The sequence below is a fragment of the Bidens hawaiensis genome, unplaced genomic scaffold, assembly GCF_021521415.1.
Source record: "Bidens hawaiensis isolate Kalapana, Puna unplaced genomic scaffold, B.hawaiensis_p1.1 tig00011793_1, whole genome shotgun sequence".
Lineage (NCBI taxonomy): Eukaryota > Viridiplantae > Streptophyta > Magnoliopsida > Asterales > Asteraceae > Bidens > Bidens hawaiensis.
The window spans coordinates 526676-598764 of record NW_027491937.1 but is presented as its reverse complement, the minus strand read 5'-3'; the positions used below and the strand labels follow the sequence as shown (position 1 = coordinate 598764).

At 37.6% G+C, this 72089-nt stretch overlaps 3 protein-coding genes across 6 annotated transcripts; all 3 read right to left on the bottom strand.

Moving 5' to 3' along the window:
* Window positions 1-34187: 34187 nt before the first annotated feature.
* LOC143539066 (RNA-binding protein BRN1-like) lies at window positions 34188-38212 on the bottom strand. The gene is made up of 9 exons (XM_077032487.1): window positions 37954-38212; window positions 37702-37784; window positions 36533-36584; window positions 36269-36394; window positions 36083-36162; window positions 35817-35999; window positions 35392-35698; window positions 34632-34775; window positions 34188-34559 (listed from the first exon to the last, which is right to left on the bottom strand). Exons 1-9 carry the CDS (start codon window positions 38120-38122, stop codon window positions 34432-34434), a joined length of 1272 nt encoding a protein of 423 aa, XP_076888602.1. The 5' UTR covers window positions 38123-38212; the 3' UTR covers window positions 34188-34431.
* Window positions 38213-51987: 13775 nt separating this feature from the next.
* LOC143539065 (uncharacterized) lies at window positions 51988-57772 on the bottom strand. 4 transcript variants are annotated; one of them, XM_077032483.1, is made up of 5 exons: window positions 57636-57772; window positions 55122-55996; window positions 54922-55041; window positions 53536-54848; window positions 51988-52038 (listed from the first exon to the last, which is right to left on the bottom strand). In XM_077032483.1, the coding sequence occupies exons 1-4, from the start codon at window positions 57730-57732 to the stop codon at window positions 53559-53561; spliced, it is 2382 nt and encodes a 793-aa protein (XP_076888598.1). In that variant the 5' UTR covers window positions 57733-57772; the 3' UTR covers window positions 51988-52038; window positions 53536-53558. The 4 variants fall into 4 exon arrangements, with proteins under 4 accessions (XP_076888598.1, XP_076888600.1, XP_076888597.1 ...); XM_077032485.1 differs by lacking the exon at window positions 51988-52038 and adding an exon at window positions 52700-53422 and having other exon boundaries at window positions 53549-54848; XM_077032482.1 differs by lacking the exon at window positions 51988-52038 and having other exon boundaries at window positions 52700-54848.
* A 3490-nt stretch (window positions 57773-61262) lies between these two features.
* On the bottom strand, window positions 61263-69467 carry LOC143539064 (bifunctional 3-dehydroquinate dehydratase/shikimate dehydrogenase, chloroplastic-like). The gene is made up of 10 exons (XM_077032481.1): window positions 69024-69467; window positions 64915-65023; window positions 64611-64835; window positions 63428-63768; window positions 63172-63235; window positions 62937-63045; window positions 62620-62769; window positions 62392-62540; window positions 61615-61777; window positions 61263-61525 (listed from the first exon to the last, which is right to left on the bottom strand). The coding sequence occupies exons 1-10, from the start codon at window positions 69221-69223 to the stop codon at window positions 61482-61484; spliced, it is 1554 nt and encodes a 517-aa protein (XP_076888596.1). The 5' UTR covers window positions 69224-69467; the 3' UTR covers window positions 61263-61481.
* Between the last annotated feature and the right edge of the window lie 2622 nt (window positions 69468-72089).

Genomic DNA, 72089 nt, shown 5'->3' with positions numbered 1-72089 from the left:
GAACAACAAGAATATAAAATGAATAAGTAATCAGATAAATATTACCGATTTTAGGATCCTTGATCCTTTAAGGATAATATATCCTCTCAGGATACTGGATCCTGATTAGAAAAAGTACTTCTTGAGGTGGATAGCATTCCACGCTCTTGGTAGTCTATTGCCTTCCATTGTGAGCAAATGATATGCCCCCTCTCCTGCTTCCGACTCAATCTGATAAGGTCCTTCCCATTTGGGCGCTAGCTTCCCATCAGCCAGATTTGTTGTGTTTTGGAAGGCTTTCCTTAACACTAGATCTCCTTCTTGAAATCTTCTAATTCTGATATTCTTGTTGTAGGCCCCAGCAACCCTTTGTTGATAAGCTGCCATTCTGATCTTTGCTAGGTCTCTGAGTTCTTCTACAGTATCCAAGTCTTCGAGAAGGATTTCTTCATTGGCTTCAGGATCATGGATGCTTGTTCTTGCCGTAGGAACCACCATTTCTGTGGGAATCACTGCTTCTGATCCAAACACCAATGAGAAGGGTGTAGGTTCCTGGACGTGGATCGTATACGGGAAATCTCTAACAACGCAGGTGCGGAATCCCTGCGTATATAGATACGAGCGTAGATATTGTATAGATTGAATACACGAACAATGAACACGAGCTATAAGGTAAACACGTTATATTGAATAACCAAACCCGTGACAGTAGGTCACTGTTACAGAGAACAAAACGAAACAAAACGTAAAACCAAAACCCTGACTCACGTTCTCTGCTGAAACGTTCTATTTAAACACGACAACTTCGCCACTGGCGAAGTTGTCAGTAACCTCGCTAGATCAGCAAGTTCGCCATAGCGAACTTGCTGATAACTTCGCTAGTTTACAAAACAAACCATAAACAAACCATTAACTATATTACAGACTCGATAACAAATACTAGACTATGAACTACTGACAAACATGTACCAACAGACTCCCCCTTGGCAGTAGCTTCATATCTTGATCTCTGAGTCTTGTAATCTTGCACTTTCACGCGTGCGCCCCTTCTCTCACACAAACCGACACAACTCCTTGATATTTCCTCGCTTGATCCTTCCAAGCAGGAATGTAGAAGATCTTCTTGTTGTTCAGCACTTCCAGATCAGCCTGCGATAGATTAACAAGATGCATCGGGTCATAAACCCGAAGTACTTCTTGTTCGTCCTCATCTTCCATAACCGCCTCAGCTGTCTCGCAATCCACATACCACCATTTCAGATCTTTCAGTACATTTTGAGGCATAGTTTTCATGGGTACCTCCTTGATACATCGGACTGGTTTGTACTTCATCACCATCCACGGTTTACCATCTGCTCTCATACCTCTTTCTGTATCCTTCACTAATTTTCCCTTTTGTGGCTTTAGCAACTCGAACTTCTTTTCTTTTACTCCTTCTTTCCACATTATCTTCTCAATCATTCTAGCCATATTGTCGTTGCTTCTGTTTATCAGGCCCAACCTGGCCAAGTCCTTTACTTCGCATTCAGGCAATGTGTTGAACGATCTCAACATTCTCTTGAAATATTGAACGCCATCATAACGCTTCACCACAAACAACTTGAGCTGTTCATCATAAATCCAACAAATAATCCCCTTTTTCGCCTCTGCATACCCTTTAATGTTGTAGCTCTTTCTGAACATGGTTGGAACAGCAGGCTTCTTGGTCTTGACAAACCAATGAGCATATTCTTCCTTCCATCTAGGCTGCTCTTCCCACACCATCTCATCTACCACATTCTTATCCCCAAAATCTGCTCTTTCAACAGCTGGAATCTCATGTTCCACTGCATCATCCACGATCTCTCCTTCTTCCAACACATTTACCACATCAATCTTTTCTCCAATCCTTTCTATCTCCTCCACGGGCAACACGTCATCATCATTCACACAGTCATCATCCTCCTCCTCATCTAAGTCCTTCAAAGCATCGATGACATCTTCAACATCAGCATCGTCATCAACATCCACAACATCATCACCCGCTGCATCAGTTGACTCCCCCTCAGTTGTGGAAGCCCCAAGAGCCTGAGAGGTTCTTGGCAGCTCACCACCTGCACCCGAAGGTGCATTGGGATCATCGTCATGATCTTGTCGTCTCTTTGTTCTCAACTCATCGCCCCTGCAAGTCGTCTCCCCCTGAGATGCCAAGAATTCCTTGAAGGCATCGATAACTCGTCCGTGTTCTACCAGGAGGGCGGCTTGGATTTGATTGGCTTCCACTAGGCGTTCAATGGTCTTCGATTGTTCAGTAACAATACGCTCCAGCGAAGCAATCCGTTCAGAGTCTGAAGCAGGCGATGGAGTTGGTGGAACCTCAGTAGCAGAAGTGACCGCAGGTGGTACCCTAGGTAACCCTGCAGTTGTTGTAATTGTTGATTCGACGAAGCGTGCAACTACCACCGGGGGATCAACCAGTTGGGGTGGTAGCGACACAACTACTGGTGCCGACGCCTCGACCGCAGTAACCTGTGCAGTAGTAGGCAATAGAGACATACCTGACAAGGCAGGCGGAGCAAATCGTACGTACCTTGAAGTCTCCCCCGCTCCAGTGGTCATACCTTGTCGTTCTCGACGTGAGCGTCTCAGCACAACTTGGACTGCCTCTTCCTCATCTTCATCATTTTCATCCTCATCCACAGCCCTCGGCCGCTTACCCGTTGTCCTCTCCCGAGTCACCAACAACCGTCTGGCCTCAGCAAATGTTTCATCCAGCTTGGTTTCAGCTACCGAAGTAGCCGCTGAGGTAGTACCCAAATACTGATTACCCGAGAGATCCATATCGAACAGACCGTGTCCACTGAAAGCAGCATCCAGATCAATGTTTTCAGCAGTAGACACAGCCTGCGATGAAGTAGCTGGCACAGCAGCAGAAGTGACAACAGGCGCAGCAAATACAGCAGGAGGTGCTGCCGCCTGATGTTGTTGTGGATCCCTGAACTCATCCCCGCCTGCATGGACATACTCTGGGTTAATTAGATACCCGAAAAGAGGAGTATGCCTGGGACGACGCTCAGGGTTGCTCCGTGTGCTTGACGTCCTGCACTGAGCGAAGATACGCTTGGATACACCCTCAACGTATCGGATTGGGCGCCGTTGCGGTAGAGACGGAGCAATGTGATTGATAATCATCTGCAAGAAGCGCGGATACATAGTGAATCGCTCGCGCGCCGCAGCCCGTATTTGGCGATCAATCTCATAGAATATCATCTGACTAAATGAGTATCTGCGATTATAAGTCAGCGCAAGCATAGCCGATTGCATAGTCGCCCCCATTCCGTCTGTCCCCGCCTTCCTGCCGGACATGCAAACAATCAACACATGCATCAAGAACCGCCATTGGTCCAGCAGAAAGCCTTTCCTCCTTTGTGAGTCCCCCAGTGGACCCGAATAGCCCATTCTCAAATATGCTCCATCACGGAAAGGAGCTGTGAATTCCGTAGGGTCATCTCTGGTTTCTGCACCGAATTGCAGAGCCAACCGTATATCCTCAGAAGAGAATTGTATGTTTTGGCCATTTACGGTTGCTCTAATCACCGAAGGCTCAGCCCTGCAATCAAGGTAAGCTGTCTCCCAGAAGTCCTCAATGTTTGGTAGGGAGATGGGCAATGTTGTCGTTATAGCATGAAATATCCTTGATCGCTGGAGAAATGTGATAATCTCCCTGAAATCATCTAAGCCTCGTGCATCCGGATCTAAGGTGATATATTGGTTGTGGGATGGAAAGAATTGTCGTCGTTGGTCATCACCGTCATTACCACCAGTTCCTCCAACAGCAGCCATATCTGCACAAAACAAATCAAGTTAGAACCGTTTAAAACCGAAATCACAAGCTCGCGGTTTACCAAGTGCGAAGTTGTGAGGTAACCAGTACAGGCGATGTTAAGGATGAGGCGAAGTTGGAGACAACTTCGCTTCGTCCTTAAGTTCGTCTGAAAACTGATAAGGCATTGGAAATAGGCGAAGTTAAATTCTTGGCGAAGTTACGGTTAACATCGCCACTGGCGAACTTAAGCCGAGGGCGAAGTTGGGGACAACTTCGCCATTGGCGAACTTCAGCCACTGGCGAAGTTGATGATAACTTCGCCAAAACCTTAACTTCGCCAGAACCAGAACCAGCGACTGTTGAGATTCAATCGATTTTGTCCGATGGTTTTCGGACAAAATCGATGATTTATAAGTGAAGAACAACATATTTCAAAGGATTTGAGACGTAAGGCTCGTCCATGAGCACGTAACAAAGGGTCGGAAAAACTTGGTTTTGAAAAACCGACGATCCGAGGTCTCGAACCGGGTAAACTATTACGAACGAGAGAGGTAAGACGCAAGAGATAACACATACCACACGAATAATAGTAACAAGAAACACAAGATCGAAAAGACGATTGAGTATAAAGATTGCCGTAGGGTTTAGTGAATATATGTTCGCCGGAAGATAACAAATGAGCACAGTGACATAACGTATATAGGGCGGAGTTGTGTCTGGCGAAGTTACGATTAACTTCGCCATGGCGAAGTTAAGCACAACTTCGCCAAATTCAACAACTTCGCCAGTACCTTCAAAATCAGCCCTTTAAGTTTGAAAAATCTGTCATTTAACCTTGAAAACTTCCAAAAAGAGTTATAACTAAAATGATTATGTCCAAGTAACCAATAATAATAAAATAATAAAAATAAAATAACTACGTAACAGAAAATACTTATATAATTTTAACGAAATAAGGGATCAAATTTCAGTCTAGTCAGGGACCACTACGTTTTTGAAAAGATCCGAACAGGAATCATACTAGCTATGTGACTGTCACTTGGATCCGTGTTTGGCTGTATTATGACATAGAGAGACAGGTTGTAAGCATGTAATAACTTAAATGGTTATCATTGTTTCTGTGATACGGATTAAGGTTCAGTTAAGCTCAAAAATTTAAGATGGCAACAACTCAGAGGTAATGATGACTTCTATCTATTCTCAAAGCGTATTTGGCTATACCCACGTCACCCCGAATTGACTTCGACCCATAGTGTCTGATTAACTTGTAGATACTTGTTGTCTGCTTCCCGTTTTCTTCTTACTCCAAACTTGAGAAATCTTGAGAAGTCTCGGTTCTCGTCTTGATTGTCACTATTTCTCATAAGTACAAAAATGATACATGAATAAAATTTATTATTATTATTATTTTTTTTTTTTTTTTTTTTTTTTTTTTTTTTTTTTTTTTTTTTTTTTTTTAAGGTAAACAATGGTTACTCGGGATTGACCATCCCGTTAAGCTCAATCAGGTTAAGAAATCTTGATTTATCAAAAGCTTTTGTGAACAAGTCAGCAAGATTTTCAAGAGTATCAACTTTTTCGATCTTTATGAGTCTCTTCTCAGCACAATCCCGTATGAAGTGATGACGAATGTCAATATGCTTTGTTTTACTATGCTTCACGGGATTGTTAATGACTGAGATTGCGGCAGTGTTATCAATTAAAATGGGAGAGAGTAGAAAATTCAAACCGTAGTCGCGCAATTGTTGCTGAATCCATAAAACCTGGGAGCAGCAGTTGGATGCTGCCATGTATTCAGCTTCACATGTTGAAATTGCAACCGATGTTTGTTTCTTGCACTGCCATGAAACTAATCTTCCTCCAAGAAATTGGCAGCCTCCCGTTGTTGACTTCCGACTCTGATTACAACCACCATAGTCAGAATCCGAGTATGCTATCAGTTCAAAGTCTCCACCTTTCGGGTACCACAACCCTAGTTTCGGCTTGCCTTTGAGGTACCGCAAGATCCTCTTCACACCTTTCATGTGAGATTCCTTTGGGTTTGCCTGGAAACGAGCACAAAGACAAACAGCAAACATAATATCAGGTCTAGAAGCAGTTAAATACATCAAAGAACCTATTATCGCCCGATATTGAGTAGGGTCCACATCCGCGTCACCGTCTGATTCAGTTCCCAGTTTGTGATTGACGCAGATTGGTGTGTCAAATGGAGAACTGTCCCCCATCTTGAATCTTTCCAGCACATCATGAACATATTTCGTTTGATGAATGAACATACCATCCTTCCTTTGATCCACCTGCAAACCTAAAAAGAAAGTTAGTTCACCCATTGCACTCATCTCGAATCGTTTCTTCATGACGTCCTCAAAATCCTGACACATGGATACTCTTGTGGCTGCAAAAATTATGTCATCCACGTAGACTTGAACCAGCAGGAAGTCACATCCATCTCTCTTTACAAAAAGCGTGCTGTCTATCAACCCCCTCTCGAAACCATTTTCCAGCAAGTAATCAGATAAAGTTGAATACCAGGCCCGAGGAGCCTGATGTAACCCATATAATGCCTTGCTCAACCTGTATACGTGATCAGGAAAGTCCGGGTCTGGAAAACCCGGAGGTTGCTCAACATACACAACCTCATCAACTTTCCCGTTAAGGAACGCACTCTTAACATCCAACTGAAAAACCTTCATCTTCTTAAAAGTAGCAAATGCCAAAAACAGTCGAATTGCTTCTAACCGGGCAACAGGAGCGAAAACTTCATTGTAATCAATACCCTCTTGTTGATTGAAACCTTTAACCACCAGCCTCGCCTTATTACGCACGACTATTCCCTTATCATCTCTCTTGCATTTGAACACCCATTTTGTGCCTATAGCATGCACATGCTTTGGTTTTTCAACCAAAGTCCACACTTCCATCTTCTTGAACTGAGCCAACTCTTCCTGCATGGCATCGACCCACGAGCTGTCCTTTAAAGCCATTTGATAATTTTTTGGTTCAATTTGGCTTATAAAGCAGGAGTACAAACATTCATTCAGTATACCTGTGTCTCTTATGCTGGTATAGACACAGGTGTTCTCGGTCAAACTACTTCTGGTTTGTACACCGGAGGACACATCACCTATAACATTCTCCAGTGGGTGATTCTTGTGAATTCTCGTGGTCGGTACAGCACCGACATGCAGATTGTCTTCTAAGTTTGAAGAGAGCTCATCTATGGTTGTTTCAGGCTGAGAGTGAAACGGATTAATGAATTCGTCTTCAGTTGAGGCCGCAGGGGTATTGAAAGGGTTTGATGTGGAAGGTTGAGATGTTTCAGTCATCTGATGGTGCAGTAAATTCTCTTCCTCATCAAAAATCATCTTCGTCGCAGTAGTTTCTTCCACTTCAGAAATCTCCAGATCAGGCACGTTAAACGACTTAAAAAGTTTAACATAGTCAAAGAGCTCCGCCGGTCCATTGCTTGGTTTTGGCGGTTGGTAACTAGTAATGTCAGTGTTACAGACCACCTCCACCTTGCAAGTGGAAGTATTGAAGATCCGTCTGTTGGGGGTCCCAACAACGTAACCAACGAGGATTCCCTCATCAGCTACTTCCCCAAATTTCGAGTTAGGCTTCAAAATCGAACAAGGAGACCCAAATGGCTCAAGACCGCACAAGTTGGGCTTCCTTCCTTGCATAAGCTCATAACACGTTTTTCCAAGCTTCTTAACCGTTAACACCCGATTCAGAACATAGCAGGCTGTAGCCACCGCTTCAGCCCAGAACATCACAGGAAGTTTTGAGTCAGCCAGCATAGTTCTGGCTCCTTCTATCAACGTTCGGTTCTTCCTTTCAGCCACTCCATTCTGTTGTGGAGTATACGGAGCGCTGAATTGATGCTCAATGCCCTTCTGAAGACAGAAGATTTCCATTTCAAAATTTTTGAACTCCGTCCCATTGTCACTTCTGATGTACTTAACTGATTTGCTCATGATATTCTCAACTTTTGTAATTAGATTCTTTACCATCTGAGCAGTCTCATCTTTAGTTTTCAGAAAGTATACCCACGAGTATCGCGAGTAATCATCAGTTATCACCAAGCAGTAGGAAGTACCGCCAAGACTTTGTACATTCACTGGACCGAAGAGATCCATATGAAGTAACTCTAGAGTACCACCTATTGAATTAATCTTCTTGGTGAGATGGCTTTTCTTATGTTGTTTTCCTTTCTTGCATGCAATACATTTATCTTCAAAGTTGAAATTTTTTAAAGGAACACCAATCACAAGCCCATTTCTGACAAGGTAGTTCATCTTCCGAAGATGAATATGTCCCATCCTCCTGTGCCACAGCTCCGATTCAGATTCGCTAGCTTTTGTCAGTAAACATGATTCTCCAGTTAACATTACAGTTGACCTCATATCCATCACATAAGTGTTTGTCTCACGTGGAGCTTTCATCACAATCCATTCTTCTGGTATTTGAAAACCAGGCTTTAACACAATCGCTTCATCTTTCGTGAAATGGACAGTATAATCTTTATCACAAATCTGCGACACGCTTAGCAGATTGTGCTTTAACTCCTCCACAAAATTCACATTCTCTAGTGTCATCCTCCCATTTGACACTGTTCCTCTTCCAGTTATTCGTCCTCCACTTTCACCAGCAAAACTAACTCTAGCTCCCTGAACAGGTTTTAAATCTTGCAACAAGTGTTTGTTGCCAGTCATGTGCCGGGAACAGCCGCTATCTACAATCCAAAGATTGTTGGCAGCCCTGTTCAACTGTTCCTGCACAATAAAACAATGAGTTAGAATCTTGGGACCCAAGACCAGTTGGTCTTGGATCGATACATCCCGTACCCTGGCTTTCTCAAGTTAGCGTCAGGAAAATTTCTGTACGTCCTGTTAGGGAATCTCCCTGCAGATTGAGTGTAATGCCTTCCAAACCTTTGAGAATAGAAAGTGTTATTTCTTGTGGTTTGGTTGTAAAAATGAGGTTGGTTTTTATGAAAACTTGAATTCGTTACATTTTGGCAATTTTTAAAGTTTTCATTTTTAGCTGGAATAAAATGACGCTTATTCTCATTTTTATTTGGCTTCACATCTCTAAATCTCGGTTTCAAAGGACAATCTGCAACAAGATGTCCTAACCTGTTACATCTAAAGCAACATCTACTCTCCATTTTCTTGTCAAATGTTGGTTTGGATGTAGAGGTAGTATTATCAGCCGTTCGTCTCACATAAGGTGGGACGTACGGATTGAGTGGAGAACTTTTTTTAGAAACTTTATCATTATCTCCACTGGTGGGTAATTCTACCTTTTCTTTTGTCTGACCAGATTCGGACAACATATCCGAATCTGATGAGACTGGACTTGATACAGAAATATTCACACTAGAAACAGGCGAACTTGTTTCGCCACAGCTAACACTTGGTTTGACACTAGTAATTCTAATTGGGGTTGACTGAGCAATCTCAAAATCAACAGATTTCTGAACACTTGGATTATAAGTGTAATTATGGTTAAAGGGTGGTGGAACCTCGTGGTATCCGATTCCTGCCCTCTTTGCAGAGGTACTTGGATCACTCACAAGGTGATCAAGGATAGCCGAGGAGTTTCTGAACTGCTCAAGTTTGCGGTTCAGTTCCACCACCTTTACCTGGTGGTCAGCAATCTGTTTATCTCTATCAGCAATCAATTTTGTCTTTTCTTCCAAAACCTCATAACTAAGATCAATAATTTCTATTTTCTCAGCAAGTTTAGTTTTAAGACTTTTAATGTCTTTTTCACAAGCTTTTATCTTAACTTTATAACTGTTTTCTCTTGCTTTAATGAAATGGTGATCTTCTTTAACAGTTTTAAACTCAGCATCTAATTTGACATACTGATCAGTTATATTGGTTAGTTGCTCAGTCAAATTTTCACAATTAGCACAAATAATTTTGGGACATACCTTGGATCTACCATCCTGATCGTTCGCCATGAAAGCAGTTTCTTCTTCATTTGCTTTCTTCTCTCCATCAACCTTCTCAACTTCTACAGCTTCAGTCTCAGCCATGTGTGCTTGTTCACCCAAACCACTTGAGTGTTGGTTCCAGTTGTATTCTCCTGCCTCTCTAGTTAACATGGCATTGATCTCGCGGTTAATTCCAGAGTGTTGGTTAGGCCTAACTTGTCCCCGTTCAACTCTCTCATTCCTACATTCCCTAGCAAAGTGCCCGAACTGTTGACAATTGTAGCACCTTACTTTTGATTTGTCAAATCCAGGCCTACCACCAACAAACTTTCTTCCTGTTTTGTTCATAAAACGTTTTACCCGTCTCACGATCATTGCCATTTGCCATTGCAAATCCATTTCTTCCAAATCGTCAGCATCAATCTGGTCATAATCCTCATCAAGAACGGCAGGGTCCACAATCTTCCCCTGGATATAATTCTCGTATGAAGCAATAAATGAAGCGTAGACTGCAAACTGCTCTTCAGCAGATTTTACACTCATAGGCATCTTGGTGTAATTATTGCTTGTGGGACCAGCTGAATAACCACTTGTAGAGGATTGAGGCTTTGAAGCACTAGATCCTCCAGCAACAAAACATACGTCCCCATTTGAGTTCACAGAAACATTTCCTTCATGTGCAGAGTCAGAACCTGACTCCCCCTTCGAATAAAATGCAGCAGATTCAGGCCTTGAACTTGAGCCTGAGTTAACTTTAGCACCATACATACCAGGGTCTTGTATCTGGTCTGTAGGTGTCTCCTTTCGTACCATATTTAGCTCATAAGTTCTGAGCTTGTTTACTGCAGTCTCTAAGTCACAGTTAGGAAAGTCTCTGTCTTCCCTCATTAACACGGTGTACATTTCCCACTTCGGTGGGAGAGCATCTAGAAGCTTTTCAACGATCTCCTCCTCTCGATAGGCAATTGAATAGTTGCTAAGCTCTGTCATTAAGTGATAGTATCGGGTGATAATATCATCTAAGGATTCATTCTTCAAATATTTGAAGACGGAGAATTGGGTTTTTAAAAGTTTAATTTTTGAGGCACGTATACCCACGTTCCCCTCGAATCTGTTTTCCAGAGCATCCCAGAGCTCTCTTGCAGAAGTGTACTTTCGGAATGTATGAAGAACTTCTTGAGGTAGTGCCATAGTAATAGCAGCATGGGCCTTACTCTCAGCCTCGTACATTTTCTTCTCCTCGTCATCCATCTTACTGTACTTCTTAACCACATCACGTCCTTCGTATTGCATGGTTGGAGGTACATATCCATCCTGCATGCACACCCACATCTTGGCGTCCTGATATTTGATATACTGGATGAACCTGTCCTTCCACGCCACGAAGTCCGTTCCCTTCATCAACCTCGGGGCCTTAGTGGCTGACCCCGCCTCTACCTCCATCTTGACTAAATCTGAGATGTTAATCGCGGACATCCTTGCAAAAACCTGAAAAAAAAAACCTGAAAAAAAAACACAAAAAAAATATTAAAACAGCTCAGATGGCGAAGTTAAGAATAACTTCGCTGGAAGTTAACTTCGCTGAACAAGAACTTCGCGGATCTTAAATTCGCTTGGCTTGGCGAAGTTAAAAATAACTTCGCTTAAAATGGGCGAACTTAGGATGTAAGCGAAGTTGGGTGGTAAGCGAAGTTGGGTGGTAAGCGAAGTTACGGATAACTTCGCTGTGGCGAACTTATGAGGTAAGCGAAGTTGTGGTTAACTTCGCTAATCCTTATATCTTCGCCGAAACCCTAATCTCCAGTGACGGCAACTTCGCCTGAATTCAGCAACTTCGCCCGATGAACGGTAACTTCGCCCGATGAACACGAAGAACAGTTCAGATCTGAAACTCGGATTTTAACGAGAATTTTGAAGGTTTAAAGGCTTAAACACACTGGTAGGTAGCTTGAATGATTAAACACACCAAAAACTCGTCCCGGTAACACCCGAAATGAAACGAAATCTACACCCGCGTGAAATCCCGAACCTCACAATCGAGCCGATGGCTCTGATACCAATTGTAGGTTCCTGGACGTGGATCGTATACGGGAAATCTCTAACAACGCAGGTGCGGAATCCCTGCGTATATAGATACGAGCGTAGATATTGTATAGATTGAATACACGAACAATGAACACGAGCTATAAGGTAAACACGTTATATTGAATAACCAAACCCGTGACAGTAGGTCACTGTTACAGAGAACAAAACGAAACAAAACGTAAAACCAAAACCCTGACTCACGTTCTCTGCTGAAACGTTCTATTTAAACACGACAACTTCGCCACTGGCGAAGTTGTCAGTAACCTCGCTAGATCAGCAAGTTCGCCATAGCGAACTTGCTGATAACTTCGCTAGTTTACAAAACAAACCATAAACAAACCATTAACTATATTACAGACTCGATAACAAATACTAGACTATGAACTACTGACAAACATGTACCAACAAAGGGTGTTTGGCATGTTGCATTCTTTGGAGTTGTCCTGTCTGTCCAAAGAACATAAGGAAGTTCTTCAGCCATTTTTCCTTTTTGGATCCTAGCTTCTTTTTTATATTGTTGATGATGATCTTGTTGCTAGAATCTGCTTGACCATTGGCTTGAGGATGAATCGAAGTTGAAGTTATCATCTTAATACCCCAACTGTCACAAAAGTTAGTGGTTCTTTTCCCAATAAACTGGGAACCATTGTCACAAATAATTTCCGATGGAATACCGAATCTAGTAATAATATTTCTTTTAATAAAGGATATCACATCTTTTTCGCGTACTTGAACAAAAGCTTCTGCTTCAATCCATTTTGAAAAGTAGTCCGTCATTGCAAGCATGAATACTCTTCCTCCTGGTGCCTTAGGTAGTTTGCCTACGATATCCATACCCCATTTCATGAAGGGCCATGAAGAGGATATATGATACATAGTCTCTGCTGGCTGGTGGAGGATGTTTGCATGTCTTTGACAAGCATCACATTTCTTTGAATATTCCATTGCATCTCTTTTCATTGTTGGCCAGAAGTATCCTGTTGACAGAATCCTAGAAAATAGGGCTCTACCTCCGGTGTGATTACCACAGTCACATTCATGAAAATCTTTGAGCACCTCTTGAATTTCAGGATCCTCAATGCACCTCAAGTATGGACCTGCAAGAGATTTCCTGTATAGTATATCATCTAATAAAATATATTGTGATACCTTGAGTTTGAAGGATTTGGGATTCTCTGTTGCTGGAATCTCTCCTGTTTGGATGTGCCTCTTGATTGGAAGGATCCATGATTCTCGATTATTTGAGGATAATGGATCCTAGAGGACAATTTCTTTGTCATTTGTTATCTCTCCAACTTCTTGTTCTCCTATTGCTGGTGACAGAACATGAATGATTGGAATCTTCGTATCTTCTGGAATTTTCAAAGATGAGGCTAAATTTGCCAAAGCATCTGCCCCGGCATTTTCTTCTCTTGGTACCTGTACAATGCTAAATAATTTGAAGGATTTCGCTAATTCCTTCACAACATCTAGGTACTTGATTAGTTTTTCTCCTTTAACAGCATATGAGCCATTAAAGTGGTTAGCAATCAATAACGAATCTATATATACTTGAATGTTGGTGCATGTTTTGTAACAGATGATCTTTTGTGTTTGTTAGAATTGAGAGCAACGGTCAAAGGGGAGTCTGTTGGTGCATTTTGTGACCGTCGCTATGCAATTCTGATCAGCGGAAACGAAGTACGAAGTTAGAACAACTTCACCATAGGCGAAGTTATAACACTTAGCTAAATGCAAACCTGCGATCAAAGCCTCATATTCAGCTTCATTGTTCGTTGCTTGAAATTCACAGGCTATAGACTGGGTTAATATGTCCCCCTGTGGCGATTTCAGTAGGATCCCTAATTATGTTCCTCTTACATTGGATGCTCCATCTGTGAAGAGGATCCAAGGATCCTTAGTCTTCTCCAGTTGTTGGACCTCCAAGTCAGCTTCTTTTTGTAGGTCACTAGTGAAATCAGCCACAAAGTCCGCTAATGCTTGAGATTTGATTGCTGTTCTTGGCTCGTATTGTATATCAAATGCACTTAATTTCACAGCCCACTTGGCCATTCTACATGATATTCTGGTTTTCTAAGAACATTCTTCACAGGATAATTAGTTCTCAAAACAATAGGATGAGTTTCAAAATAATGTCTTAACTTAGTAGAAGCCATAATGAGTGCAAGAATTAATTTTTCTAAATGATAATACCTGGCTTCCGCATCTAGAAGACTTTTACTTACATAGTAAACTGGATGTTGTTCACCTTCATGATCCTTTACCAAGACGGCACTTACTGCATTTCCTGAGACAGCTAAATACAGATATAAGGATTCTCCATCCACAGGCTTCATTTGAGCTGGAGCAGAGGATAAGTAATCCTTCAAGGCTGTAAGTGCGGCCTCATGCTTTTCCGTCCATTAAAACTTCTTATTCTTCCTAAGGATGTCATAGTAAGTCCTTGCACTTTTCGGAGGACCTTGAGATGAACCTATTGAGAGCAGCTATTCTTCCCGTTAGCCTTTGGACATCCTTTGCGTTTTCTGGAGATTTCAAATTGAGGATGGCTTCAATCTGCTCGGGGCTTGCTTCAATTCCTCTTTTAGTCACCATATAACCCAGAAATTTTCCAGCCTTAACACCAAAGTGGCATTTTGACGTATTCAATTCATGTTATATTAGTCGAGGATATTGAATGCTTCCTCGAGGTCTCTAAGGTGATCCTCAGCTTTCTTTGACTTCACTACCATATCATCTATGTAGACCTCCATAGTCTTACCCAACTGATCCTTGAACATCATGTTGACTAGTCTTTGGTATGTTGCCCCTGCATTTCTTAGTCCAAACGGCATAGCAGTATAACAGTATATGCCGGTGGGAGTTATGAATGCTGTATCCTCTTGATTAGATGGTTTCATATGAATTTGTTGAAATCTAGAGGAAGCATCCATAAAAGTAAGCATTTCATTTCCTGCCGTTGCATCCACCATGGAATCTATATGTGGTAATGGGAAAGGATCCTTGGGGCATGCCTTGTTTAAATCAGTAAAATCGACACACACCCTCTGCTTTCAATTCTTTTTCGAAACAACGACTACATTAGCTAGCCATCGAGGATATTGAACCTCTCTGATCATATCGGCCTTAAGAAGTTTTTCAACTTCTTCTTGTATGATCTTGTTCCTCTCAGGAGCGAATTTCCTTCGCTTCTGATGGACGGGTTTAACAGATAAATCAAGGCCGAGTTTATGAGTAATTACCTCTTTTGAAATACCTGTCATGTCCGAGTGTTTGAAGGCGAAAGTAGATCTTCTTCGCCCTAAGAAGGATACTAAATCCTCCTCAATCTTACTGGGGATACTGGATCCTAGGAACACCTTTATTTCTGGATCCTCGGGGTCCAATGATACTTCTTTAAGGTCTTTCTCCCGAGCTTCCAACACGTCCCTAGGATGTTGGTGTAGTTGCTGTAGGTTCCCTGGACGGATCACACGAGATATCCCGATATACACAGGTGCGGAATCCCTGTGTAGATCGTTACGGACGTAGAACACAAGCACACAAACACACGAATACGATACGAACAAACACACGTTATATTAATAACTCAACACGTGATACTTACAGACTCTCGACCTCACGTCACTTGACTCACTGAATTACACGTAAATTGACCTCTTCGTAAACAGTAATCTGTAACCTATATAAATACACGACAACTTCGCCTCAGGCGAAGTTGTCCATAACTTCGCTTGGTTAACAAGTTCGCCTAAGCGAACTTGTCAACAACTTCGCTTGGTTAACAAGTTCGCCTAAGCGAACTTGTCAACAACTTCGCTTTAACAAACAAATACACAAACAATATTACAGACTCGATTACAGACATTAGACATATGAACTACTAACATTTATGCACCAACAGACTCCCCCTTGGCAGTAGCTTCATATCTTGATCTTTCAGCATCTGTCTTGTAATCCTGTATCTTCACGCTTGCACTCCTTCCCTAACACACACCGACACAACTCGTTGATACTTTCTTGCTTCGTCCTTCCAAGCTGGAATATAAAAGATTTTCTTCTCGTTAAGCACCTTCAGATCAGCTTGCGATAAGTTTACAAGATGCATCGGATCGTAAACTCTAAGGATCTCTTGTTCATCCTCATCTTCCATCACTGCCTCAGCTGTCTCACAATCAACGAACCACCACTTTAGGTCTTTGAGCACATCCTTGGGCATAAGCTTCATCGGTACTTCTTTAAGGCACCGGATTGGTTTATACTTCATAACCATCCAAGGCTTTCCATCAGCTCTTAAACCTCTATCCTTGTCTTCAACAAGTTTCCCTTTCTGTGGTTTCAGCAGCTCAAACTTCTTTTCCTTTATGCTCTCTTTCCATACGATTTTCCTTATGACTCTAGCCATATTATCGTCACTTCGATTGATCAATCCCAATCTGGCTAAGTCTTTAACCTCGCACTCAGGCAGTGTGTTTAACGATCTCAACATTCTTCTGAGGTACTGAACTCCATCATATCGTTTAATCACGAAGAGCCGCAACTGCTCATCATAAATCCAGCATATAATCCCTTTCTTTGCTTCAGCATAGCCCTTAATGTTGTAACTCTTTTTGAACATGGTAGGGACTGCCGGTTTCTTCGTTTTGACGAACCATTGAGCGTATCCTTCCTTCCACCTCGGCTGCTCTTCCCATTCAGTATCTTCAACTGCCGTCTGATCACCTACATCGGCCTTCTCAACCTCTAGAATGTCATGTTCGACATTTTCCTCTACTATCTCTCCTTCCTCAATCTCATCCTCAATCTCAATCTGCTCACCGATCTTCTCAATCACATCACTCGGCAGCACATCCTCATCAAACAACACATCGTCACTGAACATATCATCGTCAAGTTCCCTCAACGCATCAATCACGTCATCATCAACCAACACCACATCATCACCACCAGCCGCGTCGGCAGACTCCCCCTCAGCTGTGGAAGTACCAAGAGCTTGAGAAGTTCTTGGCAGCTCACCACCTGCATCTTTCGATGCATTGAGATCATCATCTCGGTCATTTCTTCTTTTCGTCCTTAGCTCGTCGCCCTTACAGCTCATCTCCCCCTGAGATGCCAAGAACTCCTTCAAGGCATCTATAATTTTCCCATGCTCAACCAGGAGGGATGACTGTAGTTGATTTGCTTCCACTAGGCGTTGAATAGTATTCGATTGCTCTGCCACGATCCGCTCTAGTGAAGCTATTCTCTCTGAATCAGACATAGGCGTAGGCGAGACATCAGAAGCAGGCGTAACCGCAGGTGGTACCATACCTGATAACCCTGCAGTAGTGATGACCGTTGACTCTACAAATCGTGCAGCTACCACCGACTGAGTAAACGTTGGAGGTGGTAGAGACACAATCTCCGGAGTCGACGTCTGGATAGTAGTGGTAGATGGAATGCCAGCAGATGATGTAGCCACCACGGGAACATCCGCAGCGCTTGAACTTGTAACCTGTACAGAAGTAGGAACAATAGACATACCAGACAGTGCAGCCGGAGCGAAACGTACCATCCTTGAAGTCTCTCCAGCTCCCATGCCAGCACCTGTCCTTTCCCGTCTTGATCTTCTTATCAGCTTATGTATATCTTCTTCCTCTTCTGACTCATCATCATCCTCCGTTCTCTTTCTCTTCCCAAAAGTTCTCTCTCGAGACACCATCAACCGTCTCCCCTCATCCATGATTTCATCCAAATTTGAGTCAGCCATCGACGTTGCTGCTCTAGTAACACTCACACCCGAACCCTGTGGAGCAGAGACCTGCACCTCTTCAACTTGATCCATATCGAAATAACCTTGACCTCCAAAAACAGCATCAAGATCTATATCCTCTGCAGCCGACACAACAGGCACAGCAGGTGCAGCTTGAGTTGCTCTTGCCTGTCGCGGTTGAGGATCTCTGAACTCGTCCCCACCAGCAGGAACATACTCTGGGTTGATTAAAAACCCAAACAGTGGAGTATGCCTTGGACGACGTTCAGGGTTGCTCCTCGCACTCGAAGTGCGGCATTGAGCAAAGATACGTTTGATCACAGATTCCACGTATCTTATTGGTCGTCTCTGAGGTAGATTCGGAGCCACATGGTTCAATATCATCTGGATGAAACGTGGGTACATAATGAACCGCTCCCGAGCCATCGCCCTTCTCTGTCTGTCAATCTCGTAAAAGACCATCTGACTAAAACTATAGCGTGTATTGTAAGTCAGTGCAGTCATTGCGGACTGCATGGTCGCACCCATACTGTCAGTGCCCGCCTTCCTTCCTGACATGCAAACTATCATGACGTGCATAAGGAAGCGCCACTGATCAAGCAGAAAACCCTTCCGTCTATGTGTATCGCCTAATGGACCAGAATAGCCCATTCGGAGAAACGCTCCATCACGAAACGGAGCCACAAACTCAGTTGGGTCGTCCCTCGTCTCTTCTCCAAACCGCAATGCCACCCGAATTTGTTCAGAATTGAACTGAACTTGTTGATTGTTCACAGTCGCTCGCATGACCGGGGGCTCAACACGACAGTCGTATTCGACCGTCTGCCAAAAGTCTTCGATATTTGGTAAGGATATCGGCAGAGTGTTTGTGATGGCATGAAAAATCCTCGAGCGTATGAGGAAAGTAATAATCTCGCGGTAATCCTCAACGCCGCTCGCTTCCGGGTCAAGGGTGATGTACATATTGTGACCCGGGAAAAATTGACGTTGGTTATCACCATCGTCTCCTCCTGCACCTCCAGCACCAGCTACCGCAGCCATATCTGCAACAAACTAACCAAGTTAGATAAACGTTAATGAATAACACAAGTTCGCTGGTTACCATGAGCGAAGTTGTGATAAACTCTGTATAGGCGAAGTTAAAGATGAGGCGAAGTTGGGAACAACTTCGCTTCAGATTTAAGTTCGTCTAATTAATATTAAGTAAAAATGATCCAGGCGAAGTTAATGTTAACTTCGCCTCATCTCAACATCACCTCAGGCGAATTTAAGTTTCAGGCGAAGTTACGGATAACTTCGCCTCAGGCGAACTTAAGCTTCAGGACGGATCACACGAGATATCCCTGGACGGATCACACGAGATATCCCGATATACACAGGTGCGGAATCCCTGTGTAGATCGTTACGGACGTAGAACACAAGCACACAAACACACGAATACGATACGAACAAACACACGTTATATTAATAACTCAACATGTGATACTTACAGACTCTCGACCTCACGTCACTTGACTCACTGAATTACACGTAAATTGACCTCTTCGTAAACAGTAATCTGTAACCTATATAAATACACGACAACTTCGCCTCAGGCGAAGTTGTCCATAACTTCGCTTGGTTAACAAGTTCGCCTAAGCGAACTTGTCAACAACTTCGCTTTAACAAACAAATACACAAACAATATTACAGACTCGATTACAGACATTAGACATATGAACTACTGACATTTATGCACCAACAGTTGCTATACTATAGTTTGCTTGGCTGTTGGCTTCATTGAGGAAGAATAGTGTTTCTGGCCTCCGCTTGATCACCTACTATCTTCACGACTCCCCAAGGAGTAGGTAGCTTGATGCATTGGTGATACATTGAGGCTACTGCCTTCATTCCATGGAGCCAGGGCCTACCTAAAATAACATTGCAACTGGAAAGGTACTCTATAACACAAAATTTTTTATATGAATTTAACCCTTCGATATAGATTGGTAGGTTGATGTCCCCCAATGTCTTCTTGGTTTTCCCACTAAAATCGACTAGCACTGATGTTCTAGGAATGATCACTGAATCCGGAATGTTCATCTTCTTGAGGACATCATGTTGGATAATGTTGACCGAGCTGCTGCCATCCACTAGGATCCTGCGTACATAATGGTTAGAGATAAATAAAGTAATAATCAAACCATCGTGATGAGGATCCTGAATGTTCATCTTGTCTTCCTCATCGAAGAAGATTCTCTTGTCTGTTGTTAAGGTGGTTGACACTATTGGTTGATCTCCGTTATCCATCTTTATCTCTTTAGCGAGTCTTTTTGCTGCATAGAAAGAAGTTCCACATATGTCTGAACATCCGGAGATAAAATTGACCATTCGGGCATCCAGCTTATCTTGATGAGGATCCTGGTTCCTTGAATTGAAAAAGATTCTCTGATCAGTTACTCGAGTAGTGGGGATGAGCGGTCTTCTTTCATCGTCCAACTCGAACTCCTCTACGGGATTCTCTTTGACGGCACAAGAATCTTGAAATAATTCATAGTCTCTGGAGACAAAGTAGTTGATCACATGAGCATCTGGCGGTGGTGGTGTTGCTTTCTGTGGAAGGTCTTCAGGATCCTGGATCTTGGATTTTTTCCTTCCCAGGAGTTCTTTAAAGTGACCATTGCTCAGGAGGTAACCAATTTCTCTCCTTAAACTGATGCACTCGTCTGTTGCGTGGCCAAAATCTTCGTGGAAGGCGCACCACTTGGATTTGTTTTTGAAGCCGACAACCTTCTCATTCTTTCATTGCCACCTCGCTTTTTCTCCCAAATCCTTCATGGCACAGATCAAGCCATGAGTGTCCACAGAGAAACAATAATCGGAGATGCAAGGATAGTCTTCATCGTCATCTCCCTCTTCAACTGCCCGTACATTCTGATTGTTGAACTTGGCATACGACTTCGAATTGTTGTTCCTGTTCCAGGATCCTTTATTCTTTTCGGGGGTTTCTTGTTTGGTTTGTCCCCCAAGACGATCCTGGATCCTTTTATCTTCTTCCAATCGGATGTATCTCAATGCCCTGCTTCTGACTTCGTCTAATGCCCTGCAAGGAGTCATCACTTAATCATCATAAAAGGGGGAGCTCTTCTGAATTCCCATCTTGAATGCTTCAATAGCAGTAGTCATATCAAGATTTGGGATTTCTAGAGCTTCCTTGCCGAACCTGGTAACGAAGTCCCTAAGGGATTCATCACTAGGCTGGATAACACGATATAAATCACTGGTCAATCTTTCAAATTTCCGACTACAGGAAAATTGATTATTAAACAAGTTAACCAAGTGAGAGAAAGAAGTAATTGAAAAGGGAGGAAGACTTAGCAGCCATTTTAGTGCGGCTCCCGTTGGTGTGGATCCAAAGCCTTTGCACAAGCATGCTTCCTTGAGTCTTTCAGGAACGGGGTTGATTTCCATCCTCTCTCTATACTGGGCCACAGGTTCTTCAGGATCAGTGGTCCCGTCGTAAGTCTTCATATTGGGAGTTTGGAATCGTTTCGGGATTTCAGCATTGCAGATAGGTGGAGCAAATCTAGATAGTTTGTGGCTTCCTTCGGGTATCTCGGGGATCTGTCTTATGACCCCATGAACACTGGATATCATATCCTTAAGTTTTTGTAGTTCCTTGGCCATAGCTTGGTTGATGCATGTATCCTGCACGGGACCACGGTTAGCATTAAAGTATAAAGGATCAGTCAAGTTACCAGTTTGCTGAGTGAAGGCCGGAATCTCGGATGAGTATCTGGGATAAGAAGAATCAGCAATAGGAGTTGGTCCTCCAGATGCTATGGTCTGCATGGGGATTATGTCTCCTTCGTGGACTTCGGAGGATCGTTGATGTTGGATTCCCGAAGATCCTTGGTTTTGAAAGGAGGATCCTTGAGGTTGGGAACTGTAGGATCCTTGAGTGTATGCCCCAGTGGATCCTGGTGGAAGGATGGTTGATCCTTGTGAATAATATGAGGATCCTTGATTCTGCTGGGTCATGGATCCTTGAGGGAAGGTAGATGACATTGGCTGATCTAACGAGAATCCTTGAGCCTGTTGACCCATGGATCTCTGTTGAAGGATAGATGATCCTGGCTGAAATAGCAAGGATCCTTGAGCCTGTTGACCCATGGGCCCCTGTTGAAGGATGGATGATCCTGGCTGAAACAGCAAGGATCCTTGAGCATGTTGACCCATGGACCCCTGTTGAAGGATGGATGATCCTGGCTGAAACAGTGAGGACCTTTGAGCCTGCTGACCCATGAACCCCTGTTGAAGGATGGATGATCCTTGCGAGAACTGAGCCATGGATTCTGGACTGCTAAAATCCAGCATCCTGGGCATCAGGAGGGTGAGATCCTCTGCTGGCCTCTTGTTCTTCTTGAGATCTTCTATCTCACGGAGGATCCTCTGGTTGGTCTTTTTCTACTGCTCCATGTATGCTTTAACCTGCGAAAACATAGATGAAACATCACTGTTAGTACTAACCACCGGGGCCGCAGTAGCGGTTTTTGAGCTCTGGAAGACTGGTAGTTGAGTCTTGTTTCCAGCAGCAGCAGGCCGTTGCGCTCCCGTGATTGGCGAAGGCATTGGTGGCAAAGTCCTTGATGAGAGAGAAACTGATTATGGCATGGTTGATGAAGCAGAGGTTGATTGAGAGGCCATTGATAGTGATTTGGGTACAAAAAATTCGGGAATTGATAGGAGTAATATGGATTATAGCACCAATTTCCCCACGGTGGGTGCCAAATTGTTTTGGACAAAAATCTACTAAGGATCAAGTATCCAAATCTGTTAAGTGAGGTAAGGTGCTAACTCAATAACGACAAGTGTGTAATCGTAATATTGGTGAACACAAAGGTTTGATTACGAGGGAAAAAGCCCTTAACCAAGATAGTCTTACTTCGGTCAAAATTTATCAAGGTAATCTTTGGTCGAGTCTCTTCAATCAAGGATTAACTAAGTAATCTTTGGTTGAATCTTTTCGGTCAAGGATCAACGAGGTAACCTTTGGTCGATAAGTATGTGATTATCGTGACCTCCGACACAAAAAACCTATCACCGTCGTTTATATTAAGCAAAAAAGGTGTTACAATCAATGTGGAGTCAATGATCGAGATTACAAAGCAAGCTAGTGAATAGAGAGAATGTTTGTTTCTGCTCTAGTGTGTGTTAATACATGTGTTTTCCTACTCGATCATAGCTCGTTTAAATAAAAAATATCCCTAACAATATTTCCTAATTATCCGGAAGTCTTCCACCTAGCCGCTACACGACCTTTGACCACGTGCCAATAGCCATCCAGTAGCGAGATAAGCGGGAGACCGAGTCTTGTAGTCGTTGCTGATATTTACACGTTCATCTTCACATGAGTTCGTCCAGTAACAGCTACTTTGAACTAGGATCCTGGATCCTTGCTCCAGCTAGAGGTTGCTCTATGAGAATAGTTGATACAAGTATGTCTTAAAGTTGCCACACATGTCTAACACATCCCCATACTAAACGCAATCATTAGTAAACAAGTAATACCGAGGATCATCGATCCTTAATATCCTGATACGTATTTTGTGACATCCGGCATTTTTAAGTTAACTCTGTTAACTAAACCCAGTTAAATCCTGTTGACTATGTCTATAAACTCAGTTAGTTCTGTTAACTATGAGTATGAACTCTTGTACATGTGATGTCATGTATGCGTATATTTAAGTCAATGTGTCATTGGTGACTTAAACAAGGATAAGTGACTAATTATAACTAGGATAATAAACTCGTCTTGCATGTTATAATAAACATGTCATATAACATGTATGATAAGTATAATGTGCTATGTGATTAATATGTTATATTATGGTTATTACATGGTGATGTGATTGTAAGTAAGCTAAATGATTAAATAGGTTATATTGTATGTCATGTAACATGTTTATTATTTAAATGGAACCTTAGGTTATGTTACATAGGAAATGTTTATTAAAATATGTAGCATGTCACACATGAGTTAATAAAAGTTAACCTAAGTAATTTTATTCATTAAATCAATCATAAATGGTTGTTAATAACAAGGAGGTTACAACTATTGGATGCCAACACCTTTTCCTTTCCCTTTTCCTCTCTCTTTGGCCGTGATACTCACACACACACACATACTCTCATTTTCTTTCATACAAACAATCATCTTCTAGTATTTTCTCCATAACACAAGAGTTGGTGATTTTGGTAAACAAGGGTTTAAGCATTTGATCAAGCAAAGTGAGTAGATTATTATGTTTATATGTTTCTTTTTCTTTTAATTCATATGAACCTTGTATCCAAATGGTTGGATCATGAAAGGGGATGATCAAAGTTTGACAAGTAAAAAGGATTTTTGTATGTGTCTTGATTAGTATTTTTGAGTCTTTTATAAATACATGTGTTTTTACTTTTCTTATGAAATCAAATGGATAAAAATAAGACATGAAATTTGATTTGGTAAGAATGTTTCTTGATGATTTTGAATCATAAATGTTTCTTGATGATTTTGAATCAAAAGGATAGAAAAGTTGTGATTTGTAGTGGATTGTGCCTAAAACTGCTTGTTTTCAGACTTGATGTTCCGGATTGCATTGTGGATAACTTGATGATATGTTTGAGTTTTTGATCGATTTTTGATTCTATGAACATGTGCTTTGAATCTAGTTTTCAGAAAGTTCGGAATCTTAATTTTTGGGCTCTGTTTGAGTACGTTTTATGAATTTATAAAATCAGGATGCAAAGCTGATTTAGGGATAATAATTTCTGAGTTGAGTTGTAAATTTCATAACTTGATGATAAAAATAGATATGGATATAATTCTACATCTAGGATGTTGTAAATTGAATTAGGAATCTAGTCCAATTGGTCTTGCATCAATTGGACAAATATGGAATTTTTGACAAATTTTTGATTACTACTGTGTTGTTGTAGAAATATAAATCATGTTGTTGTAGTATATGGATATTCTGGACGAATTGGTAAATCCAAAAATTGTGAGAAAAATATATGTTGAACCTAATACTGATGTGTACATGTGTGATTTATTTGGTAATTTAATTGTGAGTTTTGATTGATGAGAAAAATCGGTTTAGGTGGTATAAATTGTTAAAGGTGATAAAGGTGTTGGTTGAATTGAGATAATTGCAAATTGTGATATGTTAGTTGTGGTAAATTAGAACTTTGACTTTTTAAGTCAACTTAGAACTAGTTGACTAAATAGTTAGTCTTGCTTGTGATGTTGTGAAAGTGTATTGATCATAGAATTGCAAGGAATATGGCTAAGTGTGTATACTTGATGATTGATTAAGTGTGACTAGAATTATAAGGTAAACATTCTAAGTCCAACCTTTTAGTCAAAGGTCAATATTTTAGTCAAAGGTCAATATTTTAGTCAAAGGTCAAAACTTTAGTCAAAGTCAACTTTAGTCAAAGTCAACAAAAGTCAAACTTTGGTCAAGAGTCTTTTTTTAAAAACAATGGGAGATTGTTGGATACTAGTGGTTCTATGAACCATCCCACAAGTTACTTACGTACTTGCATTTTTAGGGTCTTAGCACGTGACGCATTTACTTCGGTCGGATTTGTGTAATACCCGAAGCACCAACAAGGTGAGTTTACGGCCCCACTTTTATACTTTTCCTTTGGGGGAGGTAACATGCAAAACTGTTTTACTTTACTTGCTCTAAATCTTTACACAACCGTTTGGTTGCTTATAACGTAGTGTTTCTTTGCCATGGAAAGTCCTCACGAACATCGGACCGTTAACTAAGGTTAACTGGCGTGGTAAATTTAAATAGTACTATTGGGTTTGACAAACCCCACCCTGCATTATTCTCGACTGGAGGTCGAACGGGGTGTAACTTTGACCAAACTTTGTTAAGTTTTGGCAATACTTGACTTGAGGCAATAACTAGTCAGCTTCGGTCGTGATGGAAACATAACACTATGCGGCAACGAGTTAACTAAGTGTAGTTAACCATGGGCCACTTTTATTTATAAATGTTTATGAACTGATAGAGCATAACTTACTTTGAAAACCTGTGAACTCACCAACCATATGTGTTGACTCTTTTTAGCATGTTTTCCTCAGGTCACTAGCAAGCACTTGGATTAGGATAACATTGCATGCATGGACTCGCATTGGTTTAAGTTTGAAAACATCTATTTGATATTGGTTGTGCGCTTGTAGCGCCATGAATTATTTAAACTTGTTTGGGAGATGGCTCCCGCACTTTGTTTAGCTTCCGCACTAGCACTTAAGTACTCTGAACATTTTATTTTGATTTGTTAAAACTTTTAAGACCATATAGATGTCGTTTGGTGTGATTAATGTGTTCGGATCCTGGTTTGTCACCCGCCTTACGGTAAAACTCCGTTAGTGGAAATTTGGGGGTGTGACATATTTCAAGGATAAACTATCCATAAGACAGACAAGGATAAAGGATCCTCGGTATAAAATTTATGGCCTAACAAACTCTATCCATAAATTTTGTGTTATTGATGCGTTAACCTTTTTCAATGTTATCTTAGGCAGACCCTGGATCCATGATATGAAGGTTGTACCCTCAACCTATCATCAATGCATCAAAATGCCGACACCTTAGGGAATTGTCAAAATTCAAGGTGACTAATAAGAGGCTAAAGATTGTTATGCCTCATCCATGAAACCTATGATTAAACCTACTCAAGCATAGAAATTAAAGAACAAAACATCTGATGTCTTGGAAGCAGCTGAACAAGAGGTCAAAGAAATACAATTAGATGATAAGGATCCTGACATCAAAGTGTTGATATGAACTAGAATTCCTGAAGAAATTGAAGAACAGTTGGTCAAGTTCCTCAAGAGTAGAACTTCTACCTTAGCATAGAAGCATGAGGACATCACATGTATTTCTAAAAATGTTGTTACTCACAAATTGGGTTTGGATAAAAATTTCAGTTTAATACAACAAAAGAGAAGAAAATTCGCACCTGAAAGAAATGTCATCATCCAAGAAGAGGTGGACAGATTGTCGAAAGCAAGAATGATCAGGTAGGTAAAGTTCCCAAGATGGTTAGCCAATGTGGTGATAGTCCAGAAAAAGAATGGTAAGTGGAGAGTTTGTGTTGACTACACCGCTACACGGACCTCAACAAAGCTTGCCCCAAAGATCCTTTCCCATTACCACATATAGGGCATGTTTGGGATTGAGTTTGAAAAATGCTTATTGGCTTATTGGCTTTTTTGAAAAGCCATTTTGAAAAGCCTGGATTTAGGGTTTTAGAAAATTGCTTTTTAACCCTTTCAAAAAGTTAAAATAAAAAAGATTTTTGTGATTGCCAAACACATTTTGACTTATTGGCTTTTTGAAAACATTAAAAAGTCAATAAGAATTTTTCAAACTCAATCCCAAACATGCTCATAGACTCCATGGTAGACGCAACTGCTAGTGTCACACCCCGACTAGTATGGCGGAAGCATAATACGAGAATGTAACAGGCACCTCTGGTATCAACCACATTGTTTATAAAGAAACATTAACAAACTAATTTACATTATATTACATCATTTTAACTTTGTTTACAAACTAGGTGTTACACAACATTAACCAATTCACTGTTGCTTTATTCTTATTTAATATAATTGCTTCTATCTACAACTGTCTTATCTACTTCCAGCACATGTAACACATAAACACCTCATTCCAACTTTGGTATATCTGAAAAGCATGTTAAAAAGGGTCTACTACGAATAGTTGGTGAGTTTCACAAGTTTAAATGAAACCAGTATACTTATTCATAGTATTCATGTTATGTATGTATATGATGTAATTATAATAAGTCACAAGTGAATCTTTAACGTGCTTTACCACGTGGCCTCTCACTCCCACACACTCCCCGTAGCCACATCTGCCACATGCCCCAAGTATTATGTCTAACACCATATAGTATGTGTGTATAGTTATATGGTCATGTGCAATTGTGTAATGTTCCGGTACTCTCCATCGGCTCTGTCAATTGGGTTTGTCAAACCAATAGTACTATTCACATGCCACCGGTTCAAAATTAATCACTCGTGTTTGTGAGGACTTTCAAGTATTAGCACTTAGATAATTCACAGCATAACACGTTTTCAAATAGATAGATATATGTAAACATGCTTTTCACCCCAAAAGTTAGTAAAACAGTTTAAAAGAGGGGTCATGAAACTCACCATATAGTATAAGCAATATACTTCAATAGATAATATGTCTCGATTATATCTCGATCCCTATAATCGGTATTGTACTGTTAATACTAGTATAGTCATTAAACTGCGTTGAGCTGTATATCTATTCTGGTATGGCTGTTACGCCCAGATCGTGTCAGTATTCTTAAATTGTGACGTCGTACAATATGTAATATTCAAAATCGGTCCTCGCTCAGTCTCACCATTTTCCGCCTAGAAAAGTTGGTTGTTCACGCGTTTCGAATATAAGTAAGATCACACAAACTTGAGTAAACGTACTATTTGATAAATGATTCGAACTATAAAAGAAAATTAGCGTTTAGGTGTCTGGATTCGCTTCTGGGTTCGTTTCCGTTTTTATACGAACTGGATTGTAGAAAACGCGCACAATTCATCCGAATTGTCCGAAAATCTCTTAAAAAGTTCGGTTTTACCAAGTTTACCCAAAACTAAGATATTTGACCACTTTTATGTTTTGATAATCCAGTCAGTTCGTTAATCATAACGTTACCAGCTTCATCAAAACATATATAAATTAAATCTTCAAATCATTATAACTCTTTATTTATATATAACTAAATCATGAAAATTATTACACTAACAACTTAAAATGTGTATATTTTTATAAAAATGTTTTCATAATTATTAAACTTACTTATTCATTTATAAAATTCATTTTATATGTTATTTTTATCTTTCGTTTATACCAAACGATACCTAAAATCTAATAATTTTTCTGAATGGTCAAAATATTTTCATATATTCCCTGAAAAATTTCCAGAAACTAACTCTTTAGCTAAAATATCTTTTTGCGCATAATTCAGCTAGTAAAACTCGATTAAACGAGAATCCAGAAACCATAGCTAAACTTCTCCAATTGGCCCAAAATTTTCTGTGTGACTGTAAAATGACTTTCCTGAGTTCTCCACAAAATTCAGATTTTTTCAAACTGTTTACCTAGTTTTCATAATAAATCGTCAATAAACAGTTATAATATCACCAAATATTCTCCGCTTATCGAAAAACTACCAAATTTGAACAGGACTCATTCATATGATCCCTGATGTCCATGAAAAGTTTCATAGATTAACAAGTATGTCACAATCTAATCCTCAGCAGCCTCTAAACTAGGGTTTTCGGTTAATACCTTTGCGATTTTCGATTGGTCAAGCCCTCTTTTCAAGTTTCCGGGTCCTTGGTTAGATATATAAAGTATCTAAAGATCAAATACAACAAAACCAGGCATAAATCAGCAATCATCAAGCCTTGTTACATAGTGTTTCAGTTAGGTTTTTAAATCGAGTTTTTAAACCTTAAAACGCGATTTTAATCTTCTAATCCGTGTTTTTGGCCCAAAAAAAGTTCTTGATTCAGATTTGTAAGCATTTTTAGCATCACAAGATGTTTTTGTTTCATTTTGAAAGGGTTTTAATGATTAAACATGATCTTTCTTGATTAAACACTAATTTAATGTTTATAAACATGTTAAAAATGATCCAAATCAAGGTGTTACCTCAACTGGAAAGGATTAAGATGGATCAGCATATGGAGAATGTGAAAATATCAACCTTTGAGATTTAGGAAGCTTAAAAGAGAAGATACACAAGGGGTGGGTCCCCCTTAGCTTGTGGCCGCCATAAGGGGGTCCCCTTAGGGCCCTCTTTTGGCCACATTTGCCTCGTTTTGCGTGTCGAAGGTGAAATCCCGAGTCTAAATTTAGTTCGGTTTTTGGTGAGAAAAATAGTTCGGGTGTGATAAACAGCGTAAAACGAGTGTTTTTCAGCTAATTTTTGTAAATTAAGAAAAAATGTACTGACTCGTAAAAATCCACAATATTTTCACGAGTTTCTTAAAACATCTTAAATAAGTGTTTCATAAGTCTTTTTCGGATTGAAGGATGATACAACGCTTGTTTTGGTACTATCGATCGCGTTTAATATCATAGCGTATTGTTAAACGGGTATTTTTTTAAGTAGTTTTCCACATACCAGGGCTTTAATATTAGTTTGTTAGTTACTATGATATATATATATATATATATATATATATATATATATATATATATATATCATATACCCCCCCCCCCGGATGTATATGGGTCATAATCAGTGGTGTTTGTTTAATCGTTTGCTCGCTACGTAATAAACGATTAATCACTAAGAAATAAATAAGGTATATCTCGTTTTGTCAAGAATGTCGCATTCTCCACCGGTTAAGAAATTTTGTCCCCAAAATTCGATGTTCCAACTGCTTTCTTTATAGGAAAAAAGTGTGGGTAATTCTTGCAGAATTCATCCTTTCCCCTAAGCATATTCGGGTCCTTGTTGTGAGTTCCACCTAACCTTTACCAATGAAATTTTCTTGTGTCGTAACTGTTTGGTTTTCCCGTCGACTATTTCTACAAACTCTTCCACAAAGTTTAGTTTGTCGTTTACGTGCACATCTTCCAGTGGTATTATTGCCCTCTCGTCAGTGGCGTTTGTTTAATCGTTTGCTCGCTACGTAATAAACGGTTAATCACTACGTAATAAATAAGGTATATCTTGTTTTGTCACAAATGTCACATTCTCAACCGGTTAAGAAATTTCGTCCGCAATATATGGGTCATAATCAAGACGTTTGTTTAATCGTTTTCTCGCTACGTAATAAACAGTTAATCACTACGTAATAAATAAGGTATATCTCGTTTTGTCACGAATGTCACATTCTCCACCGGTTAAGAAATTTCGTCCCCAAAATTCGATGTTCCAACCGCTTTCTTTTTAAGGAAAAGGTGTGGGTAATTCTTGCAGAATTCATCCTTTCCCAAGTATATTCGGGTCCTCGTTGTGAGTTCCACCTAACCTTAACCAATGAAATTTTCTTGTGTTGTAATTGTTTGGTTTTGGTAGTCGACTATTTCTACAGGCTATTCCACAAAGTTTAATTTGTCGTTTACGTGCACATCTTCCAGTGGTATTATTGCTCTCTCGTCAGTAAGACATTATTTCAGGTTTGATAGATGGAAAACATCGTGAATAGTACTTAACACCAAAGGTAGTTTCATTCGGTAAGCTAAGCGACCAATTCTAGAAGTAACTTCATAAGGCCCAATGTATCTTGGAACTAATTTACCTGTTCTACCAAATCTAATGACACCCTTCCATGGGGACACTTTAAGAAACACCGCGTTGCCTATTTCAAAGGATAACGGCTTTCTCCGAACATCGGCATAACTCTTTTGTCGGTCTCGTGCTGCTTTCAGTTTACGTTTAATTTCATGAATTTTATTTGTCGTCACTTGAATTAAATCAGATCTAGTAACTTGAGTATTGCCAACTTCCATCCAACAAAGTGGTGATCTACATTTCTGCCCATATAATGCTTCATATGGAGCCGCTTGTATACTACTATTATAACTATTATTGTAAGAGAATTCAATAAGTGGGAGGTGTTGATACCAATTCCCTTTAGAGTTTAACACACAAGCACGAAACAAATCTTCTAATGTTTAAATTATTCTTTCAGATTGGCCGTCTGTTTGAGGGTGGTAGGTTGTGCTTAAATCTATCCGAGTTCCCAAAGTTTCTTGTATAGCTTGCCAAAAATGAAAAGTAAAATGACTATCGGGGACGGGTAAACATGTATACCTTAAAATGGACCGTTTAGATGGGGATAACGAGTCATAGGGACGGATACATATGTTTCATATCAGTAACCGAATTCCTCCCGTGCGTGTGTGAGATTTGCCTTATGTATAATACACATTTAATATATAGATATATGCACATGTCATATAAGTGTCATTAAAGAGTGAAACCAGTATGTTCATGATATCTAGAACTTGTTTGTCATATGCATATCAAGATCTTAATACCACCACCTGTATGAAGAAATAGGACTGTAGAAATCCACCTTATATTGGCCGTTACATAAAAAATATATATATATATATATAAATGGACCGTATATAATTTGGAGTTTAAATTCACATATATATAATCGTCACTTTAAATTCACATATAATTTGGAGTTTACATATGGTTTGCTAATATACATAATGGGTAGTCAAATACGTAAAAGTGGAAAACTACAACGAAAAAATTGTAGGCATGAAGTATTTTTGCTTTTGATGAGGTCAAGTGTATGCAGTCTCGAGTGATTGGACTGATTGCTACAACTAGGTCGAGCCCAAACCTCATACACTTCTCGGCCAACGTCGAGGGCACATTCTCGATGAGGGCCTGAAATTTTTAACATCGATAAGCAAACGGAGCTGAAAATGGCTTATAAGAAACTGATAAGAGCCCAGAAACTATAAGCAAATTCGTTAAACATTAAACAATCTAATAATATGTGAGCCTAGGCCTAGTAATGAAGTAATGGAATTGTAAAACTAATAATGTGTTTCATTCGTCCATTTTGGGGAAAATGTTTTACGTAATGGTTATTTTTTTAAGTACTTGTCTTGAACACTCGAAATTTCCGAGACAACCCTGGCTACAACTCTGGAAAGTAAAATGTTTTCAACCAAGCAACAGAATGCTTTGTAACATTACATGAAAAGGTTATGATGATGTCTTCATCACAAAATTCATACCAAACGGATAAATACAAATCCTAATCATAGGGTTTTGAGTTTTACCAATTCGCATAGTTTGGGTATAATGAACCCTCGAATACTGATTAGCATGATATATAATTGTTCAAGACCAAGTTTCCATAGCAAATTCTCAACTTAAACATCAAATGAGATTTATCTGGTAATGAAACAAAAGCTACAGAGAGCCACGACTTCTTGAACTAACACGACTACACGGAGGATCTTTGCGGGTCTTAAGACGAGGAGTGAATGATGGAGAAGAGGTCACCAGAAAGGGAGTAAGGTGGCAAAATAATATGTTGGCTAGTAGCCTAGCCATATACTATAACTCAACAAAATAAAAATATAGAACTTAGAATAAGTGTAACATTATAAAGCTAGCAGACGATCATGTTCACACCTATGATCTTAGCAAACACCGAGTAGAAAAGAAAAGAGATGTGTTTTCATGAGTATATATGATTGTAAATAAATTCTTGGTGTACAGCATATACTGATAGAAGTGACATATTGGCGGGTCACTTAGAAGAGCTCAACTGCTTCATTACTCTACCATCAAAACTATTTGGTGAATAGCTCCGCAAATAAACCAAATGTAGATCTAAAAATGAACATTTTTGTGCTATTTTTAGAAGAGCTCAGCTGCTTCATCAATACTCTAGCATCAAAACTAGAGTTAAATAGGTTACCATCAAGCAAAATCTAGATCACAGATTTCACTACCAAAACATTACTAATAGAAGTGACAAATTGGCGGGTCGGGAGTATTGGGTAATGTGTGAAAACGGGCCAGATCAAGTTAACCCGTGAGGCTGCAACCAAGTCTTTGTCCATATTTTTAAACCTTTTATAAATAACCAAGACATTATACATGACTACAAAACTAATACATAATACAATAATCTAAACTTTTTATTGCAAGTAATTTAAGGGGTAAACTTTTTTAGAAAAAGGTATTAATTGACTAGGCACAGAAATACATGTCATGTATCAATGGTGGACAGACTGCAACATAAATAGTAACAAGATAATATAAAATATTAAAGAAGAACAAGAACTAGAATGTGGTTCTAACGTTTCCCACGAACATATTGAAGCACAAAAAAAGGCAGACAAAAACATAAAAACAAGCACATCTGACAAATTAATATATAAAAATACTTTACAAAAAAACAATACTAAAGCAACTTTTAGCAATATCACCTGATATCACTGTGTGTCAGTTCTGCTTAAGCAAAGAAGCAACTACAATCTCATTATGTGGTGACATGGCTGCCTGGAACCCAACCAAACTTGAAAGAATGTGGTCATGTTATCTGTTAAGAGCCAGCTGGATAAAGATCAATTTCCAAGAATACAACAACTTGCAGTAACATGACAGAAGGCACGTGTGTGGGAGAATGCATCCAATGTTTTTGGCCTGTGTACAAAAGAGGAACAGTATGACAGAATAACTCAGAAAAATACCTTAAAATTTCCTATTACTCTTGATCAGAAAAGAGACTAATCATTAGCATTTAAGATTCTAATTAATGATAAAGTTAGTTTTCAAAATCTACTTAGCAATCTAAGCAGATATGCTGGTAAAATGGTTCAACACACACGCACGCACCTATAAGAGGTCTATAAAAACATGCACGAGTAACTGAAGCAAATACCTGCAGACGGACCGAGTGTGAATAGATCTTCTGACGCTCATAGAAATGACGAACAACTCAGATAACTTTGACGACAATAAAACAAGATCCAGAAAGATGATTAGCAGGTAGAGGAAACTGTTTGAAACGCTAAAGCTACATGCGATGTTATAGAGAAAAGAATGAATATATTGAAAGTCAATGACTAAATGAATTAATATGTTACACTATTACAGATTACAAAGGCACACAATAAACAAAGTATTACAAGTGTCAGGGCTTTGGCTACAAGTGGGTCCCAGATCCACTCAATAGCAGTTCAGTTCAGTTCAACTGCGGAAATTCTATACGCAAATTACATATAGAGATCTGCAGCCTTCTATATCTAGCTTACCATCATCATCAAATCAGTAAGCTTTGTTTTGTTTGTTGTCTCTTTTAAGTTGAACCTTCAACTTCTTACCACCTAACTGGAACCCGTTCATTGAATTTATTGCAGCTTGTGCAGCAGTTGGAGAATCGTAACTGACAAAACCTGCTAGCATCTGACTACTTAGAAACAGAATTGTGACAATTGTTTGAAAATAGAATATAATGAAGTTCATACCAAAGCACTTGCTAACACCAGTTGCCTTGTCAACAAAAACCTTGGAACTTAACACCCTTCCAAACCCTTGAAACGCATTTGCAAGCTCTTCGTCCCCGAAATCTTGAGGGATGTGATAAATAAACAGATTAGCACCAGGTGGACCTGCATTAAAACAAGCTCCTTAACATACAATAATAACTGAAGATGGAAATCGGGTGGGTCGGTAATTGGTCAAACGATTTCATGTCAAAATGGGTTAATTTTGGTACATGTCAATTGTCAAAACGGGTCGGGTTGGGCAAACCCTAAACACTTTTGTCCAAAGTTTGGCACAAGTTGGTTCATGTCAAAATGGGTAAATTTTAGTACCAACCGAACAGGTCAGGTACCTGGGTCGGTTGGTCATTGTACATTTAGGTGCATGTTGCTAATGGGTCTCAAAATGGATAAATATAATACTGGTCAAAACGAGTTGGGTTGACCGAAAACACTTTTTGTTCAACTTTTAATCATTTTAAGATAACTACTGCATCGAACCTGATTACAAATAAACTTATTATTTTGATAATAACTGCTTTTGTTAAATAGGGAGTTTTCGATCTGTTCAAACGATTCTCTGTTAAGATAACTTTTACCGACTTTACCAATTTAACTCATTAGAGCTACAAACAATCTGCTAAGTTTGTTAATTTTAGCCTGTTTGACCCATTAAAGAAACATCATGAACACACGTACAGTCAAGGGAGAGAGGTGATCTACATAAAAGATTTCTAATAACCTTCAACATGGTCTGGGGCACTTCCACTGACAGTTGAAGCAGTTGCAGCATGGTTATTTGCAACTTCGGGTGGTACTGGGCTAGATGGGCCACTGAAAGGTCTGATTCCCCCAGGAAACGCTAGAGGGTATTGAAGCCTAGGAACCGTTGGGTAAGCAGAGCCCATATAACCAGCTGGTGAAACCGTATAGTTTCTTGGAGAGGCAGCCCGTAATGCATTTGGCTGAGTCGGGCTCAGATTGGTAAAAGGGGGTTGATTCTGCATCGGGGGAAGGCGATACTGCATGGGCCCATAAGTTCCAGAATCCTACTCACAAAATCAACTCTTATTCATATAGTACCTCCAATGCCAAATGGCAGTAGCAACGAAAAGAGGATTCATAAAAAAGGTATTGGAGTAATGCAGTGACTATGATAAAACAAACCTGATACCCATAACCGTTATATGGTGGCATGTATCCCATTGGGAGTGCTCCAAATAAAGACGGATGTTGACTCGGGTCAACATTTGCCAAAGTAGACGCCAGCGATTGAGCCTTCTGAGCTTTTCTAGCTTGTCTTTCCTTTTCAGTGTCCGCCCATTTAACAACTAGAGGGACGGTTGAACCCTAATATGAAAAAACAAGATTAAAACAACATTGAAACTATTTAAGCAAAAAGGGAGCACAAATGCTTAATAATTAATATAAACCTCCATCTTGTGTTTTCCATTAAGGCTCTCTATAGCAGAAACAGCTTGTTCTTTTGTCTCATACTTCACAAAAGCACAACCTGCCATAATCATGATTCTAAAACATGAAACGGAGCTCCAGAAGTAGATAACAGACGTAATATTTAGCAATTTGATGAATCAAGAATCAGAAAGTATTAACCGCACCTTTACTTGTTTGTTGAGAACCTCTGAGAATTTGTAGGTCTTTTAAGGTTCCATATTGTGAAAATAATGTTGAAACTTCTTCTTCAGAAACATTCTTGGGAAGCATACCGATAAAAAGCTTGTGTTCTTGAGAAAAATGTCACGGAAAATTAAAAAATGCTAATCAGATAACGGTCATGTTAGACAACAAGCAACCAACAGAATGGCACATACAACAAGGAAAACAACAATCTTCAATTTAATTAATGAAATAACATAGCATACCCAATCGTTCCAATTCGCCATCCGCATACTTCACTTGCAATGGACTAGATGCCTGGTGATATAACAAAGGACACACGTCATCAAATCAAAAGGTCAAAATCATGTCTACAAGAACTTATGAGATATTTAACATCAATGTCACTAAAAAGAAGCCAATAACGTAAATCTGGATTAAAACACCAGTAATGATGAATTAAAACCCTAGAATTAGGTCAAACAGTAGAATAGTTACTGGCATTTCCATATTTTAAAAACATAATCGAGTCTTTTGCCAGCACTAATTACTTAATTAGTAGTATCCAAGCCATTTACTTCCCTGCACTTACTGTAGTACTTTACGTTTGATAAAAAGCCATTACTTTAATCAATATCATACTCTACTACTAACAGTAGTAACTATACATCTTTTGAAATAATTGATGTCGTGCCTTGAAAGAGAAACGAGGATGATGTCCATTGTCCAGTAAAGCAGGTTGCTACATAATGCCTGTTTTTCCCACAACAACTTTTACTAAACTTTATGATCATGTTCCTTTTAATAAAAAATAAAAAGGTGATCAGAACTCCCTTTATACACTAAACCATATATCAAGTACTTTACGAAGAAAACAAGTTATATTATAGGAACATTTGATTTTAGCATGTATTAATAAAAAGAGGAAAGTTAACGTACAAATTAAATTAACGTGCTAACTGTGCAAATCAAGTAGTGTAATTATATATACAAGTAGCGTAATGATGTAATTACATCGTAGTGTAATTACACTACACTATAATTACACTACTTGATTCGCACAATTAGCACATTAATTTAATTTGTATTTGATCCAAACCCTTAATAAAAATGTCTCCTATTAGTTCAACATTCCATTGATAATAATGAAAATAATAATAATAATAATAATCAGAAATTATTACAAAACAGTTAGACATCTTTAAAAAACACAAAACATTGCAATTTAACAAAACATCCCAAAAATAGAAATTGTCACAATTTCCATGGATACCCCTACATAGAAAAGTTTGTGATTTTGATGTGATGGAGATGTCACTCACAACATTATATCTCTTCCCAATCCAAATTTTCACAATGCATTATATAACCGAAGATCCGAACAATAACAACAACAATAAAAATAAGTTAATTAATTAATTAAGTAATGAATTACCCCAGGCAGAGTCTTCTTATTATGAAACGCGTCGACCGCCTTGTCGGCTTCGTCTCTAGACGGACATATCACAAAGCAACAACCTGATAACAACAATTAGTTAGGGTTTCAAATTCTCAACTAACCAGATCTCACAAGTCAACACTATTAACACAAAAATATAAATAGATAAAAACATCAATTATGATCCACGCATTGTGATCTGCAACTAACATAACATGATGAGTATCGAGAATGAATTAATAAATAAACCTCTAGAAGCTCTGGTGGCTTTGTCTTTGATGATGTTGACTTCGTCTACGAGAGCGAAGTCGTTGAACATTGCTATGAGCTGTTGTTCGGTCATGTGCTTGGGGACTTGGCCGACGAAGAGCTTGACGCTGTCGTCGGAATGTTTTCGAAGCATGTGACCGTCCGCCATTAATGCCGTCGGGTTTCTCGGTGATCTCGAACTTGTTTTCTCTCTCTTCTTCTTCTTCTTATTATTATTATTATTATTATTATTATTATTATTATTATTATTATTATTGTTATTGTTATTATTTACTCTCTCTAGACACACACTTGGGTCTTCGCTGGTTGGAGTACTGTTTGGGTAAATGGGTAAATGTTTTGAGGAGTGACGTGTATATATAATTATATATATGTGTTTGATCCTTGTACTGTAGGGAATGTGTTGTTTACCCCCATGTACTATCAAGTTATGTGTAACGACCCCCTTTAGCTCGTTTTGGCATAAGAGAGTTTGATGTCACGGAGTTATATTTCGAGACTCTGTGTGGCACCTGAAGGTCAGAAAATCGATCCGGTTTACTGGTTTTGTCTCGCAGCGATGTGTTCTTCATGCAAACACGTCTAGGCATGTACGTCTTCTTTCTCGTTTAGGTCGTGCCCAATGAAGTCCGGGACGAGCCAACAAACTCAAGCGTTAAAACACAAATCAAGTATCTTGATCTTCAAATATTTGGTCTGTGACATCGAGCTCCGCTCGTTTCTAGCTTTTTTTTTCTGAAGCTCGAGCTCGGCTCGTGAATTGTTTTTTCAAGCATGGGTTCAGCTCGTTTATTGTTTATTAGGTAATTAATATATGTTTTTATATATATTTTAGAAAACCCGTAAACGAGCCTAAGCACATCTTGAACTAGTGTAGTATCAGGGGCGGACATACCTTAAGCCGAGGCTACAGCTCAAATTTTCACGGGTAGTGTAAAAACAAATTTTTTTTGTCGATTTTCGTGTTTCGTTACGACTGAAAAAATAACGTTCCGGCTAAGATTTTAAGCCCAACTAATATATGTTTCAAACTCAAACAAAAGATAAAGCCCAAACAAAAAAACCCATTAACCCAACCCAACCAACCCATTAACCCACCTTTCACAACAAAAAAGATATGATGTTGGAGTTAAAAAGTGAGAGGGTAAAAAATGAAATTCTTTTTCGTGAGATTAAAGCAGAAAAATGATTAAATCAATAGGTTTCCCTTGCACGAGCCGGAGACACGCGATGGGGTTCTCATCATAGAACAATCACAAGCTTGTTAAAATTATTCCCTGAAGTTGTTGAGGTGCTTCAATTTATTAAATTAGATGGAGATAGTTTGCAACAAAGATACAATGCAAAAGGTATTCTATCATATTTTAAGACTCTTGAATTTGTGTTTTATATACACTTGTTGGACGAAATTTTAGGCGTCACAAATGCTTTATCAAAAACATCTTCAAAAAAAGAGTCAAGATTTGTTGGAAGCGTCTAAGTTGATAAGCGGGACAAATCGAGCATTGAATAATCTAAGGCAAACCGGATTTGACAAGATGTTGGCAAAAGTTACATCTTTTTGTGAAAAAAACAAGATTAGGATGTTAGATATGGAGAAAAGTTATGGTAATCAAAGAAATCGGAAGTATGTCATTACTAATCGACATCATTTTGAGGTTGAAGTTTTTAACACGGTCTTGGATATGCAAATTCAAGAACTTGGAAATAGATGTAGTGAGGTCTCAACTACTTTGTTAGAAAATATGTCGGGTTTAAATCCTTGTGATTCGTTTTCCAAGTTTTACATATCTAAGATAGTGGCTTTTACATAGATGTATCCGAATGATTTTACTAACGAAGAAATAGGGTGTATTCCGGGTGATCTTACGACCTTTTATTACACTTTTAAGGTTGATGATAAATTTGCAAAACTTGGTGGAATGGGTGATCTTGCTCGTGTAATGGTGGAAACTGGAAAACACACAACTTTTCATTTGGTTTATCGGATATTGAAGCTAGCATTGGTTTTACCGGTTGCAAACTGCAACCGTTGAAATATGTTTCTCTAAAATGAAGCTTATCAAAACGGATTTGCGCAATCGAATGGGTAATGAGTATTTGAACAATTCTTTAGTTTGTGCGGTCGAAAGAGAAACGTTTGATAAAGTAAATGAAGAAGATGTAATGACTCGGTTTCAAGCTATCAAAAACCGAAGAAGAGATATTTACAGCCCAACCGAGATCCGCCACTGTTTGTTCGTTAACCCGGTTAGTTTAAATTTATTTGTTGTCGTGTTCTTTATATTTGTTTCGTTAACATTGTATTAAATATGGGGAAAAATTGAGCGCTCCGGCTCGGTTTCAAGTCTAGATCCGCCACTATGTAGTATCTTAAACGAGCCTAAGTTCGGCTCAATCTCGTATATTACCTTGAACAAGTCAAAGCTTGGCTATGCAAAGTGAAATTAACAGAAGTCCAAACAAGGTAAAAACTTAAAAACACAAAAGGTTTAATAAGCCTCGACGGGCCCAAACAAGCTTTCCATACAATGCTTGAGCTCAAGCTCGATAACTAAATGAGCTTTATTTGAGGCTTTGGCTTGGCTTGACCTTGAAAAAACTAGCCTTGTTTCAAGCTTTTTATTAATCCAAGCTCACAAACAGCTTGACTCGTTTGCACCTCTAAAGTTATCCATGTTTTAATTTTGTGCGTCAAAAGCTTAAAATTTGGTCCCAAAATCAAAGACAATTATTTATTCATTTAACTTTATTATATTTCAATCTAAGTTTTTCTCATCTCCTCTTTAACACGCAAGTCTATATTTCCGGTCAATAACTATTTTTATGATATACACAAACACACATGTATGGTCGTGTGCGCAGAACAATATATACAAATTATATGGGTAGGGGTATGAAACATTTACATAGGAAATCCAAACAACACCATTGTGTCATGTTGCAACCACATATATGCATGTGCATCAATTAAATAGTTATAAATAACAATGGACGTCTATTTAAGAAAAAAAATACTAAAGTCTTTATTAACAAAACAAATGATATATCTTTTTTTTTTGAACGACCAACTAAGTAACACCGGGTATTCTGTACGCGACCCCATTGATTAAAGGTAGCCCAAGCCGGCCACTAGTCCGGACGGACGGAACCCCTAGCGGTCCACCTATTGAGAGATTCACCGGATAAAACCCGACCCCACGCCCCCAAACGGCACGACAGCGAGGAGCCGGTAAAACCGGGTGAGATCAGGACTCGAACCCTGGCAAACCAGGGTCATCCCTCATATCTTCCATATAAATTGGTGATAGTGAGATTTGAACCCTTACCTCTCACTAGTAAAGTGAGTGCTCTACCATTGAGTCACAACTAATTTCAAATGATATATTATTAACTAATTAACAAATAATATATTATTAAAAATGTTACTCATGCATGGTCGTAGTGGTGGTGCAAGGCTATGGGATCTTGTCATGCTAGGGGTGAAATATGGTTAGGACGCATATGTGTGTCAAGTTGTCTTAGACTCTTGTTGCTAGTTGGAGGTTGTGTGTCGTTAGGGTCCCGAATTTACACCTTATGGTTTGTCATAATTACAATTTCAAACCAACTACGTGTCGATGATATTTGACTAAGAGCATAAGAGATGTAAAGGTTGAGAATACAAGTAGGATGTTTGTATTTAAATTGGCTGAAAAGTTGGGGTCGGGTGACATGCTCATCTTAGTTGGGTTGGGGGGGGGGGGGGGGGGGGTACTTGGAGAGGTTAATAGATGCATGGGTCAATAATGTGTCGTGTCGACCTATAAACCTATTTAGCGCAAGGTCTTTTGGACAAAGGTTAGGGAGACGTTCTATTCGCTCGTTGGGAGTACAGAGCGGAACGCCGATATGATTTCGGGTCGGTGGACCGAAATCAGAAAATTTGTCGGCTTGTTTACTAATCTGTTCAACAGGAACGCCGGTCGTATGAGACCAAGTGGCAGTGACGATTTGGCGGTTTATAATTTCACTGTCGAAGAGTGGAAGCAGGAGTGCCTGCGGAGGTATGGGACGGTGAAGACGTGGGACGATGTAAAGGTGTGGGAGAGGTTGAGAAGGTGTTCTAAGTGGGTTGAGCTGGTGGCGCCGGACCTTGATGCGGAAGTAGGGCCGAAACGGACTAAAACTAGTTCGTCTGGAGCGTATAGCACTTCCGCCGGGTCGGATTGCCGGGTTGGATTCGACCTAAACGTTGTGGGGGAGGAAACGTCTTCACCGCCGAGGAGGCGGCCATTGGGAAGGGACGCCAGGGGGAAAAAACCGGCTGAAGGGGAAGCCGTAAACATCGCCGATCTTGTTGAATCCCTCAATAAATTCAACAAAACCATGGAGGTGGTCTCTAATGACAAAAAGGAAAAAAAAAGAATGAGAGATTTGGACTTCCTTACAAGAGACTTCAGTAACCTAAATCCGGTCGACCAAATGCTGATGGAAAAACAAAAGGAACGTATCCGGAAGAGGTTGATCGAAGAAGACCAAGCCGAAGAATAAGAATAATGTTTTTTTTAGTACTTTAATTTTTTTTAGATATTAATGTGTTTTTTTAATTAATGTGTGTTTTTTTAAATAATTTATGAGTTTTTTTAATAATACGTTTTTTTAATACATTTATAAAAAAATAAAAAAAAAAACCGCTCGCGCCCCCTCTCGCGCCCCTCCACACCAGGGCCCGGGGCGCGAGCACCACAACCAACACCCATCTTATCAAGTTTCTCTCTCTGCCACACGTCACAATATTATTGGCTGGAGCCCCCACTCGCGCCCCCCACACCCCTCAGCCTTAGTTGTGATGACATAGGATGATACCTACTAAGTTGTTAAAAACCATTGACATATGCCATAACTATTTATGAAAATTCTTTTGTCTTGTCTGAAAGTTAACAAATGGTGTCTTACATTTTTAGACATAATGTTATACGCTATGCCATGTTAAAATAAAATAAAAACTCATCAGTATAGATAAAATAACTATTGTATTAAAATTATAACTAGTTAAATGATAAAGACCCGTTAATAATTGTTAACATTACTAGAAATATCAACGAGATTAGAGGGTTTGAGAGTAATCGAGTATGTTGTCACTTTGAACTACCACATTTTTTTTTACTAATAAGGGTAAACTACATTGTCTTTATTTTTCGTTTTGTACACATAAATAATCGTCACTAGAGCTGTTAAAACATATACAAAAATTCTCTATTGTTATTTATGAGTTATGACCCACTTGTTGAGAATGTACGTTTCCGTCACTTAATAGCTAGTTACTATAAACATAAAGGGTATATTTGGCAAAACTAGCTGGTAGCTGGAAGCTGCTAGCTAGTGGCTGGAAGCTGTAGTTTTTTAGAAATATTTAGGTGTTTGGTAGAGTATCTGGAGCTTTTAATAAAACTAGTTGGGTGCTCGCGCGGTGTATCGTTCTAATTCGAAACATATTCTGACTTGACCCCTTTCGACTCAAAACTGTACCAACGTGAACTGAACCAAATTAGCCCTTTTTGCATTGACTCGTTTTGACCATAATTTGGTCTTACACATGACCCGGGCTTTCTTGACTCGACTTGTTGCCGATCCTTACCAATAATCACATAATATGCTGATTTTTTAAAGTTATAGAAGTATAACAATGTGATACTCAAATTAAAGAGAATAAAATGCTCGTTTTTATGATGTTATTTTTAAAAAAAATATTAACTTGTGAAAAAGTTATGACATTTTAAAAAGTCATGGAGGGTAGTTGGTTTTGAATAAGGGTTAAATATGTAATTATTATATAAATTAACAAAAGATTATGGAAGTTCAAGTACAAAAATTGTAAAATATGAAATACAAAAGCTTGTAGCTTTTCTCTAAATGCTACTAGTTGGAGCTTTTAGCTTCAAGTTTTTTCTCATAACCTAAAAGTTTAAAGCTACTCTAATCAAACAAGACTTTTCAATAAATATGAGCTTTTTCTTAAAAGCTTGTAGCTTAAAGCTTCTAAAAGCTTTTTGCCAAACATACCCAAAGTGATAAGTTATTTATAAAACTATAAAACTTTTGCATATAAACATTAAAAAAACGCTACCTTACAAAATTAGTGGTAGGTGACTTAGGTTCTCCAGTAGAGGCTCAAATTCGATCATTATTGGTGTCAATGTTGGTAGATTATGACAATGAAAAATTTGAGTTAGGCTTTGCGAGGTTGTCAGTTCGAATCCTGAGCCCACCCGGGTTTTGGTCTCACCATGTGCTACGCCAGAGAGTTCTACTCTTGTGATGACACAACAATTGTTAAGTGGCAGCCGACCCGAGGGAACGTACAAGCCAAACTATGGAGCCATTGTGAGCCCGGTTAAGACAACATAATCTGACCGGAGTGAAGCAACGAGGCTCTTCAAAGTCCAAAATAAAAAAGGTGCGATGATTTAACATACAGAAAACCACTATATAAAAAAAGAAATAAAATGTACTATTTTTATAAATTTCACGAACTATGATTGCTTTGTATTGATTTTGATAAATTGACTGATAAGACTATGGTACTAGATTTAGCAAGTAAGATGAAACAAGACTAAGGCTGAGGGGTGTGGAGCGCTAGGAAGGGCGCAAGAGGCCAGACGCTCGCGCCTCGGGGCGCGAGCACCACACCACCGAGGCGCGAGAGGGGCGCGAGAGGGGCGCGAGAGCGGAAAAGACATGCCAGCCTTTTATACATTTAATTTTCGTCCTACTTTTGCAATGATGATACTAAATGAGTGGCATTCAAATACCATTGCCACAAAATTCTATGCATCAAAATTTTAAAAATATTTTTATATTTATTCTTGAATATTGAATTTTTGATAAATTGTCAAGACATTCATCGAAAGGAGATACGTGCTTTAAATTTTACTATAAAAATAATATATTTTTATTTTTAATTATTTATTCATTTAAATTTTTCGTCTTTATTTTTCAAAGTTTTTTTAAACTAATATACGGCTCATAATCCACCCAACTAAAGGTGGATAAAAAAAAGTATTATACATGGGGTTTTAATACGGATCGACGACGACATTGAGGTACGGTGGCCTTGGTCTACCCTTCAAAAACTAGGAGTCTAACTCTGCACCCAACCAACAAAAATAGTTTGGTTTGTTTTCCTTTTCGAACCCAAAGTTAGTAGTTCGACCCAAAATTATCATATAAATCGAACTGAACACTGTGAACTCTTGATGAGCAGTCCTTTTTTGAACCGTTTTTCGTTTGTGTGTGTTATCTTTGCATATGGGCCATATAACAAAGATCTTTATGCAAATGTCATGTTTATCTTCTTTGCGTTGTTCCAATTTTATCTTTTTTATCTTATGTCCACAAAAGAACGTGAACACAATGCACACATATGAAGTCATGAAGATATAAGTATATGCGTTGTGTAGGGATGGCAAAAATCCCCGAATCCGACGGGGAAACCCGAAAACCGGCTTATTTCGGGTCGGGTCGGGTTTTGTTTTTTCGGTTTCGGGTCGGGTTTCGGAGATTGTATCGGGGATTGTTTCGGGTTCGGGTTCGGGTTCGGGTTCGGGTACCCCCGCCCCGACCCGCCCCGATATAATATATAAATATAAATATAAATAATATATATATATATATATATATATATTAAAAACCTACATCCAGACATCTTAATTCTTACATGTTAATTTTGACTAAAATAGCTTGAGGTCAACCAAATCCAACACCAATGGTGAAGCGATAACTTGCACCGCCGCAATCCAAGCACCGCCACACCACCTTGCGTCACTGCCTCCACACCACCTTGTGTCGCCGCCTCCACCCGCCATCGCACCAGCTAGCACCGATACCGCACATCCACCACTGGTTGTTGCCGCTGCTACATAATCAATATGTAAGTTTTGTGATGGATTCTTGAACAGTTGACCATAGACTTCATAAGCATATTACTAAGGTTTTGGTCAAAATTACCCAGAATAGTCAATTTCGGGTCGGGTCGGATCGGTTTCGGGTTTTCGGGTTCGGGGACGGGGCGGGTCGGGGGGGTACAAAAAACCAAACGGGGAATCCCCGAATTAAACCCGACGGGTAATGGGGCGGGTACGGGGATGGTTTTTGGTTTCGGGTTCGGGTTCGGGTTAAGCAAAACCCGCCCCAAACCCGCCCCGTTGCCATTCCTAGCGTTGTGCTCTATCCTGGACCACTATGGACTATTCGTTATATCAGCGACACCTCAGATATTTTTCCATCATCCTCTACTTTCTATTATTCTTTTTATTTAATACTATAAAATTGGCATTAAAATTAAAACATTGAAAAAATCAATAATTAAACATTGATAATTAAATCTAAACACCAAGTATTTTAATATTTAAATAGAATTTAGTCTTCGTCATCAGAAGGAGGCGGTAGTGTCCATATATGCTCGACCCAATCTAAACGCAACATGTCATGCGTATCTCTATTCTCCAAAGTTAATTAATCTATTAGACTATCTTTGTGTTTCATCGACCCGTTCATATCCGACGTCACTCATCTCCATTAATCATGTTATACATAATGACTATTGCATATATCATTTGTCTAATTTTTTAGGTGACTATGCTCATATCGGGTTGCTCACTACGTGTCACTTTGACTTTAGGACACCAATGTGCGCTCGATATTCTTTCTACCGCCTTAAATTTCTTTATGTTTTTCATCTTACGGACATGTGAACGGTTTTCACAGTCATGGACCACTTGGGATATATCCCGTCACCAAGATAATAAATGTGCTTGTATTCAACTCATGAAACTTGAAAAGTAGACTCTTGAGACGTACCATATAGAACGTCAATGGAAAACTCCGATTGATAGAGCATCTTTATCATTATTTGTAATGGCAACACCAAAGTAGGCATGCCAAATCCATAAATCTTGTGACGCGACTACCTGTAAAGATATATTCGGGTGTGGATGATTACTTCGCATGTACTAAACGAGACAATCATTGGGACAATTTGCCTACTCTGAATGCATCAATCAATAATTTAAATAATTTAATAACTTAATTTTGAAATACTAATTTTAGACCACCGTTTCGAGTTAAATTTTACATAAATCGTTTCGTATTCTCATTTCGATTAAAAGTCCTAAAACATCAATTTGAAATTTGAAAAAAACTTAACGGAGTTAAGTTTTTTTTAATTGAGGTTCAATGAAAACAAATAGTGTGAAAGTTAGGACCGGTGACAATTATTTTCTAAGTTGGGATTATTATCGGCCAACTGCATTATATTGTGATTATTAAATTCAATTAACCTATATAATATTTTAATTATTAATTTTTTGTACATGTATAGCTGTTGGCAACGGTTAAAAAAGGGAAGAGTGAGCCGCACAACCAAACTCATGCCCACCACGTTACGTGTGACGTGAAGAGGCATGGCATGGTGTTCTAGTGGCCTCACGCAAGCAACATCAGCACCCCCCGATGGTCAAATCACATGCAGGGGCGGCCCAAGGGTGGGGGTGGGTGGTCCCCCCCCCCCCCGACCAGACACCTGCTAGGCCCAAATTTTATTTAATTTTTAAATTATATGTATTTTTATGAAAAATGATATGTATATTTAATCTTTAAATTCAATTACGTAACAACTAGCTTGGTTTAGTGACAAAGAGGTATGACTCCTAACCAAAAGGTTGTTAGTTCTAGTCTCATCTGAGACTTGTTTAAACCTATTTTCATACAAAAGCTTTTAACACAATCCAAATCATAACCAAGTAAGCTAATTTAAAATTAAATTATTTAAACCCAACAAAATGTCCAATTTACAAGATTTAAGAGTCGACCCTGATCAGATATAGGATATACCTCTTAGCCTAATATAAAAATCAAAAACGCACTTAATGAGCGTTGATATCATTCATGAATGTTGCATTTATAGACGATAACATGTTAAAGGGTGTTACTATTAAATTTTAATAAAATAAATATAACAACTCACATCGAAACAAAGTCTAACTTTTGACGATTTTCATTTTGTAATTGATTGTTCTATCATGACTACATGGTATACTTTAACCGGTCGGTCCTTCTTAACTTTACATAATCCCCACATTATTCATTTTTCTCTCTTTCACTTTATCTCATTCAAAGAAAATGGTTTAATCCATTTAATTTCATCTCACTCCTATTAATTTTTAATTTAATATATTGTTGTTTGTTTTTTAACCAGTAAAAAGCATTATCCATGCCATTTTTAACAAGTTTAACATAAGTGAGGAGTGGTTTAATCTATATTTAAAAAAAATATATTTACAGTGTCCTATCATCTAAATTTATGTTGAACGTTAGAATATACCATTAGACCGTATTTTATTGTCTAAGCTTTTTACGGTATGAAATTCATATTTTTCATTTTCACTTTGATCATATTTATAAAGTTAAAATGCTAAAATATTGTTTCAAATAAAACACGTAGACTAAATATGGTCCTACAATATGTAGCATTTCTATATAATCTAACCCAACAAGTATATATCGTCACACTTCACAAACAGAATTCACGTAAATCCCATGATCACTTTTCTTTGCCTTTTCCTTTTAAAACATTTTATTTATTTATTACAATAAAAATATATTTAAAAAGCAATTAAAACATACAAAGTAAGTTTCATATTTAACATTCACCTTTCTCTCTATTTCTACAGTTTACGGTCCAACCACTCACAAAAAAGACTACCCATAAGAGAGAATTTTAATCTATATGTTGAAAATTCGACTACCCTCGAGGGGCGTCATCCATAAAGCTTCACACGAAAGTAATTGGCTTGCGCACGATTCTGTTATTGGCCTACAAAAGACTAACCAATTGATTTTTGGTTAGTCGGTTCGGCTTATTTAGTTAATTTTTCAGTTTTCAATTCAGTTCGGTTAATAACAAAAATCAAATTTGGACTAAAATTTTTACTTAAAAATACATAAATTGATGCATAAATACATGAAATGAAGATATAAATACATGAATGAAGATAATAAATACAATAAATGGGGATATAAAACATGAAATTTATGAAATCGAGCCAAAAAACTAGATATATAAATAAATATGAATGATTCAGATAGGTTAATTTCGGTTACCAATAGTAAAAAAAATAACCGATTCGGATAGTTTTTGGACTCACGATACATGCGTACGATGACGTTACACCATGTTTTAGTGGCTAAAAGACAACACTATTAACCGACCCATCAACACTATTTCACTAGAAGAATTAAAAATGTGATTTGTCGTAGAAGCTTTTTTACTTGATTTCTTATCATCACTACTCTGTGTTGCAGGTGGAGCCTAAAATGTGGTCTTGAGACAACATGATTTTAAGGAATGCACTTCTTGATTCTTGTCCCCTCTACCAAATATTCGCACCGAGAATGTCACAATGTAGTAGTAGGTATATTTATGGTCTCTATCACTAACCAAAGTTTTTGTATGTTGGTACTTTCATATGATATCTGCCTTCGTATGAATCTATCTTCGAATAAAAATGATCATAAAGTCTTGCTTCTATACCCACCATCCTTCTAAATATTCGACAGAATCGAACCCACAAACTTGTAATCAAATTGATACCTATCCGAACACCGAAGCTTAGTGACTACCCATTTAACAAATGTTATGGCTCCGCCACCTATGATTTGCCTTCTAAACAAACAAAACAATAACACTACACTAATGATGATGTTTTTTGTTTTCAAGCTTTCAAGATTTGTTATGATTTAGAAACATTTACAAAACCATTATTGTCGAGGTAATAAGTTTTGGATGTTAGCCTTTGTGATGACAGACACATTTCAAATTATCGATGATCGATTGCCGCGGAACCAAAGAGCATTGAAGCTCGTAGTGTGTAATTATGACAACTACATCCATGCCTCAAAATCTCAAGTCTAGAAAAAAGTTACGATTTGGAAAAAATAAAGTTTAAAACTCTTACAAAAGATAAAAAGTAACGAAAGAGAAACCAAACCCGATTAAATTAATGGACATCATATACATTCAAACTAATGTGTCTTCTTTCTTAAATTTCTTTATTACATGATTTATTTACATCATATGATCCATCTGTCCATTTTTTTTTGTATCGGATAAGAAAAAGAGTGAATAGCGGTTTTCATCAATGTAGTTTGTCTAAACCTGCAGTTTTAGTCCAATAATTTCACTGCGATTTTTGTCCAGGTGGTTACATTTCACTTGCAATTAAACCCGAATTCACTAATCCCATTAAGTCTGGTCGTTAAACCCATCAGCGTGCCCTTCACGTGAGTGGCGGTTTTGTCCTCTTTTATTTCCCAAATACACCCTAGCTTCTCACATGAGTGGGCTTGCGGATTAGGATTTGGGTTTATTTGAGGAGAAAAGGGACAAAACTACCCCTCACACTGTTGGTTTTAACGACCATACTTAACGAGGTTAATGAATTTGGGTTTAATTGAAAGTGAAATGAAACCATAGGGACGAAAATCGCAAATTTAAAACTATTGAACTAAACCGCAGATTTAAACAAACAACAGGGACAGTTTACTTTAAGAAAAAAGACAATTCTTTTTATATTTATTATTAATTTCATTGTTAAAAGTTTTTTTAGCTTTACTACATAAGTTTCAAACATTTACCTTTAGACCCCTTAACTTTATTTTAAATTTTAGTTTATTAAAACTTTGTAACAAAAGTTTCACATATATACTCTTTGACACATCAATTTTAGTTTCACATATTTACCTTTTGGTCCAACAACTTTAGGCTCACATATTTACTATTTGGTCGATCAACTTTGATAATGAAACTTTTACCTTTCAATTTACATGTTAACTTTTTAACTCCTTAACTTCGGTAATGAAACTTTTGCCACAAAAGTTTTGCAATAATGAATCGAACCTATACCGAGCTACTTTCCGCCGCAACACACGGTAGCTTTCGAACCCGCTCCGAAACAATACGCGGGTAGAAATAATTGTTTCTTATTATTCTTTGTTTGTTAGGTTATTTTATTTCATATATATTTTATGTATATTACCTATGATTACTAGTTTTAACCATATCAAACCGGTCCCGTTTGGCCATTTACTTTGACAGAATGAAACATTGGTGGCTACAAACACAAGGTACTGTTTGGTGTAACTCATGTTAATGCTTTTATAGTTTTATGAAGTTCCCGACATGAGTTTACCATTTATAAGCAAAACGTAAGATTTGGAACCAACAATCACCTAACTACCTTGTCCCACAACCTATATTGGTCCAAAATATTCGAAACTATGAATAAACACACGAGGCCCCGGTGTACCTGAATCATTCATCCAATGTGTACTGGGAAATCGAGTAAAACCAACTCAAGTCATTAGGTTGACTAAGAACGAGACCTATTTGCGTAGAATTTTGAGTAAAACAATCAATCGACTTCAGGAGTTATATTGAACTTTAAACTTATGTTATTCTAAGTCTTTGTATTTTTACTCTTCAAGTGCGGTTTTTACATAAGGCTTTAACACTTGAATCGAGCTGAGCTTTACAATATTCATTTATTCAACAAGCTCAAATTGAAGTTAGGAGCGAGCGTTTGATTTACCTAGAGTCGAGGTTGGGTCTAAACTCTAATGTCAAGCTTGAGCAATTGACGTGATTACACACTTATCTTAGTCTCCACTGGGCCTAATAATGAACAAAAACGTTCTAACATGAAATAATTTAGGAGCAAAAAACAATTCAGGAGCAAAAAACAATTCAGGAGCAAAAATAATGCAACAATTAAAGGGATAGTTTCCGGGTTTTATATATCACTAAATTAATTTATAAAACAAGTGGACCAGTGACCCGTCAGTGGTCCAATTGACCGCTAAAAAAACATATTGATAAAATTAAAACCATTAATATTATTCATAAAGTGGGACTTTACTTGTCAATTGTCATTCATTGCAATACAAGAATAAATCCACTATATCGTACAACTAAACAATCAGCTAAATCCACATGATCTTGTCAAAGTTCCTCTACCTGTTTATCAGCTTCATTCATAATCACATTTTAACTCACTCGAAAACTATGCACATTGTTTCCGAAAACTAGTCAGCTATAGAAGTCGAATAAGATAATGAGTAAGAACCATAGAACAAAAAGACAGCTTTCACTTTATCAAATAATAAACGATTAAAAACATTCTTCAACTCGGAAAAGCATTCATTCCAAGTGACTGTAAATTACGATTCAAGCCAACACCACAATAAAGAAGCTCATCCTAAGTTGGTGACTTGGTGCCTATCTCAATTTTATCGCATCCATCTTTCCGCCTTAACAAATTTATCTTTATCCGAGTTAACAAATTTATCTTTTTCATGTCCTTTAATCATTCATCGTTTAAAATATTTGCTAGTATCCAATCTTAAATCATTCACCAATTGCATATATAAAAATGTTTTAAGTAGTCTCCTTTCTAGTTGTATATCATAATTAAGTTATCTAAATAATCTTGTGAGGCATAACATGACTGCTATCTGCATCTCGTCGTTCTCGTATGTCCACTGGCAACTACATTTTTTCACTTAAAAACGATTAGAAATAAGCGGATTGGGTTTCATATTATCTCCCACTAGGAAAGGATAGCGTCCTCATAATCCCAACCCTATGTAAACGAAAAGAAAACTTTTAACACCCTTTCATTCCGTCCTTAACTTTTGGTCAAATCATATAATCAGTCGATCATTCTCGCACTCTCAATCCAAATTAACCTACCTAAAGTCTTACTTCCTCACCATTGTCATTCCTATTCTTTCCGAATCATAGCTTCTATACCTTTTCTTGGAAGTCATTTCATGGGCCTATTGTTTAATTCCAGGCAACTATTGGTTATACCTACTTTTGAAAAACAAAGGTGTTGCAAGTCGGTATCAAAGTAATTAGTGTAAGCAAGCTAGGTATCAATGATAGTTGTCTGGACTTAAACTATACAATGTTGCTCGAGGTAAGACTGAATATCAAGAAAATGATATGAATGAGACAACTTAACACGGATTAGTTTGGGTTGAAAGCCAGGGCATGATAGAAAGACATATCACTAAAATAGACTACTTATGGAAAAACGAGGGAGTTAGACGGTTCGTTGTCAAGAGGGGCCAGGGTACGTTGTGTTGGATTGAATCACACTTTTAATCCAACTTATAATACATAAATAATCCATTAATAATGATTTCAATAACAACAATTATCACAATAATAATCTAAACATATTTTGGACAGCTATCAACAAATCAACCGTTCCATTTTGAGCCAAAGTTTTTTATTTAACACTTTTGAGTATAACACAGCCTAAAACAACTCGTAAGTACTTAGAATTATTGAAATTTGAACACCCACATTCCTTATGATTAGAGGAAGACAATTCAGGCCCGGTCTCTACGTAAACATACATTTAAATTAAACAATTAAACGCAGAATCCATTTACAGTCATTTAGCATGAACAGTAAAATGTCGGCCATACAAGTTCTCATTTTTAACAATGAACGACATGAAGCAATAACATACCTTCAATCAACGACGCATTACAGAAGGCCCGGCAAATGCATATCGAGACGAAACAGAAGCCAATTTGTATTCGGTTTCTTCCACTCTCGGGCCCAGATTTGGGTTGTAACTTGATGGTTCAACGGAAGTGTTTCCCGGGTATAATCTTTCAGATAAAACAGGTTCATGATCAAATCTGTAAGAACTAGAAGAAGGTGCCATATGACGAGGAAGATACCACTCCACCAAATCAGAATCTTGATCATAAGGATCATATGGTACCGATTGATGAAAAGCGGTAGAAGGATTATGATTACTTGCATCTACATTTGGAGTAAATGAAGTAGGATTATTCTCTTGTCGGGTTTTAAGACCGTACGTTCTATAGTCTTTTTCACTGAGAAAAAGGGCATCAGGTTGGGCTCGGGAATATTGTCTTTCTTGATTGGGTTTGTAAATATCATAAGCAGGAGGTGGTCTATCTCCTCTAAGCCCATAACTTCTATACCCTTGCTCAGTCAAAAAAACCCGAGGTGAAGTCAAAGTTGGGTTTAGCAACTGCATACTCTGACTACTTTCTTGTTCAGATGGCCTTTTGAGGTAAACTGTATCAAGGTGGGTCCTGTCTCGTTCTAGATCAGGTTTATAAGGATCATAAACAGAATGTGGTCTATCTGCTCTAAGCCCGTAACTTCTATACTCTTGTTCAGTCAATAATACCGGTTGAGAAGTCAAAGCTGGATTTACCAATTGAACAGTTTCTTGTTCAGGCCTACTGATACAAAAAGTTTCTGTGTGGGCCCCTTCTCTTTCTAGAGCGGGCCTATAAGGGTCATAAGCAGGGGGGCCTACAGGGGCTATGCTGTTGGGTCTATCTCCTCTAAGCCCATAACTTCTATACTCTTGTTCGGTCAACAGAACCGGTGGAGAAGGCAAAGTTGGCTTTACCGACTGAACAACTTCTTGTTCAGGTCTACTGATAAAAACAGTTTCTGTGCGGGCCCCTTCTCTTTCTAGATTGGGCCTATAAGGGTCATAAGCAGGGGGGGCACCAGGGGCTAAGTTGTGTCTATCTCCTCTAAGCCCATAACTCCTATAGTCTTGTTCGGTTAATAAAAGTGATGAAGAAGCCACGTTTGGCATTGGTTCGTGAACAGGGGCCAAGTTATGTCTATCTCCTCTAAGCCCAAAACTCTTATAGTCTTGTTCGGTTAGTAAAAGAGATGAAGAAGCCATGGTTGGCTTTGGCTCGTGAACCAGCTGTGGATTTGAATGCAATACTGGAGCAGGCTTGAATAAGTGTATAAGTCTCTTTACCTAACAAGCGTATAGCAATAACCATTATATGTATGTGTGTGTGTAAATGTATTATGTATGCAAAGAGGCTCACTTGATCAAAATTTAACTCCGACTTGAACTTGCGAGTTTTGCGATCATAATTCTCCTTGATAGCATTCTGAAATGCTTTCTCAGGTAGTGGAAGACAGTCCTTATGAACCTCGAAGCGAACCTGAAAATTTGCCAATAACAAATAAACAAGACACGAGGTAATTATCATAAGGTGAGAGAAACAAACAATTAAAAACAAACCTGAAGAGGAAAATCCCCTTGAAAAGCAGCCGGTTCAAGTCGCATGCCACCACCAGAAGTTGCTTTGTATATACCATACAAAAGCTTTAAATTAATATCAAAGAGGAAAAGCTTCATACCAGGTTTGATACTCATAACCAAATCTTTCTTGTGGTCTTGAATGCCCATTACACGATACTGATAACAATCCCCTTTGGTTCTCGCATTGCACATAAAGATAAAACCACCAAGTTTTTTCTTATCATTTTTTCTTGAATTGTTTTTTGATGAACTTTCCACTTCTTTCTCTTTACCAGATTGAGATCCCTTCTTTGCAACTTCAAGTTTTTTATTATTATTGTTATTATTATTTACTGGTTTAAACTTTTTATTAGGCTTCTTCGTAACATTTTGAGGATTCTGGATTTCCTTTGAATTAGAAGGCAAGGGTTTTTCTTTAGAAGGCTTGTTTTCACCTTTGTTATTTGGGGACACGATGGTTTTCTTTTCCGAAGGTGACAATGCTGAGCTGGATTCCCCGAGTTTTAACTTTTCACTCAAAGCCTTCTTCTTCTTTATTCTTTTTCTTTTAGCTTTCAAGGAATTTGAGGTTTCCTTTTCTGAAGGTAACAATGCTGAGCTGGATTCACCGAGTTTTAACTTTTCACCCGAACACTTCTTCATTATTTTTGTTTTCAGTTTTAAGGAATTTGGGGTTTCATTTTTGGAGGTCGGTAATGGTGAGATGGAATCATCAGGTACAGACTTTTCATCTGGGACCTTCTTCACAAGCCTACGCCTGCGTTTCTTAAACTTCTGAGCTTTCTTTTCTGAGGTCAAAGATGGTGTGTTGTCTTCACCAGTTGTAGGGATATTCTTTTCTGATGACATGGTGTCTACAAGCAACAGAAAACAGCTAATCTATTAGCAAAAGAAATTGGATTACAATTACATTTTCAAGTATATTTAGCTCTAGTGCAATGGCAATCACATGCTTGCTTAATCCTTAAGCTCAAAGCAATTACCTTCCCCCAAATTTTAAAGTTAAATCAGTTAACAACACCGGTTCTGTAAAACTTGCGATCAGGCACCAATTAATCAGCAATTAGACGGAAATCGGAGAACTACCGATTCGATTTTACCTAATAGGTTCCTAAATTGGTGCCAGTCAAAATCTTTGAAGTTTTTGAAAAACTATTTATTTTGAAAAATTATATATAAAAGTTTGTGTGTATACGTATAGGTGGTTGCACGTTGTGCATTACTGATTTAATCAAATAATGAGGTAGGCGGTAACATAGCCACCGTCCGTATAATACCTAAAGCAAGAGGTACAGGTGCAATACGCGATTCTCGCAATTCTCACATATTTGTGGTTCTGAAATGAACACTATCCTAATCCAATTACGTATCTAATAAATTCAATCCGATTAAACCAACAATCCTACTAATCGCTAGTCGGTACCCCACCTACCACTCGACTAACGAGTTCTAAAACCCTAAACATTACTAAGAATATGTGTCCTAAATCCTAATGAGCTTTTGCCAACACAAATATCACATCATCCAAATTCAACAATAATCTAACCACTCACTCACTCACACACACACCTAGTTCTCCACTCAGGTCCTATTAGGACTCAAAAATCATCACATCAATTTTACATCTCAAATCACAATCTCAAAACAATTTAAGAAATTGGATTACAAATACACTATCAACTTTCAAGTATATTGTTTCTTCCATAGATTAGCTCTAGTGCAATGACATCACATGCTTGTTTAATCCTTGAGACCAAAGCAATTACCTTCCCCCAAATTTTTAAGTTAAATCTGTTAGCATTACTGGTTCTGTAAAAATCTCAACCAAGCGCCGATTACCGATTAATCAACAATTAAACGGAAATCAGAAAGCTACCGATTCAGTTTCACCTAATAGGTCCCTAAAATCGGTACCGGTCGAAATCGGTCAAAAACTCAAAACCTTTGAAGTTTTTGAAAAATTATACTTACTTTGACAATTTATATATAAAAGCTTGTGTGTATATGTATATGCGGTTGCATGTCGTGCATTAATGATGTAGACGGTAACATAACCACCGTCCGTATGACACCTAAAGCAAGAAGTACAAGTGCAATATGCAGTTCTCGCAGTTCTCAACATATTTGTGCGCTCTCCTAATCCAATTAGGTATCTAACCAATCCAATCCGATTAATCCAATAATTCCTACTAATCACTAGCCATTACCCCACCTACCACCCGACTAACGAGTTCTACAACCCTAAACATTACTAAAAATATGTGTCCTAAATCCTAATGAGCTTTTGCGAACACAAACATCATATCATCCAAATTCAACAATAATCTAACCACTCGATCGATCGATCACTCAAATCCTAGGGCTCACAAAACATCACATCAATTCTATATCTCAAATCACAATCTACGAACAATTGAAACAAATTATATCCGCAAGGAAGCAAATTGAACAGCAATTGAAGTCAATTTTGAGATTAAATCGATAATCACAAACCTAGAGAGACGTGCAGCAGATCAGGGGTAAAATCGGAAACGAATATAAATCCGTCTGGATGATGATTGCAGATTGATGAAGGTAACCTAAACCACATGTGCAGTGCGTAACATGTTGAACAGAATTTGGGTTGGGCCTGACTTAATCCGTAACGGCCCGATATTAATTCTTCAAAAGCTCAAATATACATTTTTTTTATAATTTATTTCTATGATCTATCTATTTGTATATACGAAACCTTTAAAATCTCTCTGATTGCTTCCGACATTTCCTCACGCCACCAGATTGCATTATTTGTAAATGGATGTTTCTCATGCATTTTACCTGAATTCACGAGTATGGGTCTTATCAAACCCAGGTATTCCTTAAACGGGTTATAACATCTCATTAAATTAAAAATTAATCTCACCAAATTATTGATGTGAAAATCCTATAAATTAGAGATGTACTAAAAATTATTATATGATTTTTTTTAAAAAAAATTATATTATTTATAATTAAAAACAATTTTGTAGTAAAAAAATAAGCAGGTCTTGCCGTCTCGGGTCTCACAAAACCTAAAGAACTTTCAAACCGGGTATAACATCTTAGTTATTTGTGAAACTCTTTTATTATCAAACTCTAAGTATTATTAATTTTCTTACAATAAATAAAGTTAAACTCCAAAAATGTATATAAATATTAAAAACAAATAATGTAAAATAACTCAGTAATACGAGAGATAAAAACTAGTAATATACAGTAAAACTTTTATGTAGCTATATGGGTCATTATTCAGTTGGAAACCGTTTAAACAGAAAAATCAAACTAAAACCGAACCAAATTATAAACTTGGTTTTCGGTTCACTATTAGACAAAAACCTTTGTAATTTGGTTTCTGGTTCGATTGTCGAGAATAAAACTATGCTAACTTTCAATCCATCATTTATTTATCCAATCGTAGTCACTACTATGATTTGATTTTATAAAGTTGATAAAAAACAAAAGAAAATCAATCTGTATTTATAAATCATGTGTATACATATCACTCGTATTCTCAATCTTAGCTAGCTTCAAAACTCCAAAGGTTACACATTCAAAACCCCAAAATCAATGCCTTATGTATAACTAACATTAAAATATATTAAATGTTAGCAAATCGATACCAGTCAACTTCGTTTGGCTTTGATCATAAGCTATATATTTTTATTATAAGTTGAACGAGTCTCTTCTGTTTTTGCGTTAATAGGTGTCGATATCGTAATGAACTTGATCCATACATACTCAACTGAGTGGACCTTAGTACGCTGCGGGCACAAGCCTAGTTATATATAATATTAAATATTCAAGATGATTATATTAACAAAATTATACATTTGTGCATATATAATTATATATATAATAAATTAAAATATTCGAGTCGAACCAAACCGAACGGTCTTTTGCTCATTGCTTGGCTCATTTAAAAACCGAACCGTGCGGAGTGACTTGTTTACAATCGAGCAAAAAACGGTCGAGCATTTACCGAGCAATTTCCAAACAAGCGACGAGCAACATCGGCCCGACCATCCCGGTAGGTCCAACAATAAACACGAAAGCTTTTTACAAATAGAAATCTTGGTAAGCAAAAGAATGCCTTTTAAGTGTGGATGAGATGGTTCCTAGGAGAAGTAAAATTACTTTCAAATGATCATTCTATAGATTAACTTTTTTGGTCTTTTAAATTATAATATTAGACATGTTGCTTTTTGTAATCAGCCTACATTAGTTAAATTTGGAGGCACCACAGTAGATTAATGATACGATATTATTTATTTTATATATATTTGGTTATTATTTATAAATTTGGGTACGTGTTAGGTCTTTTATGGTTAGTAGAAGGGGGTGTTTAGTATTTTGTTTGATTATATAATAATTATCCTATTATGAATAAAAGATAGCAGATTGTTTTTGAGTTAATTCTTCTCCTAAATCTTAGCATTCTTCTTCTTCTTCAAGTTTCTAACCCTATCAAAGGTATCAAAGCAACCAGTCGATCCCTAGCCACCATGACAAACACACGCAATCAAGAGGTTGACAAGGCGATCAAGAACCATGACAAAGCCATCACCGATATCCAGGAAACCTTAGCAGCCATGATGAAGCAACAAGAACAGTTGATGAAGCAACAAGAGCAAATCTTGAAGGTGGCGGCTGAGAACAGATCCAACATGTTCGGTTATGGTAGGGCCATTGATGGTTCTAGTAGCAAACAAATGAGGATCGGGAAGGTCGACTTTCCCAAGTTCAATGGGGAAGACGTACACGGGTGGTTGTATCGTTGTGAGCATTTTTTTGCAATCGATGAGACACCAGATAACCTAAAACTCCGACATGATGTCATCCACCTTGAAGGCGATGCTATTCAGTGGCACTGATCTTACATGAAGACCCGGAACGCTACTGTAGTAGAACTCCCATGGGAAGAGTATGTTAGGGCTATCTCAAGTCGGTTTTCTGATAGCATGTTTGAAGACCCGTTGGAAGAAATCGCGTCCTTAACCCATGCTGATTCTCTACTCGACTACAACAATTCATTCGATGCCGTGCTGAACAAGGTAAGCATTAGTGAAACGCTAGCTGTCACTTTATACCTTAAGGGCCTTAAAAAGGAGGTCAGTGGACCAGTCAAAATGTTTAAGCCCCGTACCCTACACGAGGCATATGGGTTGGCACGGATACAAAACAACAATAATTTAAGGGGTGCAATAATCCCCACCGGTGACTCTCAAGAGAAAGTTACTCTCCAATTAACGCTTCAAAACTTCCATTGCTGCCAACTCCAACGAGTGGAGCTATCGAGCCGCCGACTTCTAAACCGGGAATTCTTAGCTCTAGGCGTTTGACGGGTGATGAACTCGAGTTAAAAAGGGCAAAAGGGGAATGTTACTGGTGTACTGAAAAGTTTTTTTCCGGGGCACAAGTGTAAGAAAAAACAGCTTTACATACTCGAGGTGGAGGGTGAAAAACAAGCAACATAAGAGGATGAAGACAATGTTACTTAAATCGCTTTTTGAGGGCAAAAAGATGATTAAGGGGGGAGTATTGATACGATATTATTTATCTTATATATGTTTGGTTATTATTTTTAAGTTTGGGTACGTGTTAGGTCTTTTGTGGTTAGTAGAAGGGGGTGTTTAGTATTTTGTTTGATTATATAATAATTATCCTATTATGAATAAAAGATAGCAGATTGTTTGTGAGTTAATTCTTCTCCTAAATCTTAGGGGGTGTTTGGGATTGCTTCTTGAAATTGCTTATGGCTTTACAAAATGCCCCTCCAAAAAGCCATAAGCAATTTCAAGAAGCAATCCCAAACATGCTCTTAGCATTCTTCTTCTTCAAGTTTCTAACCCTATCAATTAAACTAGTTATGTTTTTGGGTTTAGTTGATTACTACGCCTGACACAACGGCTGAAGTAACGAGTCAAAACAGATTTGGGTCAATGATCATTTTAAGATGGTTATTTAGACCCCATGTAGTAAATCACAAAGATAGCAGACCTGTAACTCACATTCACAATACATCCATGAATGACAACTTGACAAGAGAAACATAGATAAGAATTTCATCACCGCGTTCTAAAATGTAATTTCTTAAATTCCTCCGCAACCAGCATTCACCATACATCCATCAATACACTTTATTTGTTCATTCTCTATATTATGAATCATATTCTCTTTTGAAACATTTAATAATTAAACATGTACTAAGGTCGTTATTCTACCTTATTTAAATGCATCCGTGGTTTTGTACTCTTCGACCGGACCTTACAACGTGTTGATGAAAGCCTAGCCAGTAGCCATGATGGTTGGATGATCAAAAATTCAAAACTGTTCTAATACAACCTTGCGCATGAAGTCCTCTGGGGCTGTTACATAACAGAAACATATAAAATATGTTTAAGCGTGTGTGTACGCATAAACAGGTAAGAAATCATAGGTTTTAAAGCACGGGTACCTAATCCATTGGTGAACAATTTGAACTGGCCAAGAGCTTGTCGAATGAACATCTCAACACCGCTCACTACCGTGACTCCAACCTCTACAGCCTCTCGCAATAGCCGTGTGTTTCTAGGTGTATAAACCGCATCGAATACTAGATCATATGATCTTAAACTTTCCTAATGAAGTTACAACATACGTTAACAATCGAATTGATAATTGCAAACAAAAACACCTTTCCATGCCACACAAAGATCAAGAAATTTGAAAGCAAAGCTTTTCCATTTTAAGCAAAACGGGTTGGTTTGGGCCCTAGGGGTGTGCATGGTTCGGTTTGGGTCGGTTTTGGGCAAAAACAAAAATTTTGAAACTGTTCAGTTTCGTTTATTTTCGGGGTTTTTTTTTTTGGTTTTTTCGGTTTTGCCCATTTGAGCTTGAAAATTTTAGGCCGAACAAAAAATTGGCCGGAAATAATGAATTTGGGTGTAAATAAATTTTGTAAATTATTAACTAAGTGATTATTATATACATTTGGCTAAAAATAATTGAGTTACATATTTCTTAAATTATTATAAATTACTTAGAATAAACAAAATTAAAAAATCTAGAAATTCAGTTCGGTCTGGTTTTTTTCGGTTTTCATTACATGCAAAACCAAAACCAAATCGTAAGTTCAGTTTTTACAAAAACATAAAACCAAACCGTCGGTTTTTGTTTCGGTTCGGGTTTTTCGGTTTTTCAGATTTCATAATTCATAACAATCGAATTCATAATTCATATAAAGGGAAGGAACCTTGGAAACCGGTGTTAGGTGCACATCTGGTTCCATGCCAATAGCAGAACAGTTTGCAAGAATCATTCCATTTTGGGGAGAAAACGTGTCCAATTGTTCGATAGGCAAAGCCTCACCAGAAACTGGACGTGCAAGAGACTGCGCTCTCTCTGTAAGCAAAGATTTATTAAAGGTTCAGAAATAATAAAAGTTACAAATTAGTCAAACATATTAAGTCAAAGGATTTACCAAAGTTGCGGTTAAATATCACTACATGGGCGCCTTTGCTTTTGGCTCCAAAAGCTAGTGCTCTCCCTGCACCTCCTGCTCCAACCAATACAAACAATCTTCCACTAATCGGTGATCCATTTTGTACTTCTCCCTTTAAACTCTGCCTCTCTGTTCAAGATAGACCAAAACTATATCGGTTATCGTGAGAAATTGTCTACACTAATCTATTATTACAAAATAGTCGAGAAAACAAAAGGCGTTGTGTTAACAAGATGTGAAAACTAGAGAGCATTTAATTCAAATAAACCATATCATTGCATAAGATATAACGGTACCTCGCAGTGCATCTTCTATAGCAGTGATGCAGGCATCACAATCTGTGTTGTAGCCAACCAGCTTCCCGTCACTTGGCCGCCTAACAATGGTGTTTACAGCTCCTATTGACTGGTAATAAGTGAAGAATGTGAACAATCAGTTGATTTGCACCAAAGGTTTAGTCTTTTTGCATTTAATTGCAGACACTTAAAGTGAGTAAAACATACTAAGTAAAGATTATCCTACTTTTGTTACCTTAGCAAGAGGGTCAACTTCATCACAACATGCTACTGCCGCTTCCTTATGTGGCAATCCAATACTATATGTTCCATCAAAGAGAATACATACACGCATTAGAAACACCTAGTCAATACACAGTGTTATATTTCAGAAACAACCTAGTTAATTCATCAACATCTTCGACTACATAAATCACGGTAGCATGATATTCAAGTATACAAAAATACAAAACAGCTAAAGAAACAATCACTATTTAAATCAGACGAAGTACCTGAAACCAGCAAAATCTGTACATGAATACACTCTAAGGAACTCTTTAAGATTATCAACAAGAAGCGGGACATAAATTCCATTAAAACCGCAATATCTGAAAGCAGGATTATGCAGCAGAGGACCTTTGCTATGACCTACTGGATTTGAGACAACACCAAATACTTTTGTATCCATATCCACATTATCAAGCTTATAAACATTCTTGAGGCTCAGCAGAGAAGGTAAACCAGGTATGGGTCTCCCACTTAAAGAACCACAAACCATAAAAGCACCGTATTTCGGGCCTAATAATTGGCTTATAAGTCCTCTATCTCCAACAGCTCTCACAATCACAGGAACCTACAAATTCAACACAACAGCATTACCAGATAATCAGTTGATTAAAGCTATGAATAGGTAGACCCAATATATATTTTTGTTAATTATAAGCAGGGCTGCAAACTAGCCGATCGGATCGATAAAAAGCTCGAAATGAGCCGAGGCTTATCGAGCTTGAGCCTGAGCCTCAAATAAAGCACGTTTAGTTATCAAGCCCGCTCAAGCCATTTTTTATATTTTAACTCTTTTGAAGTTCTATGTATTGATTTCACACCGCACGCTGAGCTCGAACCGAGCATTGGCTCATTTAAGGTGCTGCACATGAGTAGGGCCGCCTCCAAGATTTCGAGTGCCCAAGACGAGTATAAAAGCAAGCCTTATATAAAAACAAAAAATTAAAAAAACAGATATTTTGGCCCAATTAAACGTAAACATAATTGCTAAATTACCACTTACCGGGGTCCTTTTTTCATATAATTTTTTTGCTTAATTTCAGTTGTTAATGTTCTAGAAAAAATGTAATATATATATATATATAGAAAAATTTTACAAATTTTGGCATTTTGGGCTCCCACCGAAACCGTGCCCTAAAAGCCCCTGAGCTCAGGATGGGGTCTGGGCTGGCCCTGCTCACGAGCCCGAGCAAAGCTTCGGCTCGTTAAGGTTTTTATCAATTGTATAAAACAATTTAAAAAATATATAAACTAGTTAGTAAATTTTAACCAGCCCGATCGAGCTCGAGCTTGAAAAAAACAACAGGCAAGCCGATCTCGAGCTTTAGAAAAAGTGCTCGAAACCAAACCGAGCTCGAGCCTATTCAAAAACAACAATATCTTAATATTGCAAGAAGACTAAGTCGATACCTGTGAATGAGTAAGGACATGGAAGGCAGGTGCAACATCAGTAATATACGCAACCTCTGTCACAACTTTAACAATATCAGCACCAGTAGATTGAAGGCCTACAAGCAAATTGCCTAATGTTTCTTTGCAACAAACTCCGGTTTTCGATTTCACATAACTGGATACTATTATCTTACTACTGTCTTGTTTTTGCATTAGATCATTAATCACATCAGAAGAAGCCAACTGAAAGTAAAGTACACTTATTAATTAACATATCATCAAATTTAAGATGCCTTGTAGCTATAATGTAGACTAGACTAACCTCGAAGTCGATTTCGACGAATTCAACGTTCAGTTCGATGGCGAGTCGCAGAATTTGCAGCCATTTCTGCTTCAAATCTTGTTTGTGATATTTATTCTGCGAATTTAACCTAAAAATGATGAACATGCATTGAATTATCAGCCATGAGTGAGTGAGATATCCATGCAAAATGATCGTTTCGCGTGGGTTGAAACATGTTCGGTTTGGTCAACAAAAGTCAAAACCGGTTTACGATCGGTTTCGGTTCAGGTTGAAACCGGTTTCTTAACCAGGTAGGGTTTTGAACAGTTTTATCCTGGTTTTGGCCGGTTTCGGTTCAGTTAACTGGTTTGGGACCGATTTTGGTGGAGAAAATTACAAACCGGGTCCGAACCTACGGTTTCAGATTGGTTTCTACATTATCGGTTTCAAACCGGTTCAGTTTCGGTTAGATTTTCGAGTCGGTTTGGTTAACCAATTTATATGTCCACCTATAAACGAGACTCAAACCAGCAATATTCTATAACGAAAGTGACCATTGGAACGATTGGTCAATGGTAAAAGTATATAGAGTGCATATCCGCTCTGGACACTTCTATTGTCTAAGCTAAACTAGTATAAACAAACTTGAGCTCGGCTTGTTTAGTTTATGAGAGTTTGAGCATGACTCGTTTATTGATAATTTATTTATAAACTACGTTTACACTATCCTATATACATATTTGCAACCATATTATTCACATGAAAACAATATATATTATTTGGTTATTTTTATCAAATGTTCGTGTATAATAGATTATATAGGATTTGGATCAAATAACGTGAGAATCAAGTAGAGTATTTATAAATACAAGTAAAGTGATTATGTAATTACATCATAGAGTAATTATATAATTACTTTATGATGTAATCAATGTTGTAAAAGTAGATTTACAAGGCCGAGTACTCACTATAAGGTATGTCACCGAGGAGAGTTTGTTTAACTTCGTATAGTTACTAAGAATCGGTCAAAGGTGGTCAACCTCAACCAGAACCGCATCTAATCGATGAACCTGGGCCGAGTTTGACTTTAAGAAGATAAAATAAAGGGACTGTTTGGGATTCCTTTTGCTCCTTATGGATTATAAGTTATAAGGTGTTTGGGAAAGTTGGGTTTTGTGAGTGTATAAGGTATCAGTTACAACATTATAATTTATACCTTATGCCTTAAGTAAAGGTATAAGGAGGTAAAATAAGGAATCACAAACACCCTCATAATTTGTATTTCTATAGTATTAGAAACAAATATTATTTTTTAAATTAATTATTAACAATTGTTATAATAAATTATTATTTAAAAATGTATTTATCTTATTTATATTAATATTCACCTATTTTGTTATAAATATTAGTAAACTTATGATATTTGACGTATATAATATCCAAAAAGTAATTTTCTTTATATTTACTATGTCCAAGTACTCCTAGTACACACAACTCCCCGGTCAGCCGCCTAGGGTCCTCCTAACGACTTTTACAACCTTGGATGTAATTACATAATTACTCTACTTGATTCTCACGTTTAACACGTTAATTGCATTTGTACGTTAATCTTCCCCTATATAAATATGTATATTTAGTGAGTAAAAAAAATATAAATAATGAGCGAGAGCAAATCTGCAAGCGCAATTTGGACCTTTTAGCCGAACGAGCTTATTTTAGGCCCGCAGTCAAGCTTACATAGGCCTGGCTTAACTGACTCGTTTACAGCATCGACATTTCTCTTGGTCAACTTTTAGGATAGTTATTTTAAGACTAGGTGGTATAATAAAAGTAGCTCATATGAAATACTTAGTGTGGTTTTATAAATGAATGAGAGAAATTTAGGAATAAATTGTCAATTATGATATGACTATTATACCTATAAAATCTCTAGTTTGAATGAGTTAACCTGTTACATTTTGATAATGGTCCGGATGCTAATAATCCAGTCCCAACCCCGTTTATAAAAGCGTGTCTCATATCCAGCCATTTCCTGTCGGATATTTGTTAGGTAATAATCCATCGGATACCGGGCATGCTCGCGGGTATCAAGTATACACGTTAGTTTGTTAGAAAAAAAATTGTTGAGATTTTCATGCACATTACCATTATAATTCTTTCATACACTTGTGACAACCATTACAAATTAAAATACGATACACCATATATATATATATATATATAAAAGTGTTCCAACAATAGATGGTATCATTATAATTTCTATATAATCTTATATATATACTTCACAACATACAAAATATAAATAATATCTATAATACATCCCATAAAAAAACAAATATTTTATTTATATACATAAATGTGCATAAAGCATTAATAGACAAATGTTAAGAGGAATATGTTTCGGGTAGACTGGTATGTTGTTTTGGGTAATAACGTCAAGTATCATCTAATCTCCTAACCATAAAAATTTATATTCTAACACAATAACACCATACCCGGCTCGTATGTTTCAGGTATCGAGCACATATGTTTCAGTTTTGGGTATTCCGTTAGACTCTGTATTTTTCCATCCACAGGACCAAACATGTCAACCCGAAAAGATAATAACAATATGATTACCTCGAGCACCAAAATTAGTTATTATGTGATGATGACTGAATAGAAGTGAGAAACATTGAAAGCCGGGATTGAGTAGTTAATGTGTTCTGTCACCCCCATACTTTTGGTGTACCATGTTACATTAATTAATGTAATGTTGTTTTTGTTTTTCTTATAGAATCCTTGGTTTTTAGTGGTTGAAAATTTGTATTCAGCCTGTTGATAATAATCTTACATTTGTTAAGAATATGAGACGAGGGACTTTATCTCAAGACATTTCAATCTGTTACGTAAAAATTTGAATTCAATACCTTAAATTTTTAATGATTTAAATATTTTGCATCGTCAATGACCTATCAACCTCATTGGTATCAAAACGAGATATTATGATCCTATGATAACTGATGTGAGAAAATATGTGGACCGTGGTATCCACACATTTAACCTCGAATCACATGAATCAAAGTGAGGCATTCAATGCAAATATGTACTATTCATATAAATAGTTAAATGGACATGAAAAAAAATACACTTTCTATTATACACACTAAAAGAAAGATAAACATAAGTTAAATTTTGGGTGATTAATATATATCTATTATATCAGAAGATAATTAATTAGCCGACTTAGTGGTACTAATAATAGGTTAAACGTGACATGGATGCATAGCCACCTACCACTTGTGTCGTCCAGTGTCCATGTGCATCTGCACCTAGACTTTCGTGTCTTATCCCACTAGGATGATATATATTTTGGTTTGTCATAGCTACCCTGTTTAAATTTTTAGCTTGATACTATTAACCGCTTGACTATTAATTTTATATCTCATCAATCCGAATAACATATTTACAACTTGATTACTGCTTGTTAACATATTTAACACGGTTATATAAACTGGTTTAAGCGGTGGTTATGGTTAGGTCACATAACTTTAAATATGTGCGGGTTCGAGTTAATGTTTGTGGCATAAATAGAAACATAGGTCGTACTTGTGTGGAAAAGTTTAGCATGAAACACGTCCAACTAACACAATTGACACCCTTGGTTTAAACAAACAAAGTTGTGGATGCTCTAACAAAACAATCAATGTAAAAGAACAAATTAACCTTCATGAACTAGACTTGCCAAAATAACATTATAGATTAAGAACGACAATCAAATCCGACGAGTGTTTCCAAAACATCGGATGAGATTCGTTTTTAAAAATTTACGGATATAATATTTGAAGAGACATGCATACCCGTAAACAATGTTTTTTATTTGAAAATTAAGAAAGAAAGTATAATACTATATTTTATTTTTCATATCCCTAATATCTTTAAAAGATAAAATTATATACGAATTAAAATACAAGGAAATATATTTAAAAACTATACTGATAACTTTTAGTAAACAAACGGGTATATCTAATACCCGACACATGAGACACATTTTCATAACCACATATGAGAATGTGATTACCAATACCCATCCCAACCCCGTCTCATTGTCATCCCAGTCGAGACTCAACCAAAACCGAACGTGTAAAGTAAAAAAAAAAAAAAGGTACCTGAATGACACAATAGCAGGAAGAGTTCTTTGTTTGAAAAGAAGCTCAATATCCGAAATATGCAAGTAAACAACAGAGTCCATACAAAGCTCAACAAGATCTGCACCTTCGTCTTTAGCTCTGTCCATTGCTTTCACCATATCTTCTTTGGTTTCACTTTCTATTGTAGCACATACTAACACCTTGTTCTTGAAACCCATCTATGTGTTTGTAGTAGTGGTGGTGGTGGCTAATGAGGTAGAGTTATGTTACTTATGTATATGTGTGACATTCTTTATAGAATCGTGATTAAATTGAAGATTGTAATATGTTATTATGGGCTCAATAAATGATTAAACCACACCTTATGGCCACCTACCACACCCCCTGACTCTTTTCCAATCGGTGTTTGTCCCATTGCGAATATGTGGGAATCTATCTTAATATCTAACCGACTTTTTTAAACTTAAAATACTTAAAACAACCCGTCTCAACCCGTTTTTGTTAAACTTAAAATACTTGGCACGCCAAATATGGTTTACTAATTCCATGTTTAAACTAAGCAAATCCTAAGCATATTAAGACTCAAACTAATAAATAAATATATAAAAACTAAAGAGTTGAGATAAACAATTTAATTTGAATTCTAATTTATCTCCTTAGGCCTAGATTGCATCTTAATCTTCGTAAATGGGATTCTTTTTTTTTCTTTGGAGACTAATCCAAATTATGCCAACAATCTTATTGTTATTTAAATTATTTTAAACTTAATTTTTAATATTATTAACTTTCAAAACTTTAAATATAATATATATATATAACTTTATATTTTTAGAAGTTAGTCACGTGAAACGAGAGTTTATTAATGTCAGATAATTTATTATAATCTAGGTTCAATCTTTTTAAGGGTTTAAATCGAATTTTAACATCAGAATTTTTTTACTAAAAGAATATTTTATTTCTCTTATGACTCTTAACAATAATAAATGTGAAGTCCCGCATTTTTGTATATGGTTATAATAACACGGTCACACGTACTAGACTTGGAGTGAGTTTTAGCGAAAAACAAAAAGAATTTTCAGTATACTAATTATTTCATCTTCTTGTCAAAACCTATATTCGAATCCCTTAAACATAGAATGTTAAGCTTCAGGTTAATTTTAAGACGACCGAGTTGTGAGTGATCAAGTCGTCACTGATAAAAACTAAAAAAACCCATACATGAATAGGATATAATTTCTCTCCTTTAAAAACCTTTATATTTGAGACCACCAAACCAAGTCTTTTTAACAATCCAAAAGTCTAATACTAAAATTCTTGGTTGTTAATAAAATATATTTGATATACTATTACAAACTTAGAATATAACAACTTACAAGAAAATTATGACCATGACAAGCAAAAGAGTCATCACACTAAGCAATTTCTCTTCAAATAATATCAACATAAAGTATAAAGCATTCCAATATAAATAATAATTGATGTGATCTTGGAGGGGCATGGACCCACGTGACTCTCATTGTTCATATGCACAAAAGCAATGTCATAAAGATTTAAGTGAGTATTAAAAATAAGGCTGTAACAAATCAAGGGTTAGCCCGGAGTAATCGAGGATTACTAATAATAGAAGAGAGAGGATATAAATTATTTAACAAAATCTTGAAACGACTTTTTAATAATAAATATATAAAAAATCTTTCAAGCATCTTTCACATCAAAACAATAACAATAATACATCGTATATGTCTCTCCACTTAAAAATAATAATTTGTTTCGTACCTACATAGAATGAAGAAGGAATACGAGTTCACGCTATAAAAAATGGTATCAAAGTCCTCAATGTATAACATTTAAGTTTAAATGGTTTAACTTCATACAATACCGCCCCATATCAAGTTTAAATGATTTAACTTCATACAATACCACCGCATATCGTTCACTTTCTCCACAAGTAGCTCATAGATTGTTTTTTTCACTATGTATGTTAAACTATGAAGTTCTCTCGCATTAACAAGCTATGCGCAAAGAACACGTTAACGATATTTAAGACCGAGCATTTTTTATGTCATGATATCTCTCATGTGAACCGACAATGTGAAACTCGCCCAAATCTTTTGGTTATTGAATTTACATTTCTTCTTTAGCCAAATGTCTAGAACTTTTGTGATGGACACAAAAAAAGATCTTTATGTATACATTCCTTCATGTTAACAACCACCCAAATGTGTGCATAAGGGGCGTGGTATAAAAGATCGCTCAGATATATATTTCTACAAAACAGATGACGCGACGCCAAAATTTATAAACACGAACATCAGTCTTCCCTACACAAACTCTCAAAACAACCAACAGTTTTGATCCGACATTACATAGAGGCGTTGCCCCAATGGCTGCAACCTACAAACATGATAATCAAACCAACAACTGATGTTTGCATGTGATGATTGGTTACTTTCACCAAGGGTACATCAAGGTGGTTACCCACAAGATTACAATAAAGATTCACTACAACCAACAGATTTGATATTTTTTGACCTTTTCTAGAGTCACATGTGCCTCAACAGTTTGGTTTCTAATCTTATCCAGCAACAGTTGTGTACTTGCAATTAACATTCCTTGTTGATTTTAGACCAATTATTCCAAATAAATATCATCTGGAATCCCTACCTAAAATTTTAAAACTATAGATCTCTTATAAATAAAAAAAACCTTTATTTGACTTTTTAAGTGCCAACTTCAAGATAGAAAAATGTCTAGCTAAAAAACTACAAACGATTTCTGAAGAAACACTAAGTGACCCGGTACAGATTATAGATAATCTGGGGGTTAAGTAATGTTTCCCACGAATGAGATCTAGCTGAGAAGGCTGTTCTTCAGGAGACCTGCAAAACAAACACCGTAAGCTCGTCACTGAGAAAGGGGGGGGTTCCTCCTTGTGACCACCCTCCGGCGTGAGAATCAGACTAGGTTGCTCTGAATATAAGTGTATATTAAGAGATTGCTAGATAACTGGATAGCAGATGATCTTACCATTCCAAGATATTGGAGTATTTATAGCCGAAGGTAGGTTTCCTAGAAGGTACAGCC

Excerpts from the sequence above, each read along its gene's own strand:
- LOC143539066 (XM_077032487.1), bottom strand. The coding sequence starts at position 38,122 with ATGGCGGACGGTCACATGCTTCGAAAACATTCCGACGACAGCGTCAAG. Across the intron at positions 36,585-37,701 it reads ATAAGAAGACTCTGCCTGGG|GCATCTAGTCCATTGCAAGT; the intron begins GTAATTCATTAC and ends TTATATCACCAG. Across the intron at positions 34,560-34,631 it reads TGGTGTTAGCAAGTGCTTTG|GTTTTGTCAGTTACGATTCT; the intron begins GTATGAACTTCA and ends AGATGCTAGCAG.
- LOC143539065 (XM_077032483.1), bottom strand. The coding sequence starts at position 57,732 with ATGTGGTTTAGGTTACCTTCATCAATCTGCAATCATCATCCAGACGGA. Across the intron at positions 55,042-55,121 it reads AAGGGGATTTTCCTCTTCAG|GTTCGCTTCGAGGTTCATAA; the intron begins GTTTGTTTTTAA and ends GCAAATTTTCAG. Across the intron at positions 54,849-54,921 it reads CGGAGTTAAATTTTGATCAA|GTAAAGAGACTTATACACTT; the intron begins GTGAGCCTCTTT and ends TACGCTTGTTAG.
- LOC143539064 (XM_077032481.1), bottom strand. The coding sequence starts at position 69,223 with ATGGGTTTCAAGAACAAGGTGTTAGTATGTGCTACAATAGAAAGTGAA. Across the intron at positions 63,236-63,427 it reads ACAGATTTTGCTGGTTTCAG|TATTGGATTGCCACATAAGG; the intron begins GTACTTCGTCTG and ends TGGAACATATAG. Across the intron at positions 62,541-62,619 it reads GATATTTAACCGCAACTTTG|AGAGAGCGCAGTCTCTTGCA; the intron begins GTAAATCCTTTG and ends CTTTGCTTACAG.